Genomic DNA, 71,852 nt, shown 5'->3' with positions numbered 1-71,852 from the left:
CGGCCTGCAACACGCAGGCTGGGGACAGCATGTGGAACCTCAGTACCTTCAAGTACCCATTGAGGTTGCGGAGGTCCAGAATCAATCGAAACCCTCCGTCTCTTTTTGGGACCACAAAATAAGTGGAGTAGAACCCACCTAGCCATTCTGATGTCTCTATCCTGCGGATGGCACCTTTGTCCAGGAGTGAGGAGATCTCCAGCCGCAGGGTTTTCTTCTTCAGGGGGTCGGCCGCCGTGGTGACATGAAGGCCCCTGAAGGACGGGGGCCGGCATTGGAGTCAGTACCCCTCAAGCATTGTGGACAACACCCAGGGGGACTCCACACCCTCCTCCCACTTTGCCAGTGAAGGGTGTGTCAGGGGTCCTGCCGGGCCCCTCCTTCCCTGTGGCGGTGACAGTTGACAGGTTGTTGCTTCACCGCACACTGTGCCCCTCCGTGCTGTCGGCCCTCAGTACAAGGTAATGGGGCAGGAGAGGGAGCCCCCCATCATTTGGGTGCAGGTGGGGGGCAACAGTCCGTCTGCCTTGGACCCGGGGCCTGAGGAGGCGGCATGAACCGTCTCAGGGTCTCTCGGTCCCTACAAACCTTATCGGTCTGCTCCAGAATGTCATCAAACCCTGGGCCAAACGTCAGCCCTGGGGTGATGGGGAGAGTGGCAAATGTGCCAGAGATGGCGCCATGAGGTAACCACCTGCGCCATAGCCCATCCGTTGGCGTGGGCCAGATCCCTCTGGAGCAGGGAAAGCAGGCGAGACACCTCCATTGCTTCCCGGAGGAGCTCCTCTGTGCAGGTAGGCCTGCAGCAGCATGGCCATGTTGGTAAGGTGACCAAGAGAGCAGAGGGACCCATATGTGGCTTTCAAGTCTGCATCAAAGACTCTGGGGGGTCCAGGCTTCAGCCGCGGGTTCTGTCCTATAATCTCCCGGTCCTGGAGGACCATGGCAGCTATCATGGTGTCCATGGTCGGGTACTCCAGGAGGCTGAGTGAATCCGTGCAAGCAATATAACTCTGCTGTGAGTCGGAAGCACCCCCTGGCAGAGGCCCAGCTCTCCTGCAAGGCCTCGCAGAACTCAGCAGAGATGGGGACAGATGGAGAGTCATTACTGTACAACAGTTTGATGTCCAGTGCAGTGGCTACCCGAGTGAGTAGGCTCCTCATAGCCTCTCAAGCCACTGGGGGCGATGAAGCCCAGCTGCCGGCTTCTGATGGCCTGTCAGCCTGGTAGCCCCACTCACGGCGGTGAACAGTGCCAGCATCGTCCCCCAGGAACAGCCTATCACTGGCCAACAGGGAACAGCTGTCGTCGCCACCGAAGCTATCGACCTCCTGACGCAGGGCATGCGCCCTCCATTCAAGGTGGTCCTCCGCGTGGCTCAAACCCAGGCAGTGCATACACGAGGTATGCGGATCCCCAGGGGGGAGCCCACCATCACACCTGTCAAAAAGGGAAGTCATAAGCTCAGCCAACAAGGCCACAGAGTAGAAGTCTGATGCCCTTGGAGAGCTTATCTCATGACCCGCTTGGAGGAATAGGAACCCGGTGAGGTAAAAATTACCCAGTACCTCTGCAAAAACCGAGGAAGACCTGTGTTGGAAAAACAGGCAGACAACAAAACAGCAAACAGGTAATGGATTTGATTTATTTCTTTTTTTCTTTTTGTTTTACGCCAACTGCAATATTAGCTAGCCGGTTTAATATCCAAGCAGTAAAAATAGCACCATATGATGGAGTAACTCCATTAAGGAACTCCAAAGTTGATGTCTCAACGTAGTGGAACGCCCACTACGATACTCTTACACTCTGCAGGGGAAAGAACAAGAAAAAACCCTGCAGGGTAATTGCAGAGAACCCGCACCTACAGCGCGGGGAGCAGCATGTTAAAGCAATTCACAACACACACCAGTCGGCAAGTTGTGTAAGGTAAATTACAGTTTGCCATATTAATGGATGCACACAGAGTCGTGGTGTAACACTAACAAAACACAAGTACGACAGACCATGGGCGGAAGATACAGATCAACCGCACGCAGCAAGTGGAGCACTCAAGAGGAGGGGCTGGCCATGTGGCCAGTTGCTCCAGGCTGCAAACAGCCAGTGAGTAACATTCCACGCGAGATATTACACTTACCAGTGACTTACCAAGCGAACTTCAGAAAGTTTGTACCTCAAACCATACTGATGTCCACCGAGAAAATGAAAGAGAATGTGTGTCGCGGCCATGGAGTCTATATATAGGGGCGGACCCCAGCTGTGACACAGGTGTACACGGGAGTAAATCTGTAAATCCTCACCTCGGATGTATCCCTCCGCCGCGGAGTGATACAAATATAATGTATTTTGTCTACTTCAGCTAGCTAACTAGCGAACGAATTGGGACTAATGATCTTTATCAATATTAAGGGATAGATTAGTGAAATATGTCTACCTAGTCACAGCCATAGAGATCCTATTAATTATTTTTATTAGAGGGGCTATGTCATAAACCCTTAAAGTTCCAGAATGTATGAAAATACCAGCCATTGTTGTCAGGGAGAAATACAACCCAGTCTATTTGGAATGAATGGCAGCAGAGGCATAGGTGATGCATTTCCTGCTTTTACTTATGCAGGAAAATCAAAGTAAGGCATGTGATGTATCAGAAACTGTGTAACAGAATTATTGTTAAACTTCAGTATTGTCATATAATTAGAAATACTGTATATACAGGTTTTATACAAATGTTATGTATAAATAGCTTCTTAAATATGTAAACAGAACATAAAGGTCTCAGTGTTTGTTTTCTTAGAAAGCTGTGAGTGTTATTATATACTTGTTGCATTTAAAACGTGTGTAAGTCCTATCATCAACTGATTTCAGCCAGTGTATGGCTGTAGATTGACTGTATTGTTTGAATGGAATGTTGGCATATTGGCAGTTAATAAAAAACAAATGTTGGAATCATTCCACTTAAACTGCCTGGCTAGCTAGCTTATAAACATAATATGCAGATATTCTTGAAATATATTGTTTTACACAATATCTTACCATAGCACACTGGTTGACCATGGTTGACCAACTCCCTGACCAAAATGGCTGACCTTTTATAAGACCTTTCATGTCCATTCTAGTATTATATTCCCAATTCTATGGTCACAGCACAGATCATGAAACAGACTGTGAAAGACTTGATCACGTACATTGTTTGAAAGAAATTGTGAATTGCAATGCATACAGTTTGATATTAATCATGTGGTTTTAGTGGTACTAACTGAGTGTGAGTAATAGCCCTGACTAATGTGAACATGGGGGAATGGTACAGGATACAATTGTACAGTGCATTCGGAAAGAATTCAGACCCCTTGACTTTTTCCAAATTTTGTTACGTTACAGCCTTATTTTAAAATGAATTAAATTGTTTTTTTCCCTCATCAATCTACACACAGTACCCCATAATGACAAAGCGAAAACAGGTTTTTAGATTATTTTGCAAATGTATTAAAAATTAAAAATAGAAAAACCTTATTTACATAAGCATTCAGACCCTTCGCTATGAGACTCGAAATTGAGCTCAGGTGCATCCTGTTTCTATTGATCATCCTTGAGATGTTTCTACAACTTGATTGAAGTTCACCTGTGGTAAATTCAATTGATTGGACATGATTTGGAAAGGCCCACACCTGTCCATATAAGGTCCCACAGTTGACAGTGCATGTCAGAGCAAAAACCAAGCCATGACGTCGAAGGGATTGTCCGTAGAGCTCCGACAGGATAAAAAAAAAAACAAGGATTGTGTCGAGGCACAGATCTGGGGAAGGGTACCAAAACATTTCTGCAGCACTGAAGGTCCGCAAGAACAGAGCGGCCTCCATCATTCTCAAATGGAAGTTTGGAACCACCAAGACTCTTCCTAGAGCTGGCCGCCACACTAAGCAATCAGGGGAGAAGGGCCTTAGTCAGGGAAGTGACCAAGAACCCAATGGTCACTCTGACAGAGCTCCGGAGTTTCTCTGTGGAGATGGGACAACCTTCCAGAGAAAGTCTCATCACATGGCTAGAGCAACCTTAGACACTTCTTTAGACAAACAGGAACAGAGGAACAGAGAAAGTCTCATCACATGGAGCCACAGTATTTTTCCTTCTTTACAACAATCAGTTTAGTTTTATTTATTTATTTCTGTATTTTATTTGTAGAGGTGATCCAATTGATACAAACATCTCTGCAGCACTCCACCAATCAGGCCTTTATGGTAGAGTGGCCAGACGGAAGCCACTCCTCAGTAAAAGGCACATGACAGCCCGCTTGGAGTTTGCCAAAATACACCTAAAGGACTCTCAGACCATGAGAAACAAGATTCTCTGGTCTGATGAAACCAAGATTGAACTATTTGGCCTAAATGCCAAGCGTCACTTCTATAAGAAACCTGACACCATTCCTACGGTGAAGCATGGTGGTGGCAGCATCATGCTGTGGGGATGTTTTTCAGATGCAGGGACTGGCAGACTAGTTAGGATCGAGGGAAAGATGAACGGAGCAAAGGACAGAGAGATCCTTGATGAAAACCTGCTCCAGAGCGCTCAGGACCTCAGACTGGGGCAAAGGTTCACCTTCCAATAGCACAACGACCCTAAGTATACAGCAAAGACAATGCAGGAGTGGCTTCGGGACAAGGCTCTGAATGTCCTTGAGTGGCCCAGCCAGAGCCCAGACTTGAACCCGATCTAACATCTCTGGAGAAACCTGAAAATAGCTGTGCTGCGACGCTCCCTATCCAACCTGACAGAGCTTGAGAGGATCTTCAGAGAAGAATGGGAGAAACTCCCCAAATACAGGTGTGCCAAGCTTGTAGCGTCATACCCAGAAGACTCAAGGCTGTAATCGCTGCCAAAGGTGCTTCAACAAAGTACTGAGTAAAGGGTCTGAATACTTATGTAAATGTGATATTTCCGTTTTTTATTTATTTAAACATTTGCAAAAATTAGAACATCCTGTTTTTCCTTTGTCATTATGGGGTATTGTGTGTAGATTGAGGAGGGAAAATAACAATGTAATCAATTTTAGAATAAGGCTGTAACCTAACAAAATGTGCAAAAAGTAAAGGGGTCTGAATACTTTCTGAAGGCACTGTAGATTAATGAGCCATATCTGTTTATGGTCCAAAAACATACTTAAAATCATCCATTTACCTTGCGGATCTGTTTGGACAATTTGCACATTCGGATGAAAATCACCCCTTTCAAGTTGCTTTACCCATGGGATAAGTAAATTTTGCACTGCCAGTTCATTTTCCACACAACTTCATCTAAAATTGTTGAATGAGTTTCCTGTAAACAATAGATATTATATTCCTTGTCTTTTAGCCAGGTAAATACTGATCACCCTTTCTTATTATCTGCTAAGCCATCACAATTATAGCTGGATATACTTATTTCACCATTTACCATAATGAGATACAGGTTTCAATTCTATTTATCATAATACATGTTTGTAAACTTACCATAAAAAAAGTGCAATAGTAATTGAGTGTCCATACAGCTGTACCATGATATTTGCATTGCTACTAAGTAAACCTCCAGTTGTTCTCCACTAGTCCACCCGTTACATTTTTGGCAAGCAATTATTATTTTAGCAAACAATTATTGTGATTCATCCTATATTGTCCCTAACATCATAACCCCATAGCAACACTTGAGCCCTTTCCCCCAAAAAAAACAACAACAAGCTCAGATGTTCAACAGTTGTTATATCCCCAAGCCCAACTCAAGAAAGGACTTGATGTGCGAATGCATATACAGTTGCAGCTGTTTGAGAACCAATGCAAAATTGAGCAAAGATTTGCAGAAATTGGGAAATTTGATTAACCAATGTCAAATCCTAGATGATGGAGATCATCTTCCCCTGAAACACACACACTCTGGTCCCCTGTTGTGACCATTTTCCATAGCATCACTGAGCAGTCAGACCTTTGATCATTCCATGCCACCAGGGCCACAATACTTTGCCCCCTCTCTAATTGTCAGAGTGTGACTCCTCCCCATGGGTTACTGCAACTAGTGTTGCCAGAACTGCCACTACCTGGGTGGGGGCACCCCACCGGAATCCCAACCGGCTAGGTACAAGGTCATCAAGGTTCTCATTAGCAGCTTTGAGAAATGTCGAATATATTACGCTCACATCAGGGGGCTTTGGCTTTATAGGACCAACTCTGCCAGGCATACCCAGAATCTTGAAGGGGCGGTGCTGCTTTAGTGGTTGTCTGACCGCATTTATCTTTCTGTTTTGGCTGCGTATACTACTTACAGTAGGCCCATAAAACAGACAAGAACTTTTCCTTAGTGTATGGGTCGCTCAGATGGGTGTCTAGGGTATAGGGTTGGGGATCGTTCAATCATGATAGGACAATAAATAAATAAACTATATTTATACAAAATTTAAAGCTCTCTCTCACAACCCCTGCTCGCAGACACACCTGGGCTCTGGTATTTGCAACCATTTTCCTTTTTCACCCACTTAACTCCCATCCCATACAATATCAATCAGTCGATATAATCGAGAACTATCATGAGAAAATCACACGATATGAATCAGACAGTGGGGCGCCGCCTGAACCACTAGCTGGTCAGAAGGTTCAAATCAACGTTTCATATCGTGGTGTAGATGTACTGTATTGACAATGACAAAATAACGCAAGATCACATTTCCAGCATGGCCGACAACATGACCACCCTTGCCCGCCATAGGAAGCGAAATGGCAATTAATAAATAATAAATTAGCATTGCATTTGCAGCTCCTTAATTAATAAAAACATTTAAAACATAGTTTTAAACGTCAACTCTGAACGAGCACCGGCAACTCGTGGCCCACCTGGCTGCTGGATATCTTGACTGCGAGCTCTGGCAACTCGTGGCCCAGCTGGCTGCTAGCTAGCTTAACTGACATTGCTAGCCCACGGGCGCGTTGCAGGTCAACACGGGCGCATTCATTGCTAGGCTGCGGTTGCGTTGCTAGCCTGCAGGAGCGTTGCAGGTCGACACAGGTGCGTTCGAGGTGGACTACATTGCTTCTTAATTTATGGGTGTATTACAACGCTTGGATAGTTAACATAACATATTAGCATAATTGGTTCAGATTATTTGATGATTTATTGGCCTCTACTTTTATTAATGTTTTTACAAATCCCAAATCACTATTGGAGGGCTTATTAGCATAATTGGTTCAGATTATTTGATGATTTATTGGCCTCTACTTTTATTAATGTTTTTACAAATCCCAAATCACTATTGGAGGGCTTACCATCTCTGTTCCTGGAGAGCTTCCATCCTGTAGGTTTTAGCTCCAAACCCAGTAGTAACTAACGTGATTCAGCTTATCAACCAGTTAGTTAGGTGCACTAGATTTGAAGAAAAACCTACACTCCCATTCAAACCCAGAATCATATACCGGATTTCTCCAGATTTCCAAGACGATTCAACAAGACATATCAGCTAACCACATGCTGGTTGTGTTCCTGCCTGATTACATTGAAGACGTTGTGTTGCATCAACCAATGGTTGTGTGCCACGTCATTGACTGTCGGGCATTACATTGCTATATCATATCATGTGGTTAGCTGATATGTCAAACACCTATCCAAGCTTTGCGCGATCTGTCAAGTTTTGTATTTTTGTATTTTTCCCTGGGTTCTGGGCAAAACATTTGGCTTAGGACTACTTAGGAAACTTCCCATGGCCTTACTGATGATTCAGCTTTTATATAAGACATTAATTGAAAGCATCTTAACCTTCTGCTTCCTTGGGTGGTATGGTTCGGCAGCATCAAGTCTCAAAGCATCCCATCACTCTGCAAATCAAGAACCATCCATAAATCCAGAAAACTTTACTTTAAGACACACCCACAATTCGACCAGTACCAACTGCTGCTGTCAGGTCGAAGGTTCAAAACCCCACTCTGTATAACAAACAGGGTACAAGTCATTCATATCAAATGATCAAAGGGGTTTCACTTCAGAACTTTATGGGTCTAACAACAATTTCTAAAGTCTACTGACTCCATCTGACACATATATCTACTTTGTTTCAACAAGTAATGCCTTGATAGAATAGATAGATAAAACAATGTCAATGACATTGTCATGTTTTCTGTTGTATGTCAGGAGTTATGGCAGGTACACAGGGCAAATGGCAGGCATTACCACCTGCCACAGAGCCCATTACAGTGAGGAGGCAGACAAGCTACAGGCAGGAGGTCAGCAGTTGAAGGGGAACCTGAAGGCATTAAAAGTCAAAGATAATTTAAGACAGCTGAAATGAATGGTGAGAATATATACTGTAGGGTCACAATATGGTATGAAAAATGTATGCACTCACTAACTGTAAGTCGCTCTGGATAAGAGCATCTGCTAAATTACTAAAATGTTTTTAAAAAACAATAGTAAATCATGAAATTTTGAAACTTTTACTTTAAAAAAGTAATGTATTTGGATTTGATAGTTGGAGATAGATTTGAGATACAGATTTAAGATAGAGAGAACAGGCATTTTTCTTACAGAAGGATTTCAGTCTTTTCGCCAACTCTTTTCCTATAAGCCTTTTTAGGTATTGTCTTTTTACATCTAATTTCATTGATCATTTATCTTGTCTATTTCTACATAATTTTTTGTTAGGTTATCGAGTTGGAAGGTATGGGGGTCGACACAACATTCCTTGTCCACAACCCCGAGGACCCCATACCAGTCAGCACAGCCTCATCTGGGAAGGGAAAGGAATTTGTTGAGGGCAAGGATCTGATCACCAAATTTTCTGTACACTTTTCTGGTACACATATTTTAAAAATAACTTAACCTCAAGCATACAGATGTAGGACCTTAATTTGATCACCCTGTTGCAGGACAACTTTTCTGCAATGCAGGACATATCCACTTAGAAATTTCAGACTTGATTTTCCCTTGCGATAAATGTATCAACCCCCTGACAAAATTTAAATGAATTATAATCCACATATCACATTTCCTGTTAATGCAGGATTATTTTCCTGCTGTAGCAAACTGACTCAAATTAAGATCCTACATCTGTACATCTATAATGCCTTTAAACACACTCATACAGCACTGTGCCTCTTTTATTGTTCAATCTAGGCAAACCTGCAGCTTCACAGTCAAATGGGTTTGACAAGGCTAGAGTGCAAGGAGTACAAGCCTTATTCAACCAGAAGTATAGTATGTACAATTGTATTTGAAAGAACTATTAAAATGTATTGTATATTGGTGATTCAACAATTTAATAGGAGGATGCAGAGCAAGGCGAAATCCCGCAAACAGGGAGGGATCGAGGACATCCCTCACCGGGACCCAGCAGCACTCCTCCGGACCGTACCCCTCCAACTCCACGAGGTACTGAAGGCCCCCCACCCGACGCCTCGAATCCAGGATGGAATGGACGGAGTACGCCGGGGCCCCCTCAATGTCCAGAGGGGGCGGAGGGACCTCCCGCACCTCCCGCACTCCTGGAGCAGACCAGCCACCACCGGCCTGAGGAGAGACACGCGAAGCGAAGGGTTAATATGGTAATCAGGAGGGAGTAGTAACCTATACGTAACCTAGTTTACTCTCCTCAGGATTTTGAACGGCCCCACAAACCGCGGGCTCAGCTTCCAGCAGGGCAGGCGTAGGGGCAGATTCTGGGTTGAGAGCCAGACCTGATCACCTGGTACGAAGACCGGGGCCTTACTGCGGTGGCGGTCAGCGTTTGCCTTCTGGCGACGCACAGCGCGCTGGAGGTGGACGTGGGCAGCGTTCCACATCTGCTCCGTGCGCCGAAACCAGTCATCCACCGCAGGAGCTTTGGTCTGGCTCTGATGCCACAGTGGCAGGACCGGCTGATAACCTAAAACACATTGAAATGGAGATAGGTTAGTGGAGGAGTGGCGGAGAGAGTTCTGGGCATATTCGGCCCATGGCAAGAACACCGATCACTCCCCCGGCCGGTCCAGGCAGTAGGACCGCAGGAACATACCCACATCCTGATTCACCCGTTCCACCTGCCCATTAGACTCGGGGTGAAACCCAGAGGTCAGGCTGACCGAGACCCCCAAACGTTCCATGAACGCCTTCCAGACCCTGGATGTAAACTGGGGACCCCGGTCAGACACTATGTCCTCTGGCACCCCGTAGTGCCGGAAGACGTGAGTAAACAGGGCTTCCGCAGTTTGAAGGGCCGTGGGGAAACCAGGCAGAAGAAGGAGTCGGCAGGCTTTAGAAAAGCGGTCCACAACGACCAGTATGGTGGTGTTACCCTGAGAGAGGGGAAGTTCAGTGAGAAAGTCAATTGACAAGTGGGACCATGGCCGTTGTGGAACTGGTAAGGGATGTAACTTACCCGCTAGGTGCCTTACTCTGGGTGCACACCGAGCAGGAGGAGACATACACCCTCACGTCCTTAGCCAAGGTAGGCCACCAGTACTTCCCGGTCAGGCAGCGCACTGTACGGCCGATACCTGGGTGACCAGAGGAGGGGGACATGTGTGCCCAATAGATAAGATGATCATGGACATGAGACGGCACGTACCGCAGCCCAGCTGGGCACTGAGGTGGAGATGGCTCTGTGCGTAACACCCGCTCTATGTCCGCATCCACCGCCCACACTACCGGTGCCACAATGAAGGTGGCCGGGAGTATGGGGGTGTTGTCTATGGGCCTCTCCTCTGTGTCATACAGCCATGACAGTGCATCTGCCTTCACGTTCTTAGTACCTGGTATGTATGACAACGTGAAATCAAACCGGGTGAAGAACAAGGCCCACCTGGCCTGGCGAGGGTTCAGACTCCTCGCTGCCCAGATGTACTCCAGGTTACGGTGGTCAGTCCAGACGAGGAAAGGGTGTTTCGCCCCCTCGAGCCAGTGCCTCCACACGGTCAGGGCTCTGACAACAGCCAACAGCTCCCGATCACCAACGTCGTAGTTCTGCTCCGCCGGGCTGAGCTTCTTTTTGAAGAAGGCACATGGGCGGAGCTTGGGTGGCGTGCCCGAGCGTTGAGATGGGACAGCGCCTATCCCTACCTCGGACGCCTCCACCTCCACTACGAACAGTAATGATGGATCGAGATGGGCCAGTACCGGGGCTGAGGTGAACAGAGCCCTCAGGTTACTGAAAGCCCTGTCAGCCTCAGCAGACCAGCGGAGCTGGATGGCCCACCCTTCAGCAGAGAGGTGATGGTAGCTGCGACCTTGCCAAAGCTCCGGATAGACCTCCGATAGTAATTGGCAAAGCCAATAAAGCGCTGCACCTCCTTTACCGTGGTAGGAGTCGGCCAATTACGCATGGCTGAAATGCGCTCTCCCTCCATCTCCACACCTGAGGTGGTGATGTGGTATCTGAGGAAGGAGACGGACTGTTGGAAGAACAGACACTTTTCTGCCTTGGCATAAAGGTCATGTTTCAACAGTCGGCCCAGCACTCTGCGAACCAGGGACACATGCTCGGTGCGCGTAGTGGAATACACCAGAATGTCATCGATGTAGACCACCACATCGCAACCAAGCATGTCCCGAAACACCTCGTTCATAAAGGACTGGAAGACTGATGGAGCATTCATCAACCCGTACGGCATCACCAGGTATTCGTAATGCCCCGTGGTTGTGCTGAATGCTTTCTTCCACTTGTCCCCTTCCCGGACAAGCACCAGGTTATACGCACTCCAGAGATCTAATTTCATGAAGAAGCGCGCCCCATACATTGATTCAATAACAGAGGAGATGAGGGGTAGAGGGTAACTATAGCGAATGGTAGTTTGATTAAGTGCCCGGTAATCAATGCAAGGGCGCAGACCTCCGTATTTCTTCTTCACGAAAAAGGAACTCGAGGAGGCAGGCGAAGTGGAGGGACGTATGAACCCCTGGCGCAGGGACTCGGAGACGTATGTCTCCATAGCCTCTGTTTCAGCCTGCGACAGGGGATAGACATGACTCCTGGGAGGCACAGCATCTAACTGGAGGTTTATCGCGCAATCCCCAGCCCGATGAGATGGTAATTTGGTCGCCTGCGTTTTGGAAAACGTGTGCGCCAAGTCAAGGTATTCGGGGGGAATGCGCACGGTGGAGGTAGTGTCTGGACTTTTCACTGTGTTTGCACCAACGGAAACAGCTAGACACCTACCCTGACACTCTCGCGACCACCCCGTGAGAACCCTCTGCGGCCATGAAAAGGTGGGGTCATGTAGTGCGAGCCAGGAAAGACCCAACACAACAGGGAAATCAGGGGACTCAATAATATAAAAGATGATTTGCTCCCTATGGGTCTCCTGCATAATCATCGTGACTGTCAAGTGCTTTGATGGGTAACGGAATGGGTAGGGGAACCAATGTGATACATAACCTATTAGCTAAAGACCTGTCCATAAAGTTCCCAGCTGTGCCTGAATCGACCAGCGCCTTACACTGGGGAACTACCGTGTGCTCAGGGAAGTTGACGTGTATGGTGAAGTGCGCAGCAGAGGGCTCTGAACGAGTGTGGGTTTGCGCTACCTGGGGTGACGCGAGAGTGCCATGCCTGCCGCCTCCAGACCCAGAAGAACTCTGACAACAGCGTGCAGCAGAATGTCCTCTCTTGCCACAAGAGTGACACTGGATCTGTCGTCCTCCGTTCTCCCAGATCACTGCACCACCCAGCTCCATCGGAATGTAATCCGGGTTGCAGGGGGGTGAAACGGGCAGGCCCCTTCCAGGACGTCCTCTGGAAGCCAGCAGGTGGCCATGTCCACCAGCTGGTTGAATTTCAATGTGCACCGGAAGTGGTCGATGAGGGCCCGCTCATTCAACCCGGACCCCGCCGCTACAGTTCTAAACTCCGGGGGCAAAGTCTTGCGCGGTCCTCGTCCCCTGCCTCAGATGGACCAGGCGCTCGCCGGCCTCTCTTCCTTCGGGGGGATGATCGAAGACTGCCAGAAGAGGCGAGTGAACATCCCGTAGTTGTCCATCGCATCTCCTCCTTCACTCCAGACCGCGTTGGCCCACTCCAGGGCCCGAGAGGCAGGAGACGAGGGCGGACACCTTCTCCCGCTCCGAGGGAGCCGGGTGTATGGTGGAAAAATAGAGGTCCTGTTGCAGGAGGAATCCCTGACAGCGGGCCGCTGTCCCGTCGTACTCACTCGGTTGGGATAGGTGAATCCCTCTGGGTGCTGGGGTGTGGGTGGCTGGATCCGGTCGCTCAGCTGGTCCGGAAGGATCGGGTCCTCTCCTCTCCAGGCGTTGGACGACCCGGAGAACCCAATCCATCGCTTCGCTCAAGCTGGCTAGCATATTGGAATGCTCCCGGACCCGCTCCGCGACTCCAGGCATATTCCTGTTTCCTGCTGACTCCATACTGTTAGGTGTGTGATTCTGTACAAGGTGATTTTGGACGGAGTCAGGAGCAGGAGGGTAAATCACAGAATAAATGGTTTATTCGGCAATACAGCTGTACACAGCATTGCGTAAAACACACCAGTGCGGTAAAACGGCGCACTGGGGAAAACAAGGCACACGGGTGAATATCCTGGCGATACAAAATACAATATAGCTCCACCGAGCTATAGTCACCTCCACAATAAACAATCACACACAAAGACATTGGGGGCAGAGGGAATACTTATACAAGTACTGATGAGGGGATATGAACCAGGTGTGTGTAATAAACAAGACAAAACAAATGGAATTATGAGATGAGCAGCGGCAGTGGCTAGAAGGCCGGTGACGACGAACGCCGAACCCCTGCTCGAACAAGGAGAGGAGGCAGCTTCTGAGAAGTTGTGACAATGGCTGTGGCTGCCAAGAAGGTGGTCATTGAAGTAGAGGGTATGCCTGTTGGGATAGAGTTAAAAAAGCCCTCCCACTATGGCATGGACCAACTATCTTCCATTTTGGAGGCAGGCCCGTGACATCAAGTTCACAATAATTAAGATGCAATGAATGCTCTCTACAAAGTTTCAATGCAGAATTGTAATGCCTTGGTCATTGAGATGAACAACATTGACATGTACACTACAGGCAGTGACTTGACCCATTACTTTAGATAATCAGGACATTCCCTTTGAACAGATACCCATTGTGGCCACTGCTCTCACTAAAGGGCAACGGTGGGCTTTACTATATATGGCCATCCACCACTTGTTATTGTTTTTTCTGGTTCAATGTGTCTGCTGATTATGAAAAGATGGAGCAATTTTTTTATTTTAGAATATCTGTTTGCAGCTGGGAGTGGTCCTGGGCCTAGAGCTGGAGATGGGAGTGGAGCTGGAAATGGGAGTGGCGCTGGAGATGGGAGTGGAGCTGGAGCTGGGCCTGGGCCTTTAACTGGAGATTGGGCTGAGGCTGGAGATGGAGGTTGGGCTGAGGCTGGAGCTGAGGCTGGAGCTGGAGGTTGGCCTGAGGCTGGAGCTGGAGGTTGGGCTGAGTCTGGAGCTGGAGGTTGGGCTGAGGCTGGAGGGTGGACTGAGGCTGGAGCTGGAGGTTAGGTTGCACCAGGACCTGTGTCTAATTCCCCAGAGGTTGGTAATAATATATGCATGTACACAGAGTATACATAACATTAAGGACACCTGCTCTTTCCACGACATAGACTGACCAGGTAAATCCAGGTGAAAGCTCTGATCCCTCATTAATGTCACTTGATAAATCAACTTCAATCAGTGTAGAAGGATTTCTCAGCCTTGAGACAATTGAGACATGGATTGTGTATGTGTGCCATTCAGAGGGTGAATGGGCAAGACAAATGATTTAAGTGCCTTTGACTGGGGTATGGTAATACGTGCCAGGCACACTGGTTTGTGTCAAGAACTGCTGGGTTTTTCACGCTCAACAGTTTCCGGTGTGTATCAAGAATGGTCCACCACCCAAAGGACATCCAGCCAACTTGACACAACTGTGGGAAGCATTGGAGTCAACATGGGCCAGCATCCCTTTGGAACGCTTTTGACACCTTGTAGAGTCCATGCCCTGACGAATTGAGGCTGTTCTGAGGGCAAAAGGGAGGGGGGGGGGGGGAGGGTTGTGCAACTGAATATTAGGAAGGTGTTCTTCATGTTTTGTAAACTCTGTGTAATTGTATGTTATGGAGCTACAGTATGTTTTGTATGTTATGAGTGATGCTTTGCTTAGTTCAATACTCAATTCCAGATCAACCACAGTGCACTGCACCTGACTTTGCACAGCAAATGTGTACCGCATGATAAAACAGTAAAAGATAAAACAGTAATTGTAATCAATGACTAGAATCTTTGCTGGCATAGAAAGAGTCAGTTCAGAATGAGATATTGGGTAAATGTGTGGAAACTAATTTACCACACTACGTAATGGATGAGGTGTTTCAGTGCAGAACACCATATTAAAAACACATCTGTTTGACAGATTTTTTTCAAAATGTACTGTGACTGTAGCCAACAAGTCAACCTGTATTTTGTCTTTGATTATGAAGAACATACTTTATTACCTTACAATTTATCACTTTGTAATTGTGTCTCTGTATTTAATTTCTTCCAGACATACACAGACATCCTTGCAGTTGCAATAAACTCCATTATTACATAGCCACAATTAATTGTTTTTTAATACAAATGTTATTCAACATGTGTTGGGTGTAATTACATTGATAGATCTAGTGAACATTGGATAAGCAACACTGAACTGCACTGGTTGGGCGTGACGGAGAGAAGTTGTCACTACAAGCCATACATCAAAGTTGCCTGAAGCTGAATGGAAAGTGCTATGCCCTGACCAGTTATTCAAAAGAAAATCCTTGTGTCTAATTTACATAAGGTTGATTAACTTACCGGCGTGGACCCAAAACAAACACATTCTTCACATTTATAAACTACCTTTTAAAAGTTTTATTGCAACCATGGTGTTAATTTTTACTGAAGCGAATATAGTATATCAAATAACATGACAATGATCCACATCATATGGGTCAGACGGTCCAACACGTTATACCCCAGAGGTTGTAAATAAAACCTTTAAAGGTTGGTATGACTTGAATTATTATGATAGGGTACTAAAAGCTATTAGCCGAATGGCTTGAAACGGAGCAAGCCATTCGGCTATATGGAGAAATAATGTGGCACAATGGAACGAGCCACAATTGAAAAGTTATGGTGTAGTTTACAATGCACTGCTGGAATGGGTTAAGTGTATATTCGATTAATTAAATGATTTTCATCAATACACTGGGTCACATTTATTTGGATAGTCCGGATTTTCCATCTGTAGGTGCTCTACAGATAGTCATACTATTAATAAACTATGTGTTGATAAGCAACTGCTTTCTACGTTTAGGGTTAGAGATAGGTTTAGAATAAGGGTTAGGGTAAGGGTTAAAAAAAATATATATATATATTAGTTAGTTAGTAATATTGTTATTGTTAGTATATAATTAGTTGAAATGTTACTGATAGTCTGTTCAGCATCTACAGATGGACTATCAAAATAAAGTGTTACGATACACTGTAAACTTATTCATTTTGGCAAACAGAGAGACAAGTTATACTGTAGTAGGATGTCAATGGGATTGAGTAACATACAAAAGCATGCTCCTGGTCTCCCGGGGTGTTTTATTACTGTTTTTTTCAATCACTGGTGCAATTTTTTACAAGTATGCGGTATATTTTCACAACTATTAGCACATAAATCAACAGATCATGAAAATGGGACATGTTTCAAAACAAGTACATTTTCAATTGACTGAGTACAACAAACATATTCACAAAGTCTCTTGTTCACTGCACCAAATCAATCCTAAAATTGGCATACATATTACATCTAAGTATCTGCTTTTCACAATGCATTATTCACATCACTTTTTATATGATTTTCTTGTCATTTGTTAAAATACATACTAAATATGACTTCATCAATTAGCTCAAAACTGATAACTAGTAAAACAAATTGTATAGTGTATACCAAAAGTAAAGTGTCTAGGTTACATATACAGTGTACAAAAAAATATGAACAGCTGGGCCCAGATTCAAAAAACACTTCTTATGGAAAAACTTAAGAAGCTTCTTAAGAAGAAAAAAATAAGAAGTTCATGAGATAGTTCGTAAGTGCAACTCCTTAACAATATCTTAAGATTTAATGATTTTAATGGTTTAAAATAATAAATACTGAAACTTTCAGATGAAGTTTGTGAGTGAATTAAAGATGTTCAATTGCTTTCATGAGCTTATTCTCTCACTGCCCAGAGTTTAAGACAAGGGTTTAGCTATCTTGGAATTAAGAACATTTCCAATAACTTTATTTTCAAGAAACACATTTCTTCTTAACTTTTTGCTTAAGGAGAAACATAAGAAATAGCGCAAAAACATTTCCAATAACCTTTTTGAGGAATAGCAACTTTGCTTAACTTTCTTAAGTCTATAGTTAAAGAAAAATTGGCAGTTAAGAAGAAAAAATGGCAGTCACCTTAAGAAGGTTTTGTGAATCTCGGCACTGCTCTTTCCATGACATACAGTAGACTGACCAGGTGAAAGCTATGATCCCTTATTGATGTCACATGTTAAATCCACTTCAAATCAGTGTAGCTGAAGGGGAGGAGACCGGTTAAAGAATGATTTCTAAGCCTTGAGACGATTGAGACTTGGATTGTGTATGTGTGCCATTCAGAGGGTGAATGGGCAAGACAAATGATTTAAGTGCCTTTGAACGGGGTATGGTAGTAGGTGCCAGGCGCACCGTTTTGTGTCAAGAACAGCAATGCTGCTGGGTTTTTCACGCTCAACAGTTTCACATGTTTATCAAGAATGGTCCACCACCCAAAGGACATCCAGCCAACTTGACACAACTGTGGGAAGCATTGGCGTCAACATGGGCCAGCATCCCAGTTGAACGCTTTCGACACATTATAGAGTCAAATCAAATCAAATTGTATTTGTCACATGCGCCAAATACAACAGGTGTAGACCTTACCGTGAAATGCTTACTGACAAGCCCTTAACCAACAATGCAGTTTTAAGAAAATAGAGATAAGAAAATATTTAATAAATAAACGAAAGTAAAAAAAGTAACACAATAAAATAACAATAACGAGGCCATATACAGGGGGTACCGGTACCGAGTCAATTTGCGGGGGGGTGCAACTCAATTGAGGCTGTTCTGAGGGCAAAAGGGGGGGTGCAACTCAATATTAGGAAGGCATTCCTAATGTTTGGAATACTCAGTGTATAGTTTGTCCCTATAGAACGCACACACAGACATTCATTCCTCAACCATTTTCATCTTCTGAATCACTGTCCTCCGATTCAATGTCCTCTTCTACATCTGTGCTGACCGAGCCATCACCAGCTAACATTGAAAATGCTTGCTGGAGCTTTAATATGTTCTTCATTTTATTTCGGAGCAGCACAGATCACTCAGGCATGTTGGCTCGGCCTCACACTGCCCCAGAGAAGCAAGGGCCTCTTCAAAAAGCCCCAGCTCTCGCTGGCAATACAAAAGGCCATTTTGTAGGTCAGCTTGTATAAGGTGCCTCTCCTCTGCTGCCCTAAGGCACATGTTATGCAGCATCACTGCACGCTGCTTTGCCCGGAGCAGACTGTCCCCCAAGCTGTAGGACACCTGGGACCAGACTGGATGGTCTTGCTGGAGAACATCCACATACTCCAGTCTTGGCGGGAATTGAGGTGACTTGTTCCTTCCATTGTAGGCGTTGACCTGCTGTTTTATTCTCTCCGATTTCCGCTTGGTTTTTCTGGAGAGCCGCACAGCAATGGTTTGTCCAGCTGAAAAACAATTTTAAGAAATGGTAATGAAAATCTTGAAGTTTGATAGAAATCTTTCATGTAGTTCAAAGCACCTGGGTGAATGAGACTTAGATAACAACAGCAGTGATATGAAAATGTATGCACTCACTAACTGTAAGTCGCTCTGGATAAGAGCGTCTGCTAAATTTAAATGTATGTAATGTACAAGCGTTACAAGCACCATGCTCTACCAATTGAGCTACAGAGGACCACAATCATATCTTGCTCTGCCCATAGTGCCCCCAAAGTAACCCCCCCATATGCATTTGAAATGTAGGCATATCATATGAAATGAGTCTTTCTAAGTACCCACTTTGGATATTGGTTCCTGGTTATATGAATGGTGTAAGCATTGGCTAGAGAGAGTTTAAATCCATGCGAGAAAGTGTATTATTGCACACTTCGGGGTAAATATGGAGATTTAAGACAGGGACAGGAGACGCAGTCAAAGAAAATAGATGCAGACAAGCACCGAAAAGAGGAAATTACACCATGCCATGGTTCCTGGGAATTTAAGCCGAAATGACTGCTAATGCAAAATTGCAAATCAATTTAAATTGATTATATATTCAGATCGAATTGCACTCAAGAAATGTTCTTCCCTACTATGAGTCATATTAGCGGGCTATCCCGGGGTAAAAATACTTTTAAAAATCCATTACATTAGCTTTGTAAATCACAGTTTCAAAACAAATGTGATTACGTACCTTTGACGAAGGGAAAGGACGTCAGAAGATCTTCTTCTAGTTTTAGTTACAGCACAATAAAAATGGTAATTACCGCCACCAACGTATACGGGGTGTAATAACAGCCGTGGTTGATGCTTGTTGCCTACTCGGAAATTACGATATGAAACGTTGATTTCAACCTTCTGACCAACTAGTGGGTCAGGTGGCGACCAACTGTCTGATTCATATCGCGTGATTTCTGATGATTGTTCTTAATTATATCAACTAATTGGTTCTGTATGGGTGTGCACCTGACACCCCACCTCCATACTTTTCCAAACACAAAAACACACCCCACCTTCCATCACAATACACCGGCACATACCCACATGCTGTGCCTTCTACAGTTGAAGTCGGAAGTTTACATACACTTAGGTTGGAGTCATTAAAACTCCTTTTTCAACCACTCCACACATTTCTTGTTAACAAACTATAGTTTTGGCAAGTCAGTTAGGACATCTACTTTGTGCATGACACAAGTCATTTTTCCAACAATTGTTTACAGACAGATTATTTCACTTATAATTCACTGTATCACAATTCCATTGGGTCAGAAGTTTATATACACTAAGTTGACTGTGCCTTTAAACAGCTTGGAAAATTCCAGAAAATGATGTCATGGCTTTAGAAGCTTCTGATAGGCTAATTGACATCATTTGAGTCAATTGGAGGTGTACCTGTGGATGTATTTCAAGGCCTACCTTCAAACTCAGTGCCTCTTTGCTTGACAGCATGGGAAAATCAAAAGAAATCAGCCAAGACCTCAGAAGAAAAATTGTAGACCTCCACAAGTCTGGTTCATCCATGGGAGCAATTTTCAGATGCCTGAAGGTACCACGTTCATCTGTACAAACAATAGTACGTAAGTATAAACACCATGGGACCACGCAGCCGTCATACCGCTCAGGAAGGAGACGCGTTCTGTCTCCTAGAGATTCCGGTCTGATGAAACAAAAATAGAACTGTTTGGCCATAATGACCATTGTTATGTTTGGAGGAAAATAGGGGTTCCTTGCAAGCCGAAGAACACCATCCCAACCGTGAAGCACGGGGGTGGCAGCATCATGCTGTGGGGGTGCTTTGCTGCAGGAGGCACTGGTGCACTTCACAAACTAGATGGCATCATGAGGAAGGAAAATTATGTGGATATTATGGATGATTTTCTAGTACATATGTTGTAGAATTAAACACCTATATGCCTTAAATGCTTATGGATTGAGAACCAGTTGAAGGGTTAAAACAGAGCAGAGATATTTCTTTAGTGCAAACGCTGTGCTTTTGTTAACTCCCTGCAGCTGGTCTGGGTATGTCATTGACATGTGATGGAGATACAACTTCTCGTGGTGGCTGTGTGGAGATTGGAGTAACAATGGAACTAGTGTTATCATTTGTGTCACGATCGTCATACACAGAGGACCAAGGCGCAGCGTGGAATGCGAACATACTTTTAATTTGAATGATCACACGAACAAAACAACAAACGATACGAAACGTGAAGTCCTACGGTTACACAAACCAAACGGAACAAGATCCCACAACACACTGTGGAAAACAGGCTGCCTAAGTATGGTTCCCAATCAGAGACAACAAGCAACAGCTGATACACGTTGCCTCTGATTGAGAACCACACCGGCCAACATAGAAACAAATGAACTAGATAATCACCCTAGCACACAAAACACATAGAAACAACACACCCTGGCTCAACATAACAGAGTCCCAGAGCCAGGGCGTGACAATTTGTTTGTGCTTATGACCTGACACATAGTCACAAGGAAAAACCATAGCGGCTCAGGGTCCTGGGAGGATACTTTTTGGGATTGGCTTAAATGTATGTGGTTGAGAATGGGTTATAGCCATGACATGTTTAAACCATGTTTAAGTATTAATTGACATGTTTTATAATGTGTTATGAAATGATAAAGGTAAAACAGAATTAACATGATTGATACTTTGTACTCCAGATGTATGTCTGGATAGTGAATATAGTGAATACAGAGTGTGATTGTTCTTTAACGTACGTATGTAATACGCAATAATAAAGTCAAATTTTTCTTGAGAGATATTTTTGAGTTGACTACTTTTGAGTCAAATATTTCTACGACATAAATGGCGAGCGTTGCCAGGAGTTGAAAACAGGGACCAGAGACGGTGGACATCTGCGGCTGTGAAACGGCTTGGACGGACCATACAAACAAAGCAGCCGCTTTTAAAAAAGGTAAGCCAAGTTCTTACTTATATAGTATAAAGTTTGTGTGGTTCGATCCGGGGCCCGGCCTCAGCTGCAGAATACCAAGTAGGTCTCTCCAAATTTAAGAACCAGAAAATTAGAGACTGGGAGCTTTTGGATTTAAAATGCATGTTAAATGAAAAAGCCTTGAGGGTTGCAATAAATAGAAAATAGCTTAAGTAAGAGTAGATCTGCTCGGTCGAGTGGGTGGATGGTCTGCTTGGGTCGATGTGGTTCATTCATTGTGGTTAAGTGGGGTGGGTTATCTGTCTCGTTTGGGTTGATCATTTGGTCAGTGTGATTGCATCCGTTTGACTAATTCGACTGTTTTGTCTGACGCGTCTTGTACCCATCAAATGTCACTCGGCTGCTCATCTGACATCTGTTCAATTCGGTCGATTCATTTGATTCGTCTTGCTGATCATTTTGTCTGGGTCATTTAGGCACAGGCGGCTGTCCATCTGTTTGAACGATCAGAAAATAAATAGGTAGAAGTCCTGCAATACCGCTCTAAATGTGTTGAGGAAGTGTATCATTTAGAGGACTGCTTAGGTAGGCAAAAAATCCTGTATAATACCGCTTTTCCTGTGTCGAGGAAGTGAATCAGGAAAAGGGCTGCATTTAAAGGTCGCTTAGGAAACCGTAGGTAGAAGTCCTGCAATACCGCTCTAAATGTGTCGAGGAAGTGTATCATTTAGAGGACTGCTTAGGTAGGCAAGAATCCTGTGCAATACCGCTTTTCTCTGTGGCGAGGAAGTGAATCAGAGAAGAGGGACGAATTTACAGGTCGCTTAGGAAAGCGTAGGATAGGTAGAAGTCCAGTAAAGATGTGTCGAGGAAGTGAATCACCTAGAGGGCTATATAGGTAGATAGTAATCCTGTATAAAACAGTTTTTCTTGTGTCGAGGAAGTGTATCAAGAGAGGGGTAAAAGTACAGGTAATTTAGATAAGTGTGTGAAAGAGTGAGAGTGCAAGTGAGTATGAAAGTTTCTGTCCTCGGTGGAGAAAGGTTGACGCACCTTTCCTGGACCGTTGCATAAGTGTAACCTGGTAGGAAGGACACACCCGGTCTCACACCAGGAGAGGAAGAGTGAATGGTGTGTGAATGCTCATAGGGGTAGAAACACACATATAGCTGAGTGATTTAAAGCTAAGAAAAACACTAGCAAGGGAAAGATTCATGAGGTGTTCCACACAAAAGAAAAGTGGACATCAGGAGATATTATATTAGTGTTAAGAAAAACACTAGCAAGGGAAAGATTCATGAGGTGTTCCACACAAAATAAATCAGGAGATATTATATTAGTATCATATAAAGAGATTGTCAAATGACCATTAATAATAAATAAGTTCTGACCAAACAATAATTAAAAAAGCACAAATAAGTTTAAAAGCAAAAGCGAATACTAATATAAAAATAATTAAGGACAAATAAATGAATAGGACAAATACTAAAATAGATTAAAAATAAGTTTAAAAAATGCAGGCCATAAATATGAATCAAACGGCGGTAGAAATACTGAGTGCTAGGTATCCCTTAGGCAAGGGAGAAATAGCGAAAACATCTGAAAAATGGGAGAAACGGACCAGAAAAATGGCCACCAAATGGCCAGAAGGAGGAACATTTGATGTCACGCTGTGTGAGGAAATGGAAACACTGATAAAGAACTATAAAGCAAAAGACACAAGAAGACACAAGAAGAGAAGCGCCAAAAGAGAAAGAGAAAAATAAGTACTCAACATGTTCAAAATGGAAGGAGAAGGATTGCTAAAGAACATGCGAGAAGCCAGAAACATGTTGAGAAAAGATGATGAGAAAACAAACAAAAAGAAAGCAGATTGGTCTGTGGGACCCCCACCATATGTTGTTGGACAATATCCCCAGGTGTCCGGAGTAGTATCAATAAAAGGAGAAATAGAAATGGAAGAAGAAAGACCCTTGTTTACATCCTCCCAAAGGATGGAAAAAGACTCAAATAAAACAGAAGGAATCAAGCGAAGGGCAGAAATCAAGCCAAACAGATTGGATTGCTATGGAGAGCTGAGGGAAGCATTGGGAAGAATGAAAATGATGTAAAGAGATGATGGAGAACTCGCAGATGAAGAAATGGCAGATATTGAAGCAACAAACAAACTAATAGAGAAAGAAATGGACAGATGAGGAGAATATTGAGAGAAAAGGAAGAAGTAGAGAGGGAGCAGAGTGAGGTAAGACAGCGGACAGGCAGAGACCTAGAGGAGGAAGAAGGAGCAGCAGCTGAAATATGAAGAGATTGCAATCAAGGCGTGAGGGAAGAAAGATTGAGGAATAGGAGAACATTGAGAAGACCTGAAAAATACAAGGGACAATATCAAATTCGAATAAAAGGTACCCAGGCTCACTATGTTCCGTGGGGATCACAGGACCTGGAAGGATTGGTTGCCCGTCTGCCAGATTTGCATGATGGGGCAGGAAACTGTATAAGGATTTTTGAGGAACAAACCATGGGGAAACTGCTGGCTGTGGGGGATCTGAAGGCACTGTTGGCAAGGGTGGTTGGATAGGCAAAAATTGAGGATATACTGGGGAACAGTGACCTGAGGAGAGATGTGAGTGACCCATAAGGAGATGGGATGGACTTTGATTCACACCGCCCTGAAGTCTGGCGAGCACTGAGACTGGAATATCCGGCAAGAATTGACCCCAAGTCACTGAAAGGGGGGACACTGGGAGAAACTGAGAATCCAGCTGCCTATCTACATGAACAGATGAAACGATGGAGACTGGATACAGAACGAGATCCAGAAGGGGACCCACTGATGACAACTCTATTCCGAAACTCAATAATAGAAGCCATGCATCAATCAGTGAGAAGCAGGCTGGAGGATGTGGTGGGACTAACCTCAAAGACACACAAAGAATTCTGTGACCCATGTGATACATGCAGTAGAAAAACACAGAAAAGATGAACAGAGACTTAAAGAGCAGGGGAGAGACATTCAGAGGAAGCTGACTCAACTCAAATTGGAAGGATTGACAAACAGAGGGAAGAAGAAAATCCAGGCCCCAGTAACAGCACCTATGACTGAAACAGGAATGGTGGCTGCAGTCACTCCAGGAGGGCCATATCCGCCTCCCGCGCCGCAGGCCCAAGTGCAACCCACATCACCAGTAGTGAATGTGTATGCACAACAACCCCGACAATAGAATAATAATAAAAAACAGCAAACATCTCAGCAATACAATCAAAAAGGAGGAAATCAGGGCCCACAATGGCCACCTGGAATTTGCTGGGGATGCCAACAGCCAGGGCATACCAGACAAAACTGCCCCACAAACCCCTGGCAACAGCCGGGGAACAAAAATCAAAGTAATTGGAAGCAGACTGACGGCTGGCAACAAAATCAGCAACAAGTCCAAGGTCATGTGAATCCATGGGCAGGGCCTAATCAGGGGTACTAGGGGTGCCCAGAGAATCCTACAGGGGAGGGTCAGTTTCCAGTACTAACTACACAAGCTGATCAAGAACCTATGCTGCAGGTTCAAATAGAGAACAGAGGCACACCCATGATGGTTGATACTGGAGCCACATACACCTGTGTAAGTCCAAATTATGCCTCTCACCTCCCCATGTCTGGCAAATATGCCAAAACTGTAGGATTCTCGGGACAAACGCAGTTAATTCCAATGACAGCTCCAGTTCGCCTGATAGCGGATGACAAATCCGCAACCCTCCCTATACTTGTATCAGAACACACCCCTGTCAATCTATTGGGAAGAGATGATCTATGCAAAATGGGTATACAAATTCGATGTTCCTCCGAAGGGGTAATTATAGACAAGGCAGGGTTAAACTTACAAATGGTAATGAAACAGGATACAGCAAATGTCTATTGGTTAGGGGATATTGAGAGGACACAAGGTGTCAAAAACGAAACTCCAGTACTGCCAATCTCAAGTTGAATATCTAGGAAGAACAATTGCGCATGGGACAAAGGCAATAGCACCAGGACAACTGGAAGGAATCAACAAGGCACCGCTCCCTCAAACAGTTGCTCAGATGATGACGTTCCTAGGGATGACTGGATTCAGCTCAGACTGGATAGAGGAGTATGCGGTTAAAACAGCTCCTCTGCGAGAAATCATGAAAGAAGCAGGACAACTAGACCTTAGAGCAAGCCTGGAATGGAACAGTGATGCATTAACTGCATTTGAAACAATGAAGAAGGAAATGCAGTCAGCTCCGGCTCTAGCAGCCCCAGATTACACAAAACCATTCTTGTTGTATGTGGCAAATAAGATGTGATAGGTATGCAACGGTGGTATTTATGCAAGATACGTGCAGTGGAAGACAAAAACAACCCATTACTTATTATAGTTCTAAACTATATTCTGTTGCTCAGGGATATCCACCCTGCTATCAAGGTTTAGCTGCATTACAATATGCATATGACAAAGCGTCCACAATTACTATGGGATACCCGGTAACAATACATACACATCATAAAATAGTGGAACTGATAGAAAAAGGGAAGTTTGTTCTTACCAATGCTAGAACTTTATAATACATGACTCTACTGACCTATCCAGATGTTTCCATTAAATGATGCAGTACAGTAAATCCAGCTGAAAGAATCCCTTTGGAGTTTGAGGGACAAGCACACAACTGTGTAGCAGACTCATTGACATTTACCCGACTAAGGCCAGACTTGGAGTCAACCCCGTTGTCCAGCGTGGGGGAAAAGTGCATAGAAGAGTATTTTGTGGATGGATCATGTTATAAAGATCATGTGGGAAATCATGCAGGCTATGCATCAGTACAAAAGCAAGGAGAGGATTTTAAAGAGGTAATAGCAGAATATTGTCCACAGCCATGCTCAGCTCAGTTAGCTGAACTAAAAGCACTCACTGCAGCTTGCATCCTGGGAAAACGGAAAACAGTTAATATCTATACTGATTCAGCATATGCACATGGGGTGTGTCATTTATTTGGGGCAGTCTGGAAGCAGCGAGGGTTCAGGAAAACCGATGGTACACCCATACAACACCACGAGCAGATTGTGGAATTAATGACGGCGTTAATGTATCCCACTAAATTGGCGATAGTGAAATGTCAGGCGCATAGGAAAGGAAAAGGATATATAACCAAAGGAAACAATGCAGCTGATGAAGCTGCAAAGAAGGCATCTAGATGCACCGTCCCAGTGTTAACAGCACCAATGGTCATTATTGAATCCATACCCCAACCAGACGATATAATAAGGATGCAGGAAAGAGCAGGACCTTATGAACAGACTATGTGGCACCAAAGAGGGGCCACCAAAGATGTGAAGGGATTATGGAGGTCTCATGAAGGAACCATAGTAGCACCCATTGTGTTGCTCAACTTACTGATAACTGATGCGCATGGTTTTGACCATTGCGCAAGGGGGGAGATAGTAAGGAAAATTAAAAAACAAGGATACTGGTCTCCATACCTACAGGCAACAATAGATGAGGCATTAGCAAGATGTAAGGTGTGTGCACAAAACAATGTAAGGAAAGGAATAACAACGGCTATAGGGCACATACCAGTTCCTGAAGGACCATTTCGACATTTAGTCATGGACTATGTAGATATGATAAAAAAGGTGAATGGCAAAAGGTACATGCTAGTGATAATAGATAGATTCAGGGTAGAAGCGGTACCATCAGCAGATCTAGGATCAGGAGCAGTAATCAAATTTCTAACCAGAGAAGTAATACCCAGATTTGGAATACCAACAGAAATCAGCTCAGACAATGGATCAGCATTAATTCAAAAAACAGTGAAGCAAGTATTACAGCAGCTAAGGATTAAGCAAAGACTAGGGTGTGTGTATCATCCGCAATCTCAGGGGATTGTTGAGAGGATTAATGGGACCCTCAAGGCTAAACTGAATAAAATCTGTGCCGGTGCAAAGCTCAATTGGGTGGATGCACTACCACTAGCTTTGATGAGTTATCGCATGCAAACTAACAGAAATACGCATCTAGCCCCGCATGAAATGCTTATGGGTCGACCCATGCCAGTGCCAGTTCTAAGAGGGCCCTACAAAGGACCCCCATTAGAGATGGAGCTTAAAGCATATGTAAGACAACTAACTGCTATACATAAAGTGATCTATCTCCAGGAAAAAGGGCGAGAACCGGAACCTGGACCAGAGGAGCCAGGGCCAGTGATTCCAGGAGATCGAGTCTACATCCGAGTGTTTCACAGAAAGTGGAACGAGCCCAGGAGAGAAGGACCATACAAGGTGATCCGAGCGACGCCCACGGCGATACAGGTGGAAGGAAGCACAACGTGGTACCATCTGAACCACTGTACCAGGGTCCCGAGGAGAACCGGCCTGCTGTCAGCGAGCCATGAGGAAGCGGAGGATGTCGAGGCACCAGATGGAGTCCAAGAAGAAGAAACAAGCACGAGTCCAAGTGCCAACGTCGAAGAACAGCAGGCACTCCCACCTGAAAATCTGGAGAGTCGGGAGGTGGGGTCTGATGGTGTGGGGAATACTACTAATAGGATACCTGCTATGGCAGATGCCCCAAACACAAGCAGCGACCCAGGGAATGGAGAGACAACAGAAGAAGGAGGAGAAAGTGACCTTTCTACCATTGAGGGGGGTGACGTCTCCACAAGTGAAGTAAGAGACTCCTCAGCCGTTGAGGAAGGGGACTTGCCCTCACATGGTCTCCAACAACTTAAGAACTGTGGAATTGCTTTAACGGTAATAGCAGTTAATCTAGGAGAGATGGTGGTGAGTCTGCCTACAACTATAAAATATTATAGAGATAGCCTTACTGAACTTGGAAGAATTGTTGTTGTGAATAAAGAACAAGTATCGTACATAGGATGGCCTAGATTGAGGAAATGTCAGATTGAAGGATATGCAATGTTTAAAATAAAATGCCTAAAAAATAATTGTGTAGAAGTTGAGCCAAAAGTAAATAGACATGGAAAAATAATGGATATAAAACAAGCTAAACATCTCATGATTCCATCAGTGCTTAAGAAATGGGCCCCTAAAGTTAGATTGAAGAATAGAATAAAAAAGCATGTACCATTGGGGATAGCTCGAACTAGTATTTATATTCCAGCCCAAGAAAGGACAGTTGAAGAAACTCAAAGATCCTTTTCAATACGAAGGGTAAAACCTTTGCCAGAAACAGCACTTTGTGGGTGGGCTAATCATCAAACAATGGGAGAGGCGATCTGGGATGAATATGGATGTCTAATAGAAATTAACAAAGGAAACATTACTTGGGAAATTACCTTAGAGGAATTGACACAAGAAAATGATGCAAAATATGTTTTGGAATTAGTTAGCACAAAGTGGCCAGAAGGAAATAATATAACAACAATCGATATTATTTTTGTTCCCACACGTCAAACTAGACAGGAAGGAGAAATAGAGACAGTCAATGTAACTATGGCAATCACTCAAGGACCGTCCATTGTTGTAACAACTAAAGCAAGGAAGGAAGACTCAGAAACAACAGAATGAACTGGGTTCTTTCAAAATGTATGGGAATCTTTGACTAATTGGGGAAACCAGGAAAATAAACAATCTAGCTCAGCACCAGCAGTAATACCGGAAATAATGAAAGCACCAACAAAACTAAGTAGACTATGGGAGGGAGCATTACAAAATGATTGGTACAGATGGGCACAGTATTCAGCTAAAGTCATTAATAAGAAAATGGATTGTCTAGTAGGCTCCCCCTCCCCATTAAAGGAACTGATGGTAATACCAAGTCCACATAGCCACAGGGACTGTGCTGACTTTAAACGAAACTTCTGTCATCTCAAAAGATCAGAGAGACCATATTGCCCTGCAGAATGCTTATCCTTCTTAGGAAGTCCTGACCATCACAAATACTATAATCAAACAGGATGGGGGGAGTGGTGTAAAAAATTAGATGTCAGAAGAGAACCCAGAAAAATGGAAGCACCGGAAAAATATTGTATAGATTATAATCAAGATTATGAATGCTATGCGGATGGGGAGCATGATTTGGGAGAATTTAGGGGAAAGTGTGAGACCACATGGCACCTAAATAATTATATGTCTTGGAATGCAGATACTCCGTGCAGAGCAGTTTATCAGGCGGCGGGATCGAGCACTGGAGTGATAGCTACTAGTGGAGGGCCTGGTGACCCTGGGGAATGTGAGACGCAAACACTGGCAATGCCACTGATCTCTCCTTATGAGGATCAATCGGTGGCAGTGGCAGATTTCTTTTGGATTTGTGGAGGACAAAGAATTAGAGCCACTTTGCCTAAAGGATGGAAGGGAATATGTGCTAGGGTACAAATGATTCAGGAAGTGGTTATATCAGAATGGGAGGTGGAAAAAACAACAAATCAGGACACCCAGGACAATAATAAAAGGGTAAAAATGAATGAACATGACCTCAATGTATACTTAGATGCAATATGTCAACCCAGAGGAATTCCAAATGAATATAAGGCAAGAGATGCAATTAAAGCAGGATTTGAATCAATATTTGTCTGGATATCACCTAACAAAAACCTAGAATGGATCAATTGTATTTACTATAATCAACAAAGGTTTATTAATTACACAGACTGAGTTAAAAGCTCTGGGAGAGCAAGTACAGGCTACAAGTAGAATGACATGGCAGAATAGGCAGGCTTTAAACTGGCTGTTGGCAGAAAAAGGTGGAGTTTGTGTTATGTTTGGGGATGAATGTTGTACCTTCATTCCCAATAATACTGCTCTGGATGGTTCATTCACTGAAGCAATGACTAAGCTCAAAGGACTACAAAAAAAGTTAAGGACAATGCTGGGCATGATGCTCACACTTGGGATTGGATGGACTTAACTTTGGGAAAGTGGAGAGCAATGTTTACGAAAATGGCAATCATGATAGGCATAGCACTTGTAGTAATGGGAATGGTCTTTTGTTGTGTACTACCTTTGTTGAAATCACTTTTGATCCAAACCACAGTAAGGCAACTGACTGTACAGACAATTGTTAATAAGTCAACCAAAGAAATACACCCTGTTCAGGGAGCTCCAGGACAGTATGTTAATGAATATGGAAAGCCCTGTAATATAAAAGGAGGACCAATGGACTGCCCATTTGGGAATCCTGAATGTCTGTATGGTGTTATCCCTGGGGGTGGGTGGGCCTGTCATGGTTACAAAGCTCAACAGCAACAATTGGAGGTTAGCTTAGAGGGAAACCTTCCGGATTTGTACCCAGTACGTGACTGGGCTCCTTGCCCTCATCAGGATGGGTCAGACAATGAGGAAGATACATTTGTCTAAATATATATTCTTATAAAAATGTAACCACAGATGGCAAGGCTGAGAATAAGTATATGCACATGCTTACACTCATTTTATGTTAACTTTTGTTTTATTGGTTGGGACTTAGAAAGTCCCAAAGGGGGGAATATATGGATGATTTTCTATATATGGATGATTTTCTAGTACATATGTTGTAGAATTAAACACCTATATGCCTTAAATGCTTATGGATTGAGAACCAGTTGAAGGGTCAAAACAGAGCAGAGACATTTCTTTAGCGCAAACTCTGTGCTTTTGATAACACCCTGCAGCTGGTCTGGGTATGTCATGACATGTGATGAAGATACAACTCCTCGTGGTGGCTGTGTGGAGATTGGAGTAACAATGGAACTAGTGTTATCATTTGTTTGTGCTTATGACCTGACACATAGCCACATACACAGTCACAAGGAAAAACCATAGCGGATCAGGGTCCTGGGAGGATGCTTTTTGGGATTGGCTTAAATGTATGTGGTTGAGAATAGGTTATGGCCATGACATGTTTAAACCATGTTTAAGTATTAATTGATATGTTTTATAATGTGTTGTGAAATGATAAAGGTAAAACAGAATGAACATGATTGATACTTTGTACTCCAGATGTATGTCTGGATAGTGAATATAGTTAATACAGAGTGTGATTGTTCTTTAACGTACGTATGTATAGAATTTTTTGAGTCACGCCACTAATAAGAGACAGAAGCCCCACTTAGAGAAATGCACCTAGCCCCGTGTGTAGCCAACATGTGATACTGAAAGATGTTATTCATTCACATAGAGAGGAGTAACTATGTATGTTGTATAAGCATGACTATGCATTTGTGTCTGTATAAAAGGAGAGCTCCGGGTCAGGGCAAGCAGTTGTTCCATGGAGCAAGCTCGGCTTTGTTACACAATAATAAAGTCTAATTTTTGGATTCACAAGCTCCAGTTTCTTGAGAGAGATTTTTGAGTTGACTACTTTTGAGTCAAATATTTATACGACAATATATTGAAGCAACATCTCAACATCTGTCAGGAAGTTAAAGCTTGGTCGCAAATGGGTCTTCCAAATGAACAATGACCCCAAGCATACTTCCAAAGTTGAGGCAAAATGCCTTAAGGACAACAAAGTCAAGGTATTGGAGTGGCCATCACAAAGCCCTGACCTCAATCCTATAGAAAATGTGTGGGCAGAACTGAAAAAGTGTATGCGAGCAAAGAGGCCTACCAACCTGACTCAGTTACACCAGCTCTGTCAGGAGGAATGGGCCACAATTCACCCAATTTATTGTGGGAAGCTTGTGGAAGGCTACCCGAAACGTTTGACCCAAGTTAAACAATTTAAAGGCAATGCTACCAAATACTAATTGAGTGTATGTAAACTTCTGACACACTGGGAATGTGATGAAAGAAATAAAAGCTAAAATAAAGTGGTGATCCTAACTGACCTAAGACAGGGAATTTATACTAGGATTAAATGTCAGGAATTGTGAAAAATTTAGTTTAAATGTATTTGGCTAAGGTGTATGTAAACTTCCGACTTCAACTGTATGAGTTTGAACTGTAAAAATGAGAACGCAGAAGTACCTTTTCTGCGTTGACTTAGTTCAGGTCCAGTATTATTCCAGAGTTTCACCCACTCTTACCCCTGAGACTTTGCATTTGAGTACCAAAAACAAGGCCTATATATGCATACCCCTAAAAAACAGTGGCAGTTATTGTCTGCAAAGTTTCTTATCAGATACTGTTTGTTCACATATGCAACATAGAAAACTTAAAACTCAACCAATCAAAACTCTAAAAATGTATTCACTTTGACACGTCAATCTCATGTGTTTGACTTCATTCACTCGTGACTACCCAGAAAAATTGTTAAATTTCTGGCAACATTATGTTTCTGTCCAACTCAGAACAAATGTTACGTTTAGTTGCCAATGCTTGTCAATAGACTGCGAGAGCTGTTTTTGTGTGAAATGTTTTGACATAGATTGAATCAAACAACCGGAAGCATATCATCTCAGTAACTATGTTTATTTGAAAGTCAGTCCTTTAAAAAATAGTTACATACTGAATTATATACAGTGGGAAGAACAAGTATTTGATACACTGCCAATTGTGCAGGTTTTCCTACTTACAAAGGATGTAGAGGTCTGTAATTTGTATCATAGGTACACTTCAACTGTGAGAGACGGAATCTAAAACAAAAATCCAGAAAATCACATTGTATGATTTTTAAGTAATTAATTTGCATTTTATTGCATGACATAAGTATTTGATACATCAGAAAAGCAGAACTTAATATTTGGTACAGAAACCTTTGTTTTGCAATTACAGAGATCATACGTTTCCTATAGGTCTTGACCAGGTTTGCACACACTGCAGCAGGGATTTTGGCCTGCTCCTCCATACAGACCTTCTCCAGATCCTTCAGGTTTCGGGGCTGTCGCTGGGCAATACGGACTTTCAGCTCCCTCCAAAGATTTTCTATTGGGTTCAGGTCTGGAGACTGGCTAGGCCACTCCAGGACCTTGAGATGCTTCTTACGGAGCCACTCCTTAGTTGCCCTGGCTGTGTGTTTCGGGTCGTTGTCATGCTGGAAGACCCAGCCACGACCCATCTTCAATGCTCTTACTGAGGGAAGGAGGTTGTTGGCCAAGATCTTGTTGACCGTCATCTAGAACTTCTTCCATTTTCTAATAATTGCGCCAACAGTTGTTGCCTTCTCACCAAGCTGCTTGCCTATTGTCCTGTAGCCCATCCCAGCCTTGTGCAGGTCTACAATTTTATCCCTGATGTCCTTACACAGCTCTCTGGTCTTGGCCATTGTGGAGAGGTTGGAGTCTGTTTGATTGAGTGTGTGGACAGGTGTCTTTTATATAGGTAACGAGTTCAAACAGGTGCAGTTAATACAGGTAATGAGTGGAGAACAGGAGGGCTTCTTAAAGAAAAACTAACATGTCTGTGAGAGCCGGAATTCTTACTGGTTGGTAGGTGATCAAATACTTATGTCATGCAATAAAATGCAAATCAATTACTTAAAAATCATACAATGTGATTTTCTGGATTTTTGTTTTAGATTCCGTCTCTCACAGTTGAAGTGTACCTATGATAAAAATTACAGACCTCTACATGCTTTGTAAGTAGGAAAACCTGCAAAATCGGCAGTGTATCAAATACTTGTTCTCCCCACTGTATATTACATTTAACAAACAAACTGCACATATTATTGTCTAACCAAGTGAAAGTCAAACAGGATGTGAGAAATGAGGGCTGACACTCTGTAAGCTGCCTTTAGACAAGAAAACAATCAAGATAAAAACAAACAAACACACAACAAGTATTATTAAGCAATGCTGTTGTCTGAGTTGCGGCTTTATCACTGTTTTACATCATCAACATTTGCATATACACTGTCCATTTGATCCATACTGTTCATCGGATCGTTTGGACCCTGTAAAGAGAAATGGGGAAATCAGGCAGGGAAGGTAGGGAAAGGTATATCATGAAGCTATGAGCACAACACTAAATGGCTATCATGGTAAACATATATATTACCCACTGGCCACAGACGTCAACTCAACGTCTATTTCACGTTGCTTAAATGTCATGTAATTGAAATGACGTGGGAACGTTGAGTCAACCAGTGTGTGCCCAGTGGGTAAAGACCATTAGGTCCAAAGCTGATGACTTATCAACAGTCTACGTATACTATCACTATAAAGAGTACTGTCAGTTTAAAACAGATCTGCTCAGGGTGCTGTAATGTACCTGGACGTTGCCATAGACGGGCTCATCGATGACCTTTGGAGGAGGAACTTGGGTGTCATCTTTCTTCTTTGTAGTTTTGACTCTGTGGAGATAGGGGAAGACAAGTAGTTCACTGACACTGTAGGTCAACTCAAAGAACACATTTTAGAGTAACGTTCAGAAGAAAAAATGAAATATGTCAAACTAGCAATTTACTAAAGAATGTTTCATAGTTTTAAGCATACCTTTCAGGTTTGGTCGTTGGAGATGTGATGGTGAAATTAGCATAATATCCAGACTCTTGCTTAGTGACGACACACCTGGACCTATAAAATCAATTATGTTGTTATTTTAGTGAATGTTGGAAAAATATATTTAAAATGTATCTGCAACGATTAATAGAAGGCAGAGGACATCATGTTGCTAATGAAATTGATCAATGTCAGTCAAACTTGAGAGCATCCCTCTGGGGACACCCATCAACCGGACCCACCTTTTCCTGTACTTGAAAGAACCAAACACTCCCCAATACAGAAACCAGTAGAACTGCAACCACTGGGACCGCAATGGCAATAGATATGGTCATGGACAGCCCTTCCTTACGCACTGTGAAAAACATTCTGATTAGGACTGAGGAATATTTATTAATTCACTCTTTAAATTTATATTTTTTACGTTAGTCATTTAGCAGACACATTTATCCAGAGCGACGGAGCAGTTATCGTTAAGTGCCTTGCTCAAGATTTTTCACAGCTCAAGGATTCAAACCACCAACCTTTCGGTTACCAGCCCAACGCTCTTAACTGCTAAGCTACCTGCCTCCCAACGCAAAATCAACAGACCCTTTCTCAAATTGAGTTTTTATTTATTTATTTAACCTTTATTTAACCAGGTAAGCCAGTTGAGAACAAGTTCTCATTTACAACTGCGACCTGGCCAAGATAAAGCAAAGCAGTGCAATAAAAACAACAACAACACAGAATTACATATGGGATAAACACAACGTACAGTCAATAACACAATAGAAAATCTATATACAGTGTGTGCAAATGTAGTAAGTTATGGAGGTAAGGCAATAAATAGGCCATAGTGCAAAATAATTATAATTTAGTATTAACACTGGAATGATAGATGTGCAGAAGATGAGAACTGGAAGGAATGGCGGCCAAAGCAGGTGTTGGCTTTGGGGATGACCAGTGAGATATACCTGCTGGAGCGCCTACTACGGGTGGGTGTTGCTATGGTGACCAATGAGCTAAGATAAGGCGGAGATTTGCCTAGCAGTGATTTATAGATGACCTGGAGCCAGTGGGTTTGGTGACGAATATGTAGTGAGGGCCAGCCAACGAGAGCGTACAGGTCACAATGGTGGGTAGTATATGGGGCTTTGGTGACAAAACGGATGGCACTGTGATAGACTACATCCAATTTGCTGAGTAGAGTGTTGGAGGCTATTTTGTCAATGACATCGCCAAAGTCAAGGATCGGTAGAATAGTCAGTTTTATGAGAGCATGTTTGGCAGCATGAGTGAAGGAGGCTTTGTTGCGAAATAGGAAGCTGATTCTATATTTAACTTTGGATTGGAGATGCTTAATGTGAGTCTGGAAGGAGAGTTTACGGTCTAACCAGACACCTAGGTATTTGTAGTTGTCCACATATTCTAAGTCAGACCCGCCGAGAGTAGTGATTCAAGTCGGGCGGGCGGGTGCAAGCAGCGTTCGATTGAAGAGCATGCATTTAGTTTTACTAGCGTTTAAGAGCAGTTGGAGGCTACGGAAGGAGTGCTGTATGGCATTGAAGCTCGTTTGGAGGTTTGTTAACACAGTGTCCAATGAAGAGCCAGATGTATACAAAATGGTGTCGTCTGCGTAGAGGTGGATCTGAGAGTCACCAGCAGCAAGAGTGACATCATTGATATACTCAGAGAATAGAGTCGGCCCAAGAATTGAACCCTGTGGCACCCCCATAGAGACTGCCATAGGTCCAGACAACAGGCCCTCCGATTTGACACATTGAACTCTATCTGAGAAGTAGTTGGTGAACCAGGCGAGGCAGTCAATTGAGAAACCAAGGCTATTTAGTCTGCCAATAAGAATGCAGTGATTGACGGAGCCGGGTGGATGAAGACGGCTGCACAGTACTGTCTTTTATCAATCGCGGTTATAATATCGTTTAGGACCTTGAGCGTGGCTGAGGTGCACCCATGACCAGCTCGGAAACCAGATTGCATGGCGGAGAAGGTACGGTGGGATTCGAAATGGTCGGTGATCTGTTTGTTAACTTGGCTTTCAAATACTTTCGAAAGGCAGGGCAGGATGGATATAGGTCTGTAACAGTTTGGATCTAGAGTGTCACCCCCTTTGAAGAGGGGGATGACCGCGGCAGCTTTCCAATCTCTGGGGATCTCAGACGATACGAAAGAGAGGTTGAACAGGCTGGTAATAGGGGTTGCGACAATTTCGGCCGCTAATTTTAGAAAGAAAGGGTCCAGATTGTCTAGCCCAGCTGATTTGTAGGGATCCAGATTTTGCAGCTCTTTCAGAACATCAGCTATCTGAATTTGGGTGAAGGAGAAGCGGGGGGGGGCATGGGCAAGTTGTAGCGGAGGGTGCAGAGCTGGTGGCCGGGGTACGGGTAGCCAGGTGGAAAGCATGGCCAGCCGTAGCAAAATGCTTGTTGAAATTTTCGATTATCGTAGATTTATCGGTAGTGACAGTGTTTCCTAGCCAGTATGAAAAAATAAAATAAAAAATAGATGTATGCATTCACTAACTGTAAGTCGCTCTGGATAAGAGCGTCTGCTAAATGACTTAAATGTCAAATGTAAATGTAATGCTACAGGATGCAAATTTCTGTTTGAAAAAGCTAGCCTTTGCTTTCCTAACTGATTGTGTATATTGGTTCCTGACTTCCCTGAAAAGTTGCATATTGCAGGGGCTGTTCGATGCTAATGTAGTACGCCACAGGATATTTTTGTGCTGGTCAAGGGCAGTCAAGTCTGGGGTGAACCAGGGGCTATATCTGTTCTTAGTTCTGAATTTTTTGAATGGGGCATGCTTATTTAAGATGGAGAGGAAAGCACTTTTAAAGAACAACCAGGCATCCTCTACTGACGGAATGAGGTCAATATCCATCCAGGATACCCGGGCCAGGTCAATTAGAAAGGCCTGCTCGCTGAAGTGTTTTAGGGAGCGTTTGACAGTGATGAGGGGTGGTCGTTTGACCGCAGACCCATTACGGACGCAGGCAATGAGGCAGTGATCGCTGAGATCCTGGTTGAAGACAACGGAGGTGTATTTAGAGGGTAAATTAGTCAGGATGATATCTATGAGGGTGCCCATGTTAACGGATTTAGGGTTGTAACTGGTAGGTTCCATGATAATTTGTGTGAGATTGAGGGCATCTAGTTTAGATTGTAGGACGGCCGGGGTGTTAAGCATATCCCAGTTTAGGTCACCAAGCAATACGAACTCTGAGGATAGATGAGGGGCAATCAATTCACATATGGTGTCCAGGGCACAGCTGTGGGCTGAGGGGGGTCTGTAGCAAGCGGCAACGGTGAGAGACTTATTTCTGGAAAGGTGGATTTTTTGAAGTAGAATCTCAAACTGTTTGTGCACAGACCTGGATAGTATGATAGAGCTCTGCAGGCTATCTCTACAGTAGATTGCAACTCCGCCCCCTTTGGCAGTTCTATCTAGACGGAACATGTTGTAGTTGGGAATGGACATTTCTGAATCTTTGGTGGCCTTCCTAAGCCAGGATTCAGACACTGCTAGAACATCAGGGTTGGCGGAGTGTGCTAACACAGTGAATAACTCAAACTTAGGGAGGAGGCTTCTAATGTTAACATGCAAGAATCCAAGGCTTTTGCGGTTACAGAAGTCAACAAATGATAGCGCCTGGGGAGTAGGAGTGATACTGGGGGCTACAGGGCCTTGGTTAATCTCTACATCACCAGAGGAACAGAGGAGGAAAAGAACAAGGATACGGCTAAAGGCTTTTAAGAACTGGTCTTCTAGTGCGTTGGGTACAGAGAATAAAAGGGGCAGATTTCCGGGCGTTGTAGAAGAGATACAGTGCCTTCAGAAATTATTCTCACCCCTTGACTTTTTCCACATTTTGTTATGTTACAGCCTGAATGTTTTATTGATTAAATTGAGATTTTGTGTCACTGGCCTACACACAATACCACATAATGTCCAAGTGGAATTATGTTTTTAGAACATGAAAAGCTGAAATGTCTTGAGTCAGTAAGTATTCAACACCTTTGTTATGGCAAGCCTAAATAAGTTCAGGAGTAAAAATGTGCTTAACAAGTCACATGTTGCATGGACTCACTGTGTGCAATAATAGTGTATAACATGATATTTGAATGACTACCTCATCTCTGTACCCCACACATACAACTGTCTGTAAGGTCTCTCAGTCAAGCAGTACATTTCAAACACAGATTCAACCACAAAGACCAGGGAGGTTTTCCAATGCTTTGCAAATAAGGGCACCTATTGGTAGATGGGTAAAAAAAAGCAGCATTGAAAATCCCTTTGAGCATGGTAAAGTTATTAATTACACTTTGGATCGTGTATCAATACACCCAGTCACCACAAAGATACAGGCGTCCTTCTTAACTCTGTTGCCAGAGACAAAGGAAACCGCTCAGTGATTTCACCATGAGGCCAATGGTGACTTTAAAACAATTACAGAATTTAATGGTTGTGATAGGAGAAAACAGAGAATGGATCAACAACATTGATACAGTGAGGGAAAAAAGTATTTGATCCCCTGCTGATTTTGTACGTTTGCCCACTGACAAAGAAATGATCCGTCTATAATTTTAATAGTAGGTTTATTTGAACAGTGAGAGACAGAATAACAACACAAAAATCCAGAAAAACGCAAGTCAAAAATGTTATAAATTGATTTCCATTTTAATGAGGGAAATAAGTATTTGACCCCCTCTCAATCAGAAAGATTTCTGGCTCCCAGGTGTCTTTTATACAGGTAACGAGCTGAGATTAGGAGCACACTCTTAAAGGGAGTGCTCCTAATCTCAGTTTGTTACCTGTATAAAAGACACCTGTCCACAGAAGCAATCAATCAATCAGATTCCAAACTCTCCACCATGGCCAAGTCCAAAGAGCTCTCCAAGGATTTCAGGGACAAGATTGTAGACCTACACAAGGCTGGAATGGGCTACAAGACCATCGCCAAGCAGCTTGGTGAGAAGGTGACAACAGTTGGTGCGATTATTCGCAAATGGAAGAAACACAAAATAACTGTCAATCTCCCTCGGCCTGGGGCTCCATGCAAGATCTCACCTCGTGGAGTTGCAATGATCATGAGAACGGTGAGGAATCAGCCCAGAACTACACGGGAGGATCTTGTCAATAATCTCAAGGCAGCTGGGACCATAGTCACCAAGAAAACAATTGGTAACACACTACGCCGTGAAGGACTGAAATCCTGCAGCGCCCACAAGGTCCCCCTGCTCAAGAAAGCACATATACATGCCTGTCTGAAGTTTGCCAATGAACATCTGAATGATTCAGAGGAGAACTGGGTTAAAGTGTTGTGGTCAGATGAGACCAAAATTGAGCTCTTTGGCATCAACTCAACTCGCCGTGTTTGGAGGAGGAGGAATGCTGCCTATGACCCCAAGAACACCATCCTCACCGTCAAACATGGAGGTGGAAACATTATGCTTTGGGGGTGTTTTTCTGCTAAGGGGGACAGGACAACTTCACCGCATCAAAGGCACGATGGACGGGGCCATGTACCGTTAAATCTTGGGTGAGAACCTCCTTCCCTCAGCCAGGGCATTGAAAATGGGTCGTGGATGGGTATTCCAGCATGACAATGACCCAAAGCACACGGCCAAGGCAACAAAGGAGTGGCTCAAGAAGAAGCACATTAAGGTCCTGGAGTGGCCTAGCCAGTTTACAGACCTTAATCCCATAGAAAATCTGTGGAGGGAGCTGAAGGTTCGAGTTGCCAAACGTCAGGCTCGAAACCTTAATGACTTGGAGAAGATCTGCAAAGAGGAGTGGGACAAAATCCTTCCTGAGATGTGTGCAAACCTAGTGGCCAACTACAAGAAACGTCTGACCTCTGTGATTGCCAACAAGGGTTTTTACTTTCCACTAAGTCATGTTTTGCAGAGGGGTCAAATACTTATTTCCCTCATTAAAATGCAAATCAATTTATAACATTTTTGACATGCGTTTTTCTGGATTTTTTTGTTGTTATTCTGTCTCTCACTGTTCAAATAAACCTACTATTAAAATTATAGACTAATCATGTCTTTGTCAGTGGGCAAACGTACAAAATCAGCAGGGGATCAAATACTTTTTCCCTCACTGTAGTTACTCCACAAAATTAACCTAAATGACAGTGAAAAGAAGGAAGCATGTACAGAATAAAAATATTCCAAAGCATGCATCCTGTTTGCAAAAAAATAAAAAATAAATGACATGTATGTCCTGAATACAAAATATTATGTTTGGGGCAAATCTAACACAACACATCGCTGAGTACCACTCTTCATACTTTCAAGCATGGTGGTGGCTGCATCATGTTATGGGTATGCTTGTCATTGGCAAGGACTAGGGATTTTTTTTTTTTTATAAAAAGAAACAGAATGGAGATAAGCGCAGGCAAGATCCTAGAGGAAAACCTGGTTCAGTCTGCTTTCCAACAGACACTGGAAGACAAATTCACCTTTCAGCAGGACAATAACCTAAAATACAAGGCAAAATATACACTGGAGTTGCTTACCAAGACGACATTGAATGTTCCTGTGTTGCCTAGTTAATCGCTGCCAAAGCTGATTCTAACGTATTGATGTATTGATTCAGGGGTGTGAATACTTATGTAAATAAGATATTTCTGTATTTCATTTTCAATAAATTTGCAAACATTTCTAAAAACACGTTTTCTCTTTCTCAGTATGGGGTATTGTGTGTAGATCAGTGGAGGCTGCTGAGGGGAGGACGGCTCATTATAATGGCTGGAACGGAGTAAATGGAATGGTATCAAACACATGGAAACCATGTGTTTGATGTATTTGATACCATTCCACTAATTCCTCTCCAGTCATTACCACAAGCCTGTCCTTCCCAATTAAGGTGCCACCGACCTCCTGTGGTGTAGGTAGGTGAGAGAAAACAAAATATTTCATCCATTTTGAATTCAGGCTGTAACACAACAACATGTGGAATAAGGCAAGGGGTATGAATACTTTCTGAAGATATAGCATGCTTTTTAGTCCAAGACTAGGCTTAATCTGGTTCTGGGAAACTGGCCCTGAGAGTCTACTTACGTTCTGTGGAGGTTAGTGGGACAGTAGTCGTGAAATCAACTGAGAAGAAGACAAAACAACATCAGCCCATCTTTCACCTTTGACAAAGGCATTGTTATTGCTGTTATCAACTGTGTCAGGTTCACTGGTCCTTTCTAAAGTAATATCTGATTCAGAGCAACAGTTTAAATTCTGTGTGTACATGAAAATTCTAAGCTGAATATTTCACCTGTGTTTGACTTGTCCTTTGGTATGGTTGGAATAGTCCCGGAGGTTCCTGAATGGAAAAATACAGTAGGGATTAGTTTCCTCCAAATCAAATGAATGACACTGCACTGAACAAAGCCACTTTATATTGCATCCTCTACTGCTTACCAGATATGTTAATGTAGACAAGTTCTTTAATAAAACTGAAGTTGTTGGCTCCAGTGGCAATTCTGAAGTAGAAGGGCCCCGTGTCGCCATTTTGAATTCTCTTGATCTCCAGGGAGCAGTTTCCCTTACTGACATTTCCTATCAGCATGGTCCTGGTCTGAAAACTCTTGATGACGAATGTGTTGTTGGGGTGATAGAGGAATTCATTCTTGTCATTATCAGTGATGTTTAGTTTAGTTGGTCCCAGGCGTTTCCAGTAGGCCTGGATAGGCTTTTTAGATGGGGACGTGGGATAGGTAACATTGCATGGTATGGTCACATCATCTTCCATATTGGTAGGAACAACCTTTGGGTAATTAACTTTCCAATCCACACCTGTGTTTGAATTAACAACAAAAGTATTAGGATTATTCAATTCGTGTGGTTTAGACATAGCATAAGGAAACACTGAGTGCGTATTGACATAAAAATGAATCACTTACCACTAGCGCCAGAGGCCTGAGACAAAATGAGCATCATCTCAATCCACATTAATGGTCTCATCTGGTCCAACAGAGAGATTTTAAAGTTAACTCTAACAAATGACGCACCAGATTCCTAATATCGTTTACATTTTGTGTTAAAGATGCCTGGTGTCAGATGGCGCACCCATCATAATTGTGTCAACCAAATACAACATTACCACTGACCAACAAGCATAGCATAGACTGTAAAGCATCGGGAAATAATGTTGGTTCAGCAACAACAAAATAAAACAACAGCAATAACAAAATAATAATAATAATAATAATAATAAAAACTCTAATCCACGGAGGATACTCACTGTGTGGTGAAAAGAGGTGCCAAAACAGAAGGCTACAGGTCCAAGGAAAACACTAGTAGTGACCATGGCACCGGCACATATATTAAAAGCAGTTATAACAAGAGTGGTGTCAAAAGTATTATGTGTACATTTCCTGTTACAAAAAAAGAAATTTGAGGAAGTTTTGTGTAAATGTGTAAACTGAAAGTGACTGTTGGCTAATTACTTGAGACCCTGCTAGCACATAACGTTCTGAGAACCATATGTTTCTTAGAGCTTGGTGAGAGCGTGGGTGTCCTATGGTTATTTTGCATACAACCTTCCCACAACATTCTGGGAATGGTGCAGGATACCCAGCTGGCACATTACGTTTTGAGAACCGTATGTTTCTTAGGTGGGAATTTCAGTACTTCAGCATATTGTTTTCTACAGGTTTTCTCATGGTTCTATTTAAAGTCATGTTCTCAGAACATTAAGAAAACTTTCCATAAAAACCACAAGAAAAAAATTTGTGGGCAAGAACGTTACATTTTTTCTTTTTTTTACATTCCGTTCTCAGCATCAACAAAACTCTCTCTATCGACACCTAATCTTAATGAGTGCTTGTTTCCTTTTAAATTGGGCCTGTTTGTATATCCTGGTGGCGCAGTGGACTAATTTCATGACTAGAAAACAGAAGATCATAGGTTTGAATCTCACCGATGCCGTGCCACAACAATAAAAAACACATTCAAAAAAAGCCTTAACAAATGAATTTCCATGTGTCCTATCTGTGTTCAAAACAGTTAACCAAAACTAAGCTAGCAGTGTTATTGAAACATTTTCAACGAACGTTATTTAATTACCTTCAAATAGCCTATAATTTTTGTTCTCATAACGTTAATAAAACCTCCCAGGAAAACATTCAGGGTTACATAATGAAACGTTCTCAGAACCTCCCTGTACCCTAAAAATTAACATTCCCAGAACAGATGAAGTTTTCACTTCCGTTCTCAGATTGTTTAAAAAACATTCAGTTTTACCGGTCAGGAAACTTATGGCTTCATTCCCAGAACCAATGGGTAACCAAAAATGTACGTTCCCACAACTTTCAAGGAACCAAATGTGCTAGCTGGGGAGTCTCTCTCTCTATTTTCTCTCTCTCTCTCTCTCAGTAAGGGAGATGAGAGAGAGAGATATGACCCAGGGCATACAGCGTTGGACTGTAAACACAATCATCTCTAACCTGTGATTGCTGAAGAGGTTTTGTCATGCTGAAAAGCTCAGAGAGTCATGAGGCTTCCATTGCACACAAGGTAGAGCTAGCTAGGTACATGGTATACTGCTAGAGAGTGGCTGCCACGGGGTGGGGGGTGTGGGGTAGTGAGGGTGAGTATGTGTGTAACTGACGCATGATCAGGAACGCAGAAAAAATCTCTCATATAAATTCTCTACCTTTGTCTCACCCCTCTCTGTCTTTCTCTCCCCCCTCTCTATCTTTCACCCCTCTCTATCTTTCACCCATCTCTGGTACTTTTAAAGTAGAACAACACAACCACTTTTATATTGTTTAGGCCTTTGCAAGGTCAATTATTTAAACATACACATTAAGTATTTCTGATATCCACATCCTATTGACATTTGTTTACACAAAGCTACATTGGAAACCACAGTGGGTTTGACTCATATCTAGAAAACATATTTCCTCAGAGTGTAGGTAGAGCATCAGGAAATGAACTTAAGGAAGTAAAGTTGGTTATCGTAATTGTTGCAGTACTATTTGGGGGCATGAGGTAAGACTTTAATGACACATGTATTACATTTATTCTCTGAATCTATTATCTGGATGGAATTCTTCCAGTATTCAACCCACAAAATCTGACTTTTAGTATCATACAACATGCTAATTATTTGGCCCTTCTTGTTGACCTAAGGAATGACTACCTTGCACATTGTCCTAGTTGTGATCATCCTTCTCAAAGGTAATGGTTTTATCTTGTTTGAGTTTTTATTTAGTTTTGTGCAGTTGGCAGACACAAACCCCAATGTTGACTATAGGAGAGATCTACACAGGTGCATCTAGTTTCACTTTTGTATACTCTCCTTTGTCTTGATGGCAAAGAAAGTCATCCCCTTGACAGGAATATAGTTATTTATACCATAATGTGACCATTTGTCACAAGTATTTGTCTATTCTGTTGTCCAGTCCCTCATCAGGCTTTCTGTCGTGTAAGGGTGGACCAGGACCCTGTGGTGACCGGCACACTGGGCCAGATCGTCTCCATTGGATGCCGTGTCCTGTCGGACAGCGGGGAGCTGATCACTGGCTGCAGGGCAGAGTGGTACATCAACACGGCCACACATGGCCAGAGGAAGGAGTGGAGGGAGGTGGGTGACTTGCCCCGATTCAAGTGGAGGTTTCAGAAAACCTACGACCTGAACACAACAGACACAGGCATCATGATGAGCTGAATGACACTGGCTACTGGATACTACTTCTGCACTCTGCAGTGCTGCGTCAATGGGAAGGACAAGCAGTACCACGGCAATGGGACAAGACTCCTCATCAGCGAGGCTAAGCCTACACCTTATGGGTTAATATTTACCTCAGTTATCCCAGGTAACACACCTACATTTTTTCACATATTAGGCCAAAAAATATCAAATGTATTCCCTTATTATTGTATTGCTCAAAAGGTATCAAGTTATCATAGAGATGATGTTGTCCATCCCTTTGTAGTTAATGTTTTTAATATGATTTTGGGTTTTTTAAGGTACAGAAGAGGAGAATACTTCAGACATGCAACTATTTTATTTGTATGCTTTGCTGGCAGTGAAGCTGTTGGTCGTCATAGTGCTTGGAGGCCTCACAATCAGTTCCTAAAGTTTTCATTTGGACGATTTAATAAAGGTTAAATAAAAAAGTAGTCATCCAATTAATTCATTAAAAAAGTCCAAAAATATTGTATGGTCATTATATTGGTCGTTAGTTTGTACTTTTAGTGTTGCACTGAATCTGCATTTCACAGACCACTTCCATTCACAGTGTGGGAGGAAATCTAAAGATTTCAGTTTGGGTGTTGGGTGTTGGGTGACAAAATAGCAGTTTAGACTAGATTATCTGTAGGCCTAGTCCATCATAAGAAGCCAAGAATATGAATGAAGGCGTTTCACTTTCAAAGTTTATTTATGACAGACTGACCATGGGTAGCCTACCCCTAGACAGTAGACAGAACTGGCTTGTAAATAAAACCACTAGGTGGTGTTAAAATGACTACCTTGCTCCTGTAGCGGGAAGAATTGCGGCTTTCAACCCGACATAAAACCCAGAATGAAGGCCACACACAAAAATCAGCAAGGTTCAGTCATATGACTGACTCGCAGGAAGAACTTTGGTCGGGAGGTTTAAAGTGGGCAGAGCATAGAAGTCTTACACAATATGGATTCCTGCCTGAACTGGCAAATGTCCTAACTTCTGTGTATTGAAGGATATTCCATTTAAAATCGGAGCGCAGGGCATCATAAACAGAAACTGAAAACTGAAAGGAACGTAAAACTGAACTAATTATTTTTTTTAAACAAACAAATGTACCGGACACTCAAAGCGGTTTCACGAGGAGGGATAGTGTTTTACACTCCTTGTCATTAGTGAGAATATACATAATGAACACTCTACAGGAGAACGGGCTTCCGCCCTCACCTGCGCACAATATTCCCGTTTGTGAAAGTACCGCCAAAGAACTCGGGGTATGTGGGACTCCCATTAAAACAAAGGGAAAGAATGGGCTAACGGAAAGAAGTTCACCTGTCAATCATGTCACCGCAGAGTTTGGCGACCAGCTGAAAGTACCATCGGTAAACGCACCTGCTCCATCCACGACACCTCTCGGGTTACCTGGCGTTATGGACGCAGAGGGGAGAGTGGACGAGTCCAGGCTGCGGATGCACATTTTCAAGAATGGTAAGGATGGGAGGATTTTAAAAAACTAAACAGGATACGATATTCTAAAGAGAAACTGATGGGCATGAATCACTGCCAATTCATAATTCAACATATTAATTGATTGAAAATTATTTCATATTCAAACATTATGGACCAGTATGCTGGAGCCTATCACAAAGTTTAAATTAAGTAAAGTTAAATTGTTTCCCAGTGCTGGGTTTCCCAGATTTGGTATTGCTCTATCAATATCTACAAATCAAGAGGAAGTCAAGTGATGTTTGCCTGAGGAGCTAGCTGACTGCACTACAGTTCAACCATTATCTAGAGCCATGTATGAAATCTCACTGAGACCCCTCAAGCAAAGACTCCCAACATGACTTTTAGAAACAGACAATGCTTTGGTTTTACAGTTATCAGTCAAGACCTTTGGTGTGATCTGACAGATTATTTTCAGAGGGAGGAAGAATCATGAGATTCACATGAAATGCATCAGTCATGGTTTGTGGGAATGACATCAAGAGCCCACACACAGCTACTCCTGAGGGAAAACAAGAGGGGAGTGTATGAATGGGTGAATAGATGGGTACAGTATACTTTCTAGCTTCTATTTGCATCAATGCTCCATAAGTAAGTTACAATCACCGGTACTCTCAGGGCCTTCACTTGTGGTTTTCAAGCTCAAGGTGAAATTGACCTTAACCACAGATCTAGGATCAGATTATCCAACTACCAATCATAACCTTAACCATTTAGGGATGACAAAATATCTGACCCTGTATCAGTGGTTCGGGGAAACAGCTACTGTATATGACCGAGAGGTAGGACTCAGGGTGCATAGTGTTGACTGTAAACACTGAACCCCCACTGACTTTAGTTCTTGGGAACCCCTGGGGCTTCATCATGCTGAAAAGCTCAGAGAGAGTCATGAGGCTTCCATTGCACGCAAGGTAGAGCTCTGTGAGCTAGGTACATGGTATACTGATAGAGGGGTTACTACTGTAACTGTGTTGATGAAAAACCTAACCAGGAACACAGAAAAATAATCTCCCCCCTCTCCCTCTTTCTCTCTTTCATCGATGCACATTCCTTCTCTCCTCTGGCACGATATCATTAGCTGCAGTGACTATGGTGCAAAAACATTATATAATGATCCCTGTCAAAGCTCTAAGAAGGGGGCTAAAGACTTGTTTTGCACAATAACCAATATAAGCCACTCAGATTCCTTGAGAAGCCTAGTTTGTTTAGGAATAAATTAGCCACTTTATCTAGTCAGAGGCCAAGTGATCCAATAGCTTATCTTTTATATTTTAGTTCTAGTCTAGTCTTCATTTTCCTGTGAAATAATGCAAAAGTCCTGGTCTGACCATTATAACCTTAGTCGATTCTGTTGGAAAGCTAAAGAGAGACCTACCAATCCAGAACACCAAGTGGACATGTCATTGCATCTCTCAACTATCCAGTTGTTTCCCATCAGTGAGGATGAGGAGTGAGGAAATAGAACACACAGGGGGAAAGAAGCCATTGTAAAGTATCTGGATTCAACCTGTGCTGTGTGTGTCTAGGTGGCGTGTCCCCTTCGGAGCGTGGCCCGGTGTGGCGTTTCCTGTTTGGGATGTACCCCTGCAGCTCCACCTCTCTGGAGCGCCCCCTACAGCAGGAGCAACTCAAGGTCCGCTACCATGCCATGAAGAGGAAGTGGCAGCAGCTTTTTCCTGCCGCCGTCCGCCTGCGTCTAAATGGCACCGATGGTAGGGCCCGGATGTAGGGGCCGGATGTAGATAAACTTGTACTCTCTCTCTCTCTTTTTCTCTTTCTCTTGCTATCTAGCATACAACATATATTATTGTTCAGCACCTCATTCTAGACTCATCAACTTTATGCTGGAATCTATGAGCTCAACCAATTTCGTAAATTCTCCCCGGTTCCTCCTGTAAAGTTGCTTCTTTCACTCTCGCTCACCTGCCTCAAATTCTCCCATTCTCTTCCTACCTCCCTGTGTGTGTTTCTAGCTGAGTTGGTGGCAGCGGTGCAGTACTTTGATGTGAGGCAGGAGAGAGTAAAGCTGCAGGCTCAGAACCAGAGTGCTGAGGTCAGGGAGAGGCTGTCCTTCCTGGAGCTACAGGCCCAGGTACACCAGCCTCAGAAAGTACACACAAAACTCCCTGCAAAATACATGGTTTAACCGCTTCTCCCGCTTTGCATTTTTATTGAGTATAAGAGATTCAAAGTACCATACACCTTCCCTATTGACCATTCACTTATTCATAGTTAATATGTTCAAGAGGAGTGCTATGCTTTGCAAATTTACTACAGTAATTTTGCTTTGGGTTGTTTTAAATGTTGTCAATTTATTTTGCACCAGGATATGGGTGTTAGGCTAACAAACTGTGTGTTTTAGTCATGGACATGCCTATGTCAATATAATCCACTTTGTCATTGTATTACGGAATAATATATATAGTATTATATTTTACAATTTCTAAACAGCTGGTCACACTCAGAGGTTGACATGTTGACATTTATAATCTACAGTATGTTACAGACCTAAGTCTGAGATGATGACACAGGGGTTTAGAAATAGTCCATCTGACCCCTGACCCCAGGTGTTGTTTGAGCGGGTGACCTTTGATATGGAGGAGCTCCCAGAGGCCATCCGAATCATCGACAAGGACGTGCCTCGGACAGACAGAGACCTACCCTACTACTCGTGAGTGGCTTTAGTTCATTGTCCGCCCTTTTAGTTCAACTTCAGTCTCTGTACATTGAGGCAGAGGGCCAATGAAATTAGCTCACAGATTCATAATCAATACTTTGTGGTGATCGAATAGTAAGTTATATCCGGTATTTATGATGACATTTTGTGACGTTTTGTTCGTTTTGGACTTCGGCAAGGGTTTTTTCGGCTGTTCGGGCACACCATTTTATTTTTAGCCGAAGTCGGTTGCCAAAGTCTGTTGTCAGTGCCTGTTGTCATTCAACGAGAGATTAATTTTTTCACTTGAGAAATACTGCACCAAACATCCTAGTCAGATGCAAAATTGCACAATTAAGATCTCAAAATGGACAAACCGTACTATTGCCACCTTTTTCTCATTTTTCAAGTGAAGGTCTTTTAAGGGAGTATGCGAACACATTAGTTCAGTTTCGGTTAGCCGAGCTCGGCTAGGCGCCAGCCGAACTAAAGCATGCTGACGCCTTTACAGGGAACATTGCTCAACACTGCAGAAACAGGAAGCTTAACAGGATTTATGTTTAAACTCCTCTGGCAAGCCGGCTGTCAGCTACAAACAGTTCAACACTTAAATCAACAGGGCATATTGGAGTAGGGCCTTAAGTGTTGGTTCTCTGTCATCATGTGTAAGCAGTGACACACTGACTACCTGTTGTTGGTTTTAGGATAAGAAGGCTGTGTAGTTATTTTTTATTTTTTTATACGTTAAAGGTTTTCAGCTTGACATTACAACCCATATAAAGCCAGTAGGCTACATGCGGTTGCTCATTTTAAGGTTCGCACTGTCTTTTTATACGAGGTATCAGTGTATTTGATTTGTATTAATGAGGGTTGCAAATCTACTGGTGATTTACCAAAGTTACCAAATTTTGTCAAAGTAATTGGAGTAGTTAACAGGTCATTTATGGCAAGCTATGGTAACTTTGGTCATTTATACTTACAGTTGAAGTCGGAAGTTTACATACTGTGACGTCACGAGAGGCTACACAGCTTTCAGCGGGATTGCTCAAGTAGTGCAAGGAGACAAGGTTCAAACAAAACAAGGATTTTATTATAGGTCTTGGGAAATTAACGAAAATATAACAAAATTCTGTTCTCTTGTGGCTCTTTAAGGGTTAACAGTTCAGGGATGTCTCTTCCACATCCAAAATCATAATTCTCACTCGCTCAGATAACTTTTCCCAGCCTTACTGTAGTCCACGTTGCAGCTAGTGGCCAACCCAGCAAAAGTCCTTCCAAATGTCTCTCACGTATTTCCCACAGGTGCATATATCCAAAGGTGAGTATTTCCCAAAGGTAAGTATCTCCAAATCCTTATATTCCTCATGGAAGTGGGCTGCAACACTCTTGTCCTCCAGAGAGCCCAGGTTGGAGACTGTCTCTTCACCCCCACACACTCCCTCAGTGTGTCTCTTCCCTTCCCAAACCTTCAGCTCATCAGCTCCTCATTTGTTTCAGCTACGTGGGAAGATTGGCCATAGAGGGGTGGAGTTCCCGACCATACCAGCAGATGGAGCCATAGCTGTCTGGGTTTGCAGCCACCTCAGGGGGATGTAACGTCCCTCGGACACAGCCTCTCGTGACATCACACATCCCCCTCCTCGGGACCGCCGTCCTCGTCGGGTAAAGGCAGCGAGATGCATCACGCCGGGAGAGGGCGTCCCATTGCCGTGGTGCTTGCCAGCCTGCTCTCTCTTCAACTCCTCCACCTCTAGGACCAGGGACTCAGCCTCCTGTTGTCTCTCCTTGAGTTTCTTACTGAGCCATCAGCCTTGGTTTTAGCAGAGTTTAGCTTCTGTTGAGCAGCTTTCAGTTCCTTCTCTCTCTCTGCCTCCGCATTCTTCATCTTGTTCTCCAACACCTTGTACTTCTCCTCTGCCTTCTTCTGGACCTCCTTACTACTGCGCAGGGTCTCCTCACACTCCTCGATGGTCCTGCGCAGCCTCCTCCAGCTCCTCCTGTTGCTTTAACAACGATACCTCTCAGCGGTCCCCTTCAGACCAGACAGTTCTTTGTCCAGATTCTGTAGCTCCGTCTCTGTGTCGGTCTGGGCACCTGCCATCCCTATCAGAGCCCGGGCGGGAGTGAGTAACTTCGGAGGATTGCACCGGAGCCTTCCCAGGATGAGGTCTTGCCTCTCCGTTTCCGGGTACTCGGGTTATCCTCTCCTGAGACTCTCTCAGAGTGGGTAAAAGGCTGGGCAGTCTCGTCCAATTAGGACAGGGACGGGGAGGGATCAACCACCCCGCCGTCGTGTGTATGGTTCCCCAGTGTGCTGGTCATTGTAAGTTCAGTAATGGGGGTATTCTCTGGTGTCCCCATGGACACAGGAAACTGGGAGGACTTTCCCGGGGTCAGACACGTTGGGCCCACCAATCCTTACACACCAAGGTGGCCCAGCTACCAGAATCCAGTAAGGCCTCCACATCATGGTGATTCACAGTTACCGGGCAGGTGGGGGGGTCATCTGGGCCGCCATCTACGACTCCCAAGAGCGAGGCAAAACGGTGTGTGGGTGCTGAGCTGGAGGACTCCGCAGTGGGCATAGGTTCATCGGCTGGTTTCCCACACTGCCAGGGAGATATGTCCCATCTCCCCACACCGGTAACACTGTCGGAGTTTCCCCCTCCTGGTGTACTCTTCTTGGACCCGCCTGGTTCTGGCTCCCCCCTGGAGCCGGGATAAGTCCTGACGTGGCTGGGTTCGAGACCTTGGGGTCCTTTGGACGGGTTCTTCCCATTTGTGGTGGGGCCGCCTCCTGGGGTCTTTTCGGGAAGCATTCAGCATCTCCGCTGTGGCCTGGTACTTTTCCACAGCTTCCACGGTCAGATCAGCCGTGGTCAAGGCCTGTTGACTGATGAACCATTTTGCCTCATAAGGCAGGCGCGTGGTAACGATCCACCACAACGGCCTCCACCACCGCCGCTGCTGTATTCCTCTGCGGATCCAGCCATTTCCTTGCGATTCGGACAAGTTCATGCATCTGCGCCCGAGGAGGTTAGTCTGGTTGGAAGGTCCAGCTGTGAAAGCGCTGGGCCATACCAAACTTTGTGAGTCCATATCTGCTGAGGATCTCAGACTTCAGGGCATCATAGTCAAGTAACCTGGTCAGGGCCCAGGTCCCGGACAGCATTCAGCGATTCCCGGTTAGAAAGGGGCTACACAGACCAACCCACTGTTGCTTGGGCCAGGCTTCCTAGTGGCCGTGGCCTCAAATGCATGCAGGTATGCCTCAATGTCATCGGTAGCTCCCATCTTAGATATAAAGTCACTTACCTTTATTGGGCGGGTATTTTGGACAACCCTCTGTCTCTGCAACTGCAATTTCCTCTGCCTTCAGAAGGTTGGCTTTCTTTTGCTCCTCCAAGAGCCCACGTTTGCTTTTGCATCTGGGCTTGCTGGCCAGCAACAAGGGCTTTCAATATGTCCTCCATTTCAGTGGGGAGCCTACGGCCAACTTGGAAAACTGGGTGATCAAACCTTCGGTATCCTCCTCTGACATGCACTATTAACGCTCGAGCGTGCCCGTATTCTCCACCATCTGTCGTCACGAGGGCTACACAGCTTTCAAGCGGGATTGCTCAAGTAGTGCAAGGAGACAAGGTTCAAACAAAACAAGGATTTTATTATAGGTCTTGGGAAATTAACGAAAATATAACAAAATTCTGTTCTCTTGTGGCTCTTTAAGGGTTAACAGTTCAGGGATGTCTCTTCCACATCCAAAATCATAATTCTCACTCGCTCAGATAACTTTTCCCCCAGCCTTACTGTAGTCCACGTTGCAGCTAGTGGCCAGCCCAGCAAAAAGTCCTTCCAAATGTCTCTCACGTATTTCCACAGGTGCATATCCAAAGGTGAGTATTTCCAAAGGTAAGTATCTCCAAATCCTTATATTCCTCATGGAAGTGGACGTGCAGCACTCTTGTCCTCCAGAGGCCCAGGTTGGAGACTGTCTCTTCACCCCCACACACTCCCTCAGTGTGTCTCTTCCCTTCCCAAACCTTCAGCTCATCAGCTCCTCATTTGTTTCAGCTGCGTGGGAAGATTGGCCATAGAGGGGTGGAGTTCCCGACCATACCAGCAGATGGAGCCATAGCTGTCTGGGTTTGCAGCCACCTCAGGGGGATGTAACGTCCCTCCAGGACACAGCCTCTCGTGACATCACAATACACTTAGGTTGGAGTCATTAAAACTTGTTTTTCAACCACTCCACAAATTTCTCGTTAACAAACTATAGTTTTGGTAAGTCGGTTAGGACATCTACTTTGTGCATGACACAAGTCATTTTTTCAACAATTGTTTACAGACAGATTATTTCACTTATAATTCACTGTATCACAATTCCATTGGGTCAGAAGTTTACATACACTAAGTTGACTGTGCCTTTAAACAGCTTGGAAAATTCCAGAAAATGATGTCATGGCTTTAGAAGCTTCTGATAGGCTAATTGACATCATTTGAGTCAATTGGAGGTGTACCTGTGGATGTATTTCAAGGCCTACCTTCAAACTCAGTGCCTCTTTGCTTGACAGCATGGGAAATCAAAAGAAATCAGCCAAGACCTCAGAAGAAAAATTGTAGACCTCCACAAGTCTGGTTCATCCATGGGAGCAATTTTCAAACGCCTGAAGGTACCACGTTCATCTGTACAAACAATAGTACGTAAGTATAAACACCATGGGACCACGCAGCCGTCATACCGCTCAGGAAGGAGACGTGTTCTGTCTCCTAGAGATTAACGTACTTTGGTGCGAAAAGTGCAAATCAATCCCAGAACAACAGCAAAGGACCTTGTGAAGATGCTGGAGGAAACAGGTACAAAAGTGTCTATATCCACAGTAAAACAAGTACTATATCGACATATCCTGAAAGGCCGCTCAGCAAGGAAGAAGCCACTGCTCCAAAACCGCCATAAAAAAGCCAGACTACGGTTTGCAACTGCACATGGGGACAAATATCGTACTTTTTGGAGAAATGTCCTCTGGTCTGATGAAACAAAAATAGAACTGTTTGGCCATAATGACCATCGTTATGTTTGGAGGAAAAGGGGCGTTGCTTGCAAGCCGAAGAACACCATCCCAACCGTGAAGCACGGGGGTGGCAGCATCGTGCTGTGGGGGTGCTTTGCTGCAGGAGGGATGTTTGCACTTCACAAAATAGATGGCATCATGAGGAAGGAAAATTATGTGGATATATTGAAGCAACATCTCAAGACATCAGTCAGGAAGTTAAAGCTTGGTCGCAAATGGGTCTTCCAAATGGACAATGACCCCAAGCATACTTCCAAAGTTGTGGCAAAATGGCTTAAGGACAACAAAGTCAAGGTATTGGAGTGGCCATCACAAAGCCCTGACCTCAATCCTATAGAAAATGTGTGGGCAGAACTGAAAAAGCGTGTGCGAGCAAGCAGGCCTACAAACCTGATTCAGTTACACCAGCTCTGTCAGGAGGAATGGGCCAAAATTCACCCAACTTATTGTGGGAAGCTTGTGGAAGGCTACCTGAAACGTTTGACCCAAGTTAAACAATTTAAAGGCAATGCTACCAAATACTAATTGAGTGTATGTAAACTTCTGACCCACTGGGAATGTGATGAAAGAAATTAAAGCTGAAATAAATCATTCTCTGTACTATTATTCTGACATTTCACATTCTTAAAATAAAATGGTGATCCTAACTGACCTAAGAAAGGGAATTTTTACTAGGATTAAATGTCAGGAATTGTGAAAAACTGAGTTTAAATGTATTTGGCTAAGGCGTATGTAAACTTCCGACTTCAACTGTAAATAACAAAAAAATAGATATTCTTATTATCTTAATCTTTTCATTTGTGTATCCATATTGTGCATTAGTTTCTCCTGCAGCGTTTTCCAAACTAGGGGTCGCGAGAGAAAATCAACAAAAATTAAATAGAAATTGCGCTCGGTTCATAGAACCGGGGATCTGTCAGTAACCTCCGGTAGCCGTTAGATGCGGTTGTAATAAACAGAGCAGTTTTTTGAACGGTTTAAGCTACAAAATATTATGACCCCTTCACTGACAGATAAGACTCTCAGGAATACGTTTACTAAATCAGACTGGGGGGAAAAGAATATAATCAATGATGATGTCATTTCCTACACAGAATATCATACAAAATTATTGCCTGATGATCTTCTGAACTTCCCAATACCTTTCTGATGCATTTCAGTCACTCCAAACCATACTTCCTTTAGATTGAAATATTGTCAAAAGTACTGTCAAACTGATTTGTAATAGACTGCCATAGCCCCAATTCAAAAAGTAAACATTGGCCTTTGATTACATCACTATCTTTAAATGGTGTGGTCGCAAAAAAGAAAGTTTGGGAACTCTAGCACTTTGCTCTAGCACTACACAGCTGACTCAAATAACCAACTCATCATTAAGCTTTTATTATTTGAATCAGCTGTGTAGGGCTAGAGCAAAAACTAAAATATGCACTCAGGGGGGGTCCCAGGACCGAGTTGGGGAACCCCTGTTCTAGTGAATAGACCATATAGTTCAGGAGAAAATAGCCTAAATAAGGAAAAAAGCATCTAAACAACGATGACATCGTTTGCAATTACCTCTGCAGCTCTTCCAACTATTTACTTTTTTTCACAACTGCCACCAGTTCGGCCCCAAAACATTTACAACAAAGACAAATTTACATACCCGTAGTAAAAAAAAAAAATGTATAAAAAAAAAAAAGGATATTCCATGCTGAAATCCTCATATTAAACACCAACTGTATTAATAAATTAATGGGTTATATTAAGGATTATTTTATAATTGTATCTTTTACATGTTATGAAAATTACCTAAAATCCTAGAAAGTGTCCAATATTCCAGTAGTTTACTGGTAAAGTTACCATTAACATTCTCTCCCTTTGCAACCCTAGTGTTGATGGTTTGTTTGCTTCTACAGGGGTGAAGGCTTGGGCAATCTGCTGGTGTTGAGGGATATTCTCATCACATATGCTGCTTTTCACCCAGGTAATCTCTCTCTTCTCTCTCTCTCTCGTCTCTCTTTCTCTTCTGTATCATTTTTATTAATTTTTTTCTCTCTGTTTATCTTTGATCCTGCCTTTCTCAGTTTTTAATGCTGCAAATACTGTATGCTGGTCATCAAAGTCATGAGCCGGTTGTCACCCAACCACTGAAATAAATAGTGTCGTTAGAGAGCCCTCTAGTGGAGAAATGTTGGAGGAGTAACATGACACAATCCGAACTTGACAAATGTGCGTGTACGTTTTCACGCCTATCTGCCGTGGAAATAAATGCAAAATGTACAATAAAGTTAGCAATTTACATATTCCATGTTCAGATTATCCCCTTAGTCTTAGTAGTAAGCTAAAGTAACTGTATTTACTTACTTTCTTCATACTGTGTGTGTGTGTGTGTGTGTGTGTGTGTGTGTGTGTGTGTGTGTGTGTGTGTGTGTGTGTGTGTGTGTGTGTGTGTGTGTCATGCTGATGTGCTGGGGGTCAGAGGTGAGCTATGCCCAGGGGATGAATGACCTTTGTAGCCGATTCCTGGAGGTGCTGGACTCTGAGGTGGACACCTACTGGAGCTTCTCCTGCTACATGGAGAAGTTCTCCAAGGACTTCCGCGCTGACGGCCTGCACAGGAAGATAGGTTTGTTTTTAGTTTTAATATTATGTTTTTATTTTATTTGTCTGTCTTCTCTGTACATGTGTAATAATATGGTAGACTTGATAATAAGGTAATGTTATTACACATGTTCTAACGTTTTTGATTGTTGCCACTCAGAGCTGGAGGCGGCACTGCTGAAGGAGTTGGACCCACAGCTCCACACCCACCTGATCACAGATAGCATGGAGAGTTTCACCTTCTGTCACAGGTACACAACACACGCACACATACATACATACACACACACATACATACACACGTACACACATACACACACAAACACATACATTTGCATATACTGCATTTATATGTGTTTGCAGTACATACACTACATGGCCAGAAGTATGTGGACACCGGCTCGTCGAACATCTCATTCCAAAATAATGAGCATTAATATGGAGTTGGTCCCCTCTTTGCTGCTATAACAGCCTCCACTCTTCTGGGAAGGCTTTCCACTAGATGTTGGAACATTGCTGCGGGGACTTGCTTCCATTCAGCCACAAGAACATTAGTGAGGTTGGGCACTGATGTTGGGCGATTAGGCCTGTCTCGCAGTTGGCGTTCCAATTCATCCCAAAGGTGTTCGATGGGGTTTGAGGACAGGGCTCTGTGCAGGCCAGTCAAGTTCTTCAACAACGATTTCGACAAACCATTTCTGTATGGACCTAGTTTTATGCACAGGTGTATTGTCATGCTGAAACAGGAAAGGGCCTTCCCCAAACTGTTGCCACAAAGTTGAAAGCACAGAATTGTCTAGAATGCAATTGTATGCTGTAGCGGTAAGATTTCCCTTCACTGGAACTAAGGGGCCTATCCCAAACCATGAAAAACAGCCCCAGACCATTATTTCTCCTCCACCAAACTTCACAGTTGGCACTATGCATTCGGGCAGGTAGCGTTCTCTTGGCATTAGCCAAACTCAGATTATTTTGTTGGACTGCCAGATGGTGAAGCGTGATTCATCACTCCAGAGAACGCGTTTCCACTGCTCCAGAGTCCAATGGCGGCGAGCTTTACACCGCTCCAGCCGACGCTTGGCATTGCGCATGGTGATCTTAGGTTTGTGTGCGGCTGCTCGGCCATGGAAACCCATTTCATGAAGCTCCCGACGAACAGTTATTGTGCTGACGTTGCTTTCAGAGGCAGTTTGGAACTCAGTAGTGAGTGCTGCAACCGAGGACAGACGATTTTTACGCGCTTCAGCACTCAGCGTTCCCATCTGTGAGCTTGTTGGCCTACCACTTCGCTGCTGAGCCGTTGTTGCTCCGAGACGTTTCCACTTCACAATAACAGTACTTACAGTTGACCGGGGCAGCTCTAGCAGGGCAGACATTTGATGAACTGACTTGTTGGAAAGGTGGCATTCTATGACGGTGCCACATTGAAAGTCACTGAGCTCTTAAGTACAGGCCATTCTACTGCCAATGTTTGTCTATGGAGATTGCATGACTGCGTGCTCAATTTTATACACCTGTCAGCAACAGGTGTGGCTGAAATGGAAGAATCCACTAATTTGAAGGGGTGTATTTGCATGAATATGTGTATATTTACACTTATGCGTGTCCCCTCTCCCAGGTGGCTGCTGCTGGGTTTCCAGAGGGAGTTTGAGCACTATGATGCCCTGCGTCTCTTTGAGATCCTGAGCTGTGACCACCTGGAGCTCATCTCCCAGCAGGTGGACCGCGCACGCTACCAGGAGAGGATTGCCCGCAGGCACAGTATAGGTGAGACAGTAGTCACAGTATAGGAGAGACAGTAGTCACAGTATAGGAGAGACAGTAGTCACAGTATAGGAGAGACAGTAGTCACAGTATAGGAGAGACGGTAGTCACAGTATAGGAGAGACAGTAATCACAGTATAGGTGAGACGGTAGTCACAGTATAGGTGAGACGGTAGTCACAGTATAGGTGAGACGGTAGTTACAGTATAGGTGAGACGGTAGTCACAGTATAGGAGAGACAGTAGTCACAGTATAGGTGAGACAGTAGTCACAGTATAGGAGAGACAGTAGTCACAGTATAGGAGAGACGGTAGTCACAGTATAGGAGAGACGGTAGTCACAGTATAGGAGAGACGGTAGTCACAGTATAGGAGAGACGGTAGTCACAGTATAGGAGAGACGGTAGTCACAGTATAGGAGAGACAGTAGTCACAGTATAGGAGAGACAGTAGTCTCCTGTGGCCTTCCTTCCAAGTCCCAGGCTAGTGAGACAGTGACATGTCACGTGTGTGACAGTACATAAGAAACAGTACACAGCCTATGGTTTCAAACACACTATATATACAAAGTATGTGGACACCCCTTTAAATTAGTGGATTCGGTTATTTCAGCCACACCCGTTGCTGACAGGTGTATAAAATTGATACACACAGCCATGCAATCTCCATAGACAAACATTGGCAGTAGAATGGCCTTACTGAAGAGCTCAGTGACTTTCAACATGGCACTGTCATAGGATGCCACCTTTCCAACCAGTGAGTTCGTCAAATTTCTGCCCTGTTAGAACTGCCCCAGTCAACTGTAAGTGCTGTTATTGTGAAGTGGAAACGTCTAGGAGCAACATGGCTCAGCTGCGAAGTGGTAGGCCATACAAGCTCATAGAACGGGACCGCCGATTGCTTAAACACGTAAAAATCGTCTGTCCTCGGTTGCAACACTCACTACCGATTTCCAAACTGCCTCTGGAAGCAACGTCAGCACAATAACTGTTTGTTGGGAGCTTCATGAAATGGGTTTCCGTGGCCAAGCAGCTGCACACAAGCCTAAGATCACCATGCGCAATGCCAAGCGTCAGGTGGAGTGGTGTAAATCTTGCCGCCATTGGACTCTGGAGCAATGGAAACGCTTTCTCTGGAGTGATGAATCACGCTTCACCATCTGGCAGTCTGACAAACTAATATGGGTTTGGCGGATGTTTGCATAGTTCCAACTGTGAAGTTTGGTGGAGGAGGAATATTGGTCTGGGGCTGTTTTTCATGGTTCGGGCTAGGCCCCTTAGTTCCATTGAAGGGAAATCTTAACGCTGCAGCATACAATGACATTCTAGACGATTCTGTGCTTCCAACTTTGTGGCAACAGTTTGGGGAAGGCCCTTTCCTGTTTCAGCATGACAATGCCCCCGTGCACAAAGCGAGGTCCATACAGAAATAGTTTGTCAAGATCGTGGTGTAAGATCTTGACTGGCCTGCACAGAGCCCTGACCTCAACCCCATCGAACACCTTTGGGATGAATTGGAATGCCGACTGCGAGCCAGGCCTAATCGCCCCAAATCAGTGCCCGACCTCACTAATGCTCTTGTGGCTGAATGGAAGCAAGTCCCCGCAGCAATGTTCCAACATCTAGTGGAAAGCCTTCCCAGAAGAGTGGAGGCATATTAATGCCCATGATTTTGGAATGAGACGTTCGACAAGCAGGTGTCCACATACTTTTGGTCATGTAGTGTATATGTCCATACAATTGGTAATATGAACTTATAGAAGCCCCTTTTGGTCCTTCTGTATTTGCTTATAACAATGGTGGGAGACCCATGGGGCAGCGCACAATTGGCCCAGCGTCGTCCAGCGTAGGGGAGGGAATGGACGGCAGGGATGTAGCTCAGTTGGTAGAGCATGGCGTTTGCAACGCCAGGGTTGTGGGTTCGATTCCCACGGGGGGCCAGCATGAAAAATAAAACAAATAAAAATAATGTATGCACTCACTAACTGTAAGTCGCTCTGGATAAGAGCATCTGCTAAATGACTAAAATGTAAAATGTATGTTGTCCTTCTTGTGATTTGTTGGTTTGTGTGGCAACGGATGCTCTGGGATGGTTCCAGAAGATAAACCAGTGTCTGAGGCACAGGCCGTCAACACAGAGTTCACCTTTGAACTCTTCATCTGTGCCACCATATTATTGGACAACAGAGATGCCCTGCTGAGGTGTAGGAACGACGTGCAGCTCATCCAGTTCACCAACAGGTGTGCGTGTGTCTGAATGTCTGAGTATCTGCGTCCGTCCATCCTCTGAAATATAAATGATTTCTATGATTACCTGTTTTGAAACAAATAGTTGCTATATGCCTTGCCATTACAAAGCAATACAACCAGACTCATCAGTCTTTGGCTCCGTGTTTCTCTCTGTGCAGTTTGCAGGGCACTCTGGACCTGAACAGCACCCTGAAGAAAGCAGAGGAGCATTTCTACAACTACTGCAAGCGCTCTGCCTGGGACTATATGAACGGTCGCTGCAGGACAAGTAAACACAAGGAGGACAACTTCCTGTTCCAGCTCCGTAGCTTCTTCTCCTGAACTTAGATCAGTCCTTAACTTAATCTCCTGAACATTCAGCTACAACCTGTAGTAACTGTGGGGTGGACTCAAAACAAGGGACCTATTTCCTAAGAGGAGTGTTTACTATTTACATGTCTTGTCCACTGATGTTGAAATATTAATATTGCTGTGGGATCTACCTTCAGTGAGTGATGCTGCTTACTTACCTACAATTCTACCAATTTGGACTCTCTCTTTGTTGTTGTATCTGATTATGCTAATTTGTATCTATTTAAAACATAGCTATTTATTATTTGGAAAGGTGTCAATGAACGGGTAGAAAAGTGTGCAACGCTGAACTAATTACAGTATACATTCACCTGGAGTTTGGCCTACACACTGCAAGCCTTGATTGCTATGTTTTTCTTGGTGAGTTTAGAAGAAATCCCTGTTTATGAAATTATATAATAATAATTAGGACTATGACGTGGCCAAAAGGATCTGAGATTCAACTATATTATGTGATACTACTGGAAGAAAACAAGTCTTGGGACTGCATGTAGCAACAGTTTGCATGTGTTTGTGACTCCCTGGTGATTGGTAAACACAGAAATAGAATTATGGGGATGCCTGTTCTAGTAGTATATTTCTAAGGATATAAAATAGGATGCCAGCTGACCTATGTGTCATAGTGGACCTGTGTGATAGGAGTAGCTGTTCATCGGTTCAGTTCTGAGAAAGAGCCGGGAGGTGGGGTCAGGTTTGATTAGTTCTACAAGAGCCCTCAGCCCTGGCTGCATTTTAAGACCGTATTCGTGTGTCACCTCTCCTGAAATAGCTCAGAGTATGGACAGGACATCCCTCTGGAAATCCCTAAACGTTGACGAGTAGCACGTTTAGCATTTTGCCACATTGCCAATACAGTGGCATACTGCAGATTTATAGATAATCTCATGCTATTGTAATATTTTGCCATGAGGCTGAGATAATTAATTCTAAACATTTTTGACATGGCTTAATCTTTTCTTTTTTGTGGGGGGGTTGGAGGCTCCCAGAGCCCTTGTGTGTGTGTGTGTGTGTGTGTGTGTGTGTGTGGGGGGGTTAGTGAAGGTTTGATATTATGTGTGTGGGTTAGTTTGTTGATGATTTAGAGTTGTTTTATTCGGATCCAGCTAATTGCCATAAAGGAAATGTCACTTTCAGACATCCAGTGCTTTTACATATATAGGAGTGAACATGTAATTCCGAGTATAATTGGGTTTGGAGCAATTCATTAAAAAATATATATATATAATACAAACAAAGGCCACCAGTGAGAAGGAGAATGTATAGCTGCTTGACATTTCAGTTCCTCTGCCTGCGAGTTGGAGAGTGAAGAATTGGTTTCAGCATGTTGGAAGGACAGGGTTGTCATTGTATGTATGGACTGTTATTAAGGGTTAAATGTAATAAACTGTGGGACATTAAAGGCGTGTGCATCTTGACTTCATTTGACCTTTTTAGAATAGCCTTTGTGTAACCTACTTGACTTACGCCCTTGGTGAATGCTTTCATGGTTAGTGTAGTATTTTCATGGAGTATGCTATGAAAGGTTCAGACAACTATATAAAATGAATATGCTTCATTTATTCCAAAATACTGTCAATTCATTCCAGCATGTGCTTTGCTGCTTGCTTTGCTGTTTTTCTAATGAATGTGAATCCACAGGCCAGATGCTGGTAGCAGTTATCTGTAGTCTTCTCACAGTGCTTATCTCACTGAACAGCCCCTACACCATGTGAACCAAGGTAAACATGCCCTGAGAAAACATCCTGCTTACTCTGTGGACAGGACAAACTTTCATTTTTAATAAAACAGGAAGAGAAAATGTAGAGAGAAAATACAACAGTCTTCCTTTTCTAATTTCTACTCTTTTCATTCACTGAGAGAGGGCTAACAACAATTCAGCTAACTCCTATACCAGATAAAGTTAGAGCTGGCTAGCACTGAATTGGCACATGCAGACCACTACGTGGGCCTGGAACTTTCTCTGGCTGAGTCACCTGATTCCCTGATGGAATCTCAGTGAGCCGTGTGCTGTCTGTCTGTGGCTATATACTCTGGAGAGACCCGACACTCGTCCTCTTAGTCTGTCCAGGAAAGGGAGAGGAGAGCTTCAGTGGAACTGAGCAGCCGGTGTTGTGTGGTTTGTGTGGTAATCTTTGAAGCATTGTACAACTGACTGAGCAAGGTAACTCCTTTTCTAAGAAGCGTTGAATTCAGCTCCTTTTCTAAGAAGCGTTGCATTCAGCTCTGCTTTTTCAGCTTGACTTGCCTGCTGCTGTCAAAGTCAAGGGACAGGACTCCAGGAAAGAGTGACACTCGCATTCTTTCTGTCAACTAGTGTCTGACATTGGCTGACGGAGGAGCATTAACAACTAGCATAAAGCTTATCTCAAATTGTTTAAGCAGCCAAAAGTTATTGTCTAGCCTGTTTGAATGATTTGTCTATTGCATTACTTTCTGTTTCTGGACACACAGGTCGTCCAATGTCCAGTGTCCACTGACAGGCTTGACCAGTGGAAGTTGTGCCTGTGTTCCCTCCGTGTCATGCCTGGTCTCACTGTATGTCACAAACACTGTCATAGTTTCACACACCACACCCAATGGTGTCTGCTCTGTCTGTGTGCTTGATCCATGCTTGATGCTTCTGTCAGTTTGAACACTAATCATGTACATACTGTATGATTAAATATACGCAGCTTATCTAAATATGGGTACAGTGGTATGTATGGTATGCTTAGCACCGATAGTTATTAGATACGTTTTAAAAAAGGATGGTAACGAGCTCATTCAAATGAAATTCCTATACCAGGAGTAACATAATTAGATCATAAGTGATAATGAACTTACCAGTACCATTAGTTTGTGTGAGGTGGCTTTGTCTATTTAATCCATCCCAGATATGAGAAATGCTACTTTTATCCTTTCACAAGAATACAGTGAGTGGCTGTATGACATAATTAGGTACAGTATTTACTTGCCAAACATTTAAGAACTTTTGTTACGATCAAATATTTGGGCCTCACCACATGATCTGGCCCTGTTTGGCATGTTCACCATGTCAAAAATCCCCCTTGTTTCCCACTGACTTATTGTATTAGTTAATTGTGAGGTAACAGCGTGAAAGTATATCATAGTTCTTTCTCCAGCAGTGAGGTTTCTAAGGCCTTTACTGTTATTACAGTCCAGGTCCATAGGAACTTCCATATTAGACAATAGTGAAGTACAGTAGTAAGTATTTCAACAAGGTAACTGCCCAGTATATATGATATTGCCAAAGTCCAGTTTTACTTAACAGCTCATTAATAATCACTTAATTTAATCCAACCTGTGTTCCAACAACAGATCTGTGAGCCATATTAATAGGATGTGTTGGTAGTTTGTGGGATTCAGCTGTCGGAAAAAAGCCACTGTGTTAATACATCACATTGACTTAGCCTGGCTGGTAACAGTTGGGTGTTGTGTTGCCAGAAGGATCTGTGGAGAAGGGAGAACAGGATGAGGGAGGGGAGGGTGAGGGAGGGCGGCCTGTTGGCTCTGGTGGCATGCTACTGGTGGTATTGCTGCTTTAAGGAGTTGTGGGGTTGTTACCACACCCCTGGCTGGCATGTTGCCATGACAGCACTTTCTAGAACAGCTGAGCCCCGGGGATCACTTCCAATTTGGGGGCTCACGTGGGACTGCATCTGCTCTATGTGAATGACAGGGACATTCAGGGACGGAATAAAGACGTGCGCGTGTGCACGCATACACACGCATGCGCATACATGAACATGATGACCTTTAACCCCAAAGGCTTTCAACACGTTGAAACATTTGACAGTTGTCATCCAATTTTGTCATAAAGCCACTAACTACCTGCTGCTAGCTACTAATAACTGATCATTTTCAAAAGAGAAGGCGTTATAACAATGTCTTCATGAAACGCATCTTTCAACATTCTTGTATGATAGGTCTACGTAATTCTCAAATAATTCAAGTAATTCTCCTCTTACTAATGAACTGTAATTCTGGTCTTGTTGTTGCAGGATGTCTAAAGGACCAGCAGTGGGCATTGACCTGGGGACCACATACTCATGTGTGGGCATCTTCCAGCATGGCAAGGTGGAGATCATCGCCAACGACCAGGGCAACAGGACCACACCCAGCTACGTGGCTTTTACTGACACGGAGAGGCTGATCGGTGATGCCGCCAAGAACCAGGTGGCCATGAACCCCACCAACACCGTGTTCGGTAAGCACATCACCTCACCATGCCACACAGTGGCTAGTTAGATGATGCCTCCAGTGGACAAAGGGAACAGAATAAAGGTTTATTTTAAGCTCAGCGCTGTAGCCTCTTGCCTGTTGTTATCAGTAGTCCCCACTTGAGGGCCTAAAAGTACTACATTTAACTCCATCAGCCTCACCCCAATCCATTAGGGGGAAATGCACAACTGACCTTAGACCAGTGTCCACAGACAACTTCATCCTACTCTTAAAACTCAATCCTACTCTGCCATCCCTGTGTCCCAAGATGCCAAGCGTCTGATTGGTCGTAAGTTTGACGACGCCGTGGTGCAGTCGGACATGAAGCACTGGCCCTTCACAGTGGTGAGCGATGGTGGCAAGCCCAAGATGGAGGTAGAGTACAAGGGAGAGAGGAAGACCTTTTTCCCTGAGGAGGTGTCCTCCATGGTTCTCACCAAGATGAAGGAGATCTGTGAAGCCTACCTGGGCAAGGTAGGGAGTCTGACTAACCAAGAAAAAAACACCTCAATTCCAAATCTACTTTTAGCCCCTACCCACTCCTTGCAGGTTTTACATTTATTTTTAATTTAACCTTCATTTAACTAGGCAAGTCAGTTAAGAACAAATTCTTATTTACAATGATGGCCTACACCGGCCAAACCCGGACGACGCTGGGCCAATTTTGCGCCGCCCTATGGGACTCCCAATCACGGCCGGTTGTGATGCAGCCTGGAATCGAACGAGGAAGTCTGTAGTGATGCTTCAAGCACTGAGATGCAGTGCCTTAGACCGCTGCGCCACTCAGGAGTTATTATATGTTAATAACTCCAACTGAAAATATATTTAGGGATGATACACACTAGATCTTAATAATAGTGTTTTTCTCTCTTCAGCCAGTGAACAACGCTGTCATCACAGTCCCCGCCTACTTCAACGACTCCCAGCGCCAAGCAACCAAAGATGCTGGAGTGATCTCTGGACTCAATGTCCTGCGTATCATCAACGAGCCCACCGCTGCAGCCATCGCCTATGGCCTGGACAAGAAGGTACAGAAACCCCAAAACAAACTAAAACACTTGAACCCTTACATTACACTGGGCTGTACAACTCACAGGAGGTCTGCTTGATTAATCCTTTGAAAGTCCTACTGACTTATTTGTTCTCTCTTATCAGGTCGGCGGTGAGCGCAACGTCCTGATCTTCGACCTGGGCGGTGGCACCTTCGACGTGTCCATCCTGACTATCGAGGACGGCATCTTTGAGGTCAAGTCCACCGCCGGCGACACCCACCTGGGAGGAGAGGACTTTGACAACCGCATGGTCAACCACTTCATCGGTGAGTTCAAGCGTAAATTCAAGAAGGACATCAGCGGCAACAAGCGGGCGGTGCGGCGCCTGCGCACTGCATGTGAGCGGGCCAAGCGCACCCTCTCCTCCAGCACCCAGGCCAGCATCGAGATTGACTCCCTCTATGAGGGGGCCGACTTCTACACCTCCATTACCAGGGCTCGCTTTGAGGAGCTCAACGCTGACCTGTTCCGCGGCACCCTGGAACCTGTGGAGAAGTCTATGAGAGATGCCAAGATGGACAAGGCCCAGATACACGACATCGTCCTGGTGGGAGGCTCCACACGTATCCCCAAGATCCAGAAGCTTCTGCAGGACTTATTCAATGGCCGAGACCTCAACAAGAGCATCAACCCTGATGAGGCTGTGGCTTATGGCGCCGGTAGGTATCTCACTGTGTGCTGCAGGCAAATCTCACTGTGTCAAGTGTATGTGATTCATTGTTTCATCCAACATCTCCTCTCTGTCCTCCACAGCTGTGCAGGCTGCCATCTTGTCCGGTGACAAGTCAGAGAACGTGCAGGACCTGCTCCTGCTGGACGTCACACCCCTGTCCCTGGGTATTGAGACGGCCGGAGGGGTCATGACCGTGCTCATCAAGAGGAACACCACCATCCCCACCAAGCAGACCCAGACCTTCACAACATACTCAGAAAACCAACCCGGAGTGCTCATCCAGGTGACTCTTTTATCAGCTGTACAAGGCCAGCGTTTGTGTAAAGTAGCCACCTATACCCTCCGTGATTCTATCTGGTATTAATCCATTCCCACTATTTATTTCTCAGGTGTATGAGGGGGAGAGAGCCATGACCAAGGACAACAATATCCTCGGCAAATTTGAGCTCACCGGAATCCCCCCCGCCCCCAGGGGCGTCCCCCAGATCGAGGTGACCTTTGACATTGACGCTAACGGCATCCTCAATGTGTCTGCGGTGGACAAGAGCACCGGCAAAGAGAACAAGATCACCATCACCAATGACAAAGGTATGCCTCCTTAACCTTGAACCTCACAACATAATCAAAGGTCTTATTGATTTCCAACACTTTCCTCAAAGAAAAGAGTCCCAAAAAGAAAGAGAGACAACAGGAGAGAGTATGAGAAAATGAATATGTCACATATGGGCAATTATATAATGATGTGTCTGTGTCTTGTTATCCCCCAGGACGTCTGACCAAGGAGGACATTGAGCGCATGGTGCAGGAGGCTGACCAGTACAGGGCTGAGGACGAGGCTCAGAAGGAGAAGGTCACAGCTAAGAACTCCCTGGAGTCCCTGGCCTTCAACATGAAGAGCACCGTGGACGACGAGAAGCTCGCGGAAAAGATCAGCCTGGAAGACAAGAAGACCATCATGGACAAGTGCAACGAAGTCATCTCCTGGCTGGACAGGAACCAGGTAAACCACAGGGGGCTGGTGTAGAGTTCCACCTAGATTGATTGCTCTTAGTGCAACATCAGTTAGTTAGCAATGGTTCCACATTGATGCATTTCCTTCCATGGTAAAAGTAGGCTACACAGTAATTAGAAACAAATACATCATATAAGATAGAATATTGTGATCGCCACCTGTGTCTCTTATCCTTTCATACTCTCTCCCTTCCTATGTCATCTCTCCCCTTGTCTTTATCTAGACGGCAGAGAAGGATGAGTACGAGCACCAGCAGAAGGAGCTGGAGAAGGTGTGTAACCCCATCATTACCAATCTGTATCAGGGTGCCGGAGGCCCGCCAGGAGGTATGCCAGGAGGTATGCCAGGAGGTATGCCTGGAGGCTTCCCTGGAGGTGCTGGAGCCGGCTCCTCCTCTGGTCCAACCATCGAGGAGGTTGACTAAAATCCCTGACCTCTACAGGAGAGAGAATCCACATCCTGTCCACATTTCAGCTCCTAGGCTTCACACAATACCTACTGCAGGCCTGGCCTGTGTCATCACTTCTCTTCTTGAGAAGATCCTGTGTAATATTTATATATACCGCAGGCTCCTACAGCTTTGTACTGTTGTGCAGTTCACGCAACCTTCACTTTTATCAGATTGAATAAATCAATATCAATAAAGCTGGATTCTGATAAGCATTTTTTGTGTTTTCCTTTAACCTCCCCCCAAATACCCTCCCTGAGTTTTGAGAAGATAAATACATTTTTGCATCAGCAGTTGTCAGAAAGTGCTTGAAGTCTTATAAACTTGTATGAACATTTTCACTATTGCTCATCAGAAAAGTTCCCTCAAAAGTGACATTAATCTTGTAGCAATCTTGTTATGAAGAAGTAGAAATAGGTACAGTATGTATGTGAATATGACATGTGAAGACAGCAGCATATGCAGATTGATATTTTGCTCCTGATTGGTTGATAAACTTGTCTCTTTCTCAAAACTTAATGGGATAAGATAATCTTTTATGTGTGTTTTCTCAGAGGCCTCATCCTCGTGGCGGTGGGCCCTCTGTTACAACCTTCAAATGTAGTGACATTTTAAATGTGTCAAAGTATGAATTTGAATAGCAATGTGAACACATGACCTTAATGCTACTTGGTATAGATGAATAAATCCCAATATTGCTCTTTCTTAATAAAAACATGTTTTTGTCACAGAGGGCTGCATAAAACATATGGTCTGAATCCATAATGTTAATAGTGTTTTGTTTCTTATTTTGTTGATGTCATGTACGGCTGCATAGAAACAGAACGTCTGACCATGGTTTTCCACACTGCTTGTGGGATTGCAACACACGGTTACAAGATGTTATTGGTCTGCCCATAAGCAGAACTCCAATTGGACAGCGTGATAAGAAACCAGAAAAATAGGCATCAAGGGCATTTCAGAAGACCAAATTTGGGTTTTGGGCATATTTTCCACTCAGCATAAAGATAAAGAATTATGACTGCATCTTTCCCTGGAATGAGCATGCAAAGCCTTGTTTGCTTAGGCCTGTCCTACATAGAGTACAGTACAGTACATGGCAAACACAAGCATGTACCTGACTGTCCCTGAGGCGTGAGATTTTCCCACCTGTTCCACCTGACTGTTCCCAGCTCTATCAGACCTTGGGGGAACCCGTGGGTGAGTGGGAGACATGGCTGATGAGCCTGCCAGGGTATAAGAGGGAGAGGGACAAAGAGACGTCAAGCGCAGTCTACTAAACTATGGCCATGCTCTGGATCGTCAGCTGTCTCGCTTTGGTGGCCTCAGCCCTGGGTGAGTGGTGTCATCATCAATGTCTGGTAATATGAACTGATTTGATCTTTCTGATCCTTTATTTATTCACATAGGTGAGTCCTATTGAGATGAATAGCTAAAAGAAGCACGGGCCAGGAAGTAGGCGAAGTGTTGTATTATACTTTGGTAGTTACTGAAGGCATGTCAGTCCATACTCTAAGGCCAATCAAAACTATGTAGGACTTTGGTCAAAAGTAGTGCACTATATACAGTTGAAGTCGGAAGTTTACATACACTTAGGTTGGAGTCATTAAAACTCGTTTTTCAACCACTCCACAAATTTCTTGTTAACAAACTATAGTTTTGGCAAGTCGGTTAGGACATCTACTTTGTGCATGACACAAGTCATTTTTTCAACAATTGTTTACTGACAGATTATTTCACTTATAATTCACTGTATCACAATTCCATTGGGTCAGAAGTTTACATACACTAAGTTGACTGTGCCTTTAAACAGCTTGGAAAATTCCAGAAAATGATGTCATGGCTTTAGAAGCTTCTGATAGGCTAATTGACATAATTTGAGTCCATTGGAGGTGTACCTGTGGATGTATTTCAAGGCCTACCTTCAAACTCAGTCCTTTGCTTGACATCATGGGAAAATCAAAAGAAATCAGCCAAGACCTCAGAAAAAAAATTGTAGACCTCCACAAGTCTGGTTCATCCTTAGGAGCAATTTCCAAATGCCTGAAGGTACCACGTTCATCTGTACAAACAATAGTACGCAAGTATAAACACCATGGGACCACGCAGCCGTCATACCGCTCAGGAAGGAGACACGTTCTGTCTCTTAGAGATTAACGTACTTTGGTGCAAATCAATCCCAGAACAACAGCAAAGGACCTTGTGAAGATGCTGGAGGAAACATGTACAAAAGTATCTACAGTGAGGGAGAAAAGTATTTGATCCCCTGCTGATTTTGTACGTTTGCCCACTGACAAAGACATGATCAGTCTATAATTTTAATGGTAGGTTTATTTGAACAGTGAGAGACAGAATAACAACAACAAAAATCCAGAAAAACGCATGTCAAAAATGTTATAAATTGATTTGCATTTTAATGAGGGAAATAAGTATTTGACCCCTCTGCAAGACATTACTTAGTACTTGGTGGCAAAACCCTTGTTGGCAATCACAGAGGTCAGACATTTCTTGTAGTTGGCCACCAGGTTTGCACACATCTCAGGAGGGATTTTGTCCCACTCCTCTTTGCAGATCTTCTCCAAGTCATTA

General features: G+C 43.8%; 4 protein-coding genes across 4 annotated transcripts in view; 3 read left to right on the top strand and 1 right to left on the bottom strand.

Moving 5' to 3' along the window:
• Nucleotides 1-34,131: 34,131 nt before the first annotated feature.
• Nucleotides 34,132-43,693, bottom strand: LOC121586121 (myelin-associated glycoprotein-like). The gene is made up of 9 exons (XM_041902615.2): nt 43,250-43,693; nt 42,909-42,969; nt 42,427-42,801; nt 42,281-42,328; nt 42,073-42,111; nt 35,244-35,356; nt 34,996-35,076; nt 34,772-34,853; nt 34,132-34,454 (listed from the first exon to the last, which is right to left on the bottom strand). The coding sequence occupies exons 1-7, from the start codon at nt 43,313-43,315 to the stop codon at nt 35,056-35,058; spliced, it is 723 nt and encodes a 240-aa protein (XP_041758549.2). The 5' UTR covers nt 43,316-43,693; the 3' UTR covers nt 34,132-34,454; nt 34,772-34,853; nt 34,996-35,055.
• Nucleotides 43,694-46,506: 2,813 nt separating this feature from the next.
• Nucleotides 46,507-62,432, top strand: LOC121586114 (TBC1 domain family member 15-like). The gene is made up of 10 exons (XM_041902606.2): nt 46,507-47,168; nt 48,713-48,898; nt 49,160-49,278; nt 49,754-49,857; nt 56,810-56,877; nt 57,373-57,519; nt 57,655-57,745; nt 59,113-59,261; nt 61,356-61,497; nt 61,665-62,432. Exons 1-10 carry the CDS (start codon nt 46,871-46,873, stop codon nt 61,825-61,827), a joined length of 1,467 nt encoding a protein of 488 aa, XP_041758540.1. The 5' UTR covers nt 46,507-46,870; the 3' UTR covers nt 61,828-62,432.
• A 1,443-nt stretch (nt 62,433-63,875) lies between these two features.
• LOC121586107 (heat shock cognate 71 kDa protein) lies at nt 63,876-69,478 on the top strand. The gene is made up of 9 exons (XM_041902596.2): nt 63,876-64,018; nt 65,859-66,064; nt 66,347-66,552; nt 66,954-67,106; nt 67,234-67,789; nt 67,884-68,086; nt 68,193-68,391; nt 68,571-68,803; nt 69,039-69,478. Exons 2-9 carry the CDS (start codon nt 65,860-65,862, stop codon nt 69,237-69,239), a joined length of 1,956 nt encoding a protein of 651 aa, XP_041758530.1. The 5' UTR covers nt 63,876-64,018; nt 65,859; the 3' UTR covers nt 69,240-69,478.
• A 1,006-nt stretch (nt 69,479-70,484) lies between these two features.
• The window catches only part of LOC121586123 (chymotrypsin-like protease CTRL-1), a 6,102-nt gene continuing 4,734 nt past the window's right edge, over nt 70,485-71,852 (top strand). The window contains exon 1 of the mRNA XM_041902618.2: nt 70,485-70,598. Coding sequence (XP_041758552.1) covers nt 70,547-70,598 — 52 coding nt within the window. The 5' untranslated portion in view covers nt 70,485-70,546. The remainder of the gene's footprint in view (nt 70,599-71,852) is intronic.

This window comes from Coregonus clupeaformis, unplaced genomic scaffold, assembly GCF_020615455.1.
Source record: "Coregonus clupeaformis isolate EN_2021a unplaced genomic scaffold, ASM2061545v1 scaf0096, whole genome shotgun sequence".
NCBI lineage: Eukaryota > Metazoa > Chordata > Actinopteri > Salmoniformes > Salmonidae > Coregonus > Coregonus clupeaformis.
This window is presented reverse-complemented; position numbering and strand designations above follow the sequence as displayed.

What these genes read in the sequence shown, in the direction of transcription:
- LOC121586121 (XM_041902615.2), bottom strand. Translation starts at nt 43,315, where the DNA reads ATGGTCACTACTAGTGTTTTCCTTGGACCTGTAGCCTTCTGTTTTGGC. An exon ending in GCACCTCTTTTCACCACACA is followed by an intron (nt 42,970 to 43,249) that starts GTGAGTATCCTC and finishes CTGTTGGACCAG; the next exon opens with ATGAGACCATTAATGTGGAT. An exon ending in CCCACTAACCTCCACAGAAC is followed by an intron (nt 35,357 to 42,072) that starts GTAAGTAGACTC and finishes TGTTTTTCACAG; the next exon opens with TGCGTAAGGAAGGGCTGTCC.
- LOC121586114 (XM_041902606.2), top strand. Translation starts at nt 46,871, where the DNA reads ATGAACACTCTACAGGAGAACGGGCTTCCGCCCTCACCTGCGCACAAT. An exon ending in GATGCACATTTTCAAGAATG is followed by an intron (nt 47,169 to 48,712) that starts GTAAGGATGGGA and finishes GTGTGTGTCTAG; the next exon opens with GTGGCGTGTCCCCTTCGGAG. An exon ending in TGCCCGCAGGCACAGTATAG is followed by an intron (nt 59,262 to 61,355) that starts GTGAGACAGTAG and finishes GGATGGTTCCAG; the next exon opens with AAGATAAACCAGTGTCTGAG.
- LOC121586107 (XM_041902596.2), top strand. Translation starts at nt 65,860, where the DNA reads ATGTCTAAAGGACCAGCAGTGGGCATTGACCTGGGGACCACATACTCA. An exon ending in GTGAAGCCTACCTGGGCAAG is followed by an intron (nt 66,553 to 66,953) that starts GTAGGGAGTCTG and finishes TTCTCTCTTCAG; the next exon opens with CCAGTGAACAACGCTGTCAT. An exon ending in CACCATCACCAATGACAAAG is followed by an intron (nt 68,392 to 68,570) that starts GTATGCCTCCTT and finishes GTTATCCCCCAG; the next exon opens with GACGTCTGACCAAGGAGGAC.